Source organism: Malus domestica, chromosome 02 (assembly GCF_042453785.1).
Source record: "Malus domestica chromosome 02, GDT2T_hap1".
Taxonomy (NCBI): Eukaryota; Viridiplantae; Streptophyta; class Magnoliopsida; order Rosales; family Rosaceae; genus Malus; species Malus domestica.
Window position 1 is genome coordinate 27,199,142 of NC_091662.1, and position 72,089 is coordinate 27,271,230.

General features: G+C 38.5%; 4 protein-coding genes across 5 annotated transcripts; 1 reads left to right on the forward strand and 3 right to left on the reverse strand.

Moving 5' to 3' along the window:
• Positions 1-7,571: 7,571 nt before the first annotated feature.
• Positions 7,572-12,232, reverse strand: LOC103406833 (haloacid dehalogenase-like hydrolase domain-containing protein Sgpp). 2 transcript variants are annotated; one of them, XM_008345819.4, is made up of 5 exons: positions 11,764-12,232; positions 8,967-9,081; positions 8,728-8,882; positions 8,079-8,340; positions 7,572-7,963 (listed from the first exon to the last, which is right to left on the reverse strand). In XM_008345819.4, exons 1-5 carry the CDS (start codon positions 11,919-11,921, stop codon positions 7,724-7,726), a joined length of 930 nt encoding a protein of 309 aa, XP_008344041.1. In that variant the 5' UTR covers positions 11,922-12,232; the 3' UTR covers positions 7,572-7,723. The 2 variants fall into 2 exon arrangements, with proteins under 2 accessions (XP_008344041.1, XP_028949348.1); XM_029093515.2 differs by lacking the exon at positions 11,764-12,232 and adding an exon at positions 9,364-9,810.
• Positions 12,233-20,931: 8,699 nt separating this feature from the next.
• On the reverse strand, positions 20,932-28,592 carry LOC103418434 (phragmoplastin DRP1E-like). The gene is made up of 15 exons (XM_070817416.1): positions 28,106-28,592; positions 27,757-27,820; positions 27,530-27,637; positions 26,882-26,983; positions 25,256-25,306; positions 25,106-25,167; positions 24,524-24,614; positions 24,358-24,422; positions 23,562-23,756; positions 23,350-23,469; positions 23,192-23,262; positions 22,387-22,612; positions 22,215-22,265; positions 21,719-22,129; positions 20,932-21,265 (listed from the first exon to the last, which is right to left on the reverse strand). The coding sequence occupies exons 1-15, from the start codon at positions 28,232-28,234 to the stop codon at positions 21,137-21,139; spliced, it is 1,875 nt and encodes a 624-aa protein (XP_070673517.1). The 5' UTR covers positions 28,235-28,592; the 3' UTR covers positions 20,932-21,136.
• Positions 28,593-37,789: 9,197 nt separating this feature from the next.
• Positions 37,790-41,482, forward strand: LOC103406855 (26S proteasome regulatory subunit 8 homolog A). The gene is made up of 9 exons (XM_008345836.4): positions 37,790-38,093; positions 38,859-38,956; positions 39,096-39,320; positions 39,452-39,514; positions 39,622-39,785; positions 40,223-40,379; positions 40,483-40,581; positions 40,917-41,027; positions 41,124-41,482. Exons 1-9 carry the CDS (start codon positions 37,898-37,900, stop codon positions 41,262-41,264), a joined length of 1,254 nt encoding a protein of 417 aa, XP_008344058.1. The 5' UTR covers positions 37,790-37,897; the 3' UTR covers positions 41,265-41,482.
• Positions 41,483-42,341: 859 nt separating this feature from the next.
• LOC103406865 (NAD-dependent malic enzyme, mitochondrial) lies at positions 42,342-62,502 on the reverse strand. Its single transcript, XM_029093524.2, has 19 exons — positions 62,078-62,502; positions 61,490-61,586; positions 60,454-60,572; positions 60,101-60,268; positions 59,130-59,258; positions 58,339-58,399; positions 57,389-57,492; positions 57,203-57,286; positions 47,885-47,991; positions 47,291-47,402; positions 46,629-46,742; positions 46,119-46,184; positions 45,499-45,571; positions 45,308-45,394; positions 44,268-44,322; positions 44,098-44,169; positions 43,254-43,316; positions 43,015-43,129; positions 42,342-42,691 (listed from the first exon to the last, which is right to left on the reverse strand). The coding sequence occupies exons 1-19, from the start codon at positions 62,267-62,269 to the stop codon at positions 42,617-42,619; spliced, it is 1,893 nt and encodes a 630-aa protein (XP_028949357.2). The 5' UTR covers positions 62,270-62,502; the 3' UTR covers positions 42,342-42,616.
• Between the last annotated feature and the right edge of the window lie 9,587 nt (positions 62,503-72,089).

Below are 72,089 nucleotides of genomic sequence, written 5' to 3' on the forward strand. Positions count from 1 at the left end.
CTTCATCATCAAAGGCCCTAGCTTGGCTCCGGTCGATGAGGAAGGTCTTGACTTATCCAGAGTCGACAGAGAAAAATGAGTGTCAAAATATTCACCCAACCAACCATACACATAGTGGTAAGGAAGCACCGCAGCACGATCTTCAGTGCTTGCCGAGTCAGAAACCATGCTCAAGCCGTTGTAAATGCTGGCTAAGACCGGAATAGCGAGGCTAAAAGACTCACCTGCAGCCATCTTGCTAGCAACTTTGAAAACTCCAGGGCGAACTAAGTTGACGTCGCCTGCGGGGAAAACAAATTTACAAAGCCAACAAGCTAAGAAAGCAGCCAGGTAAGACTCCTCCACATGCTCTGGTGCTATGCCGAGATCCTCAAATGCTCTCAACTCATCAGAAGAGCGACGCCTGGTTGCGCCAATAACACCGAACGGATCTGAATCGCCCTTTGGCCTAGTGGTCTTGTTACGACCAACTTTCTTCAAAGGCTTCTTATATCTCATGACCTCCCAGTACCAGAATCGGATCCATGAGGAAATCCTCACGCCTGATTTACCCCGAGCATCCTGGAAAAGCCTGTGATATGCCCAAAACAAATAGCGGCAACTTGCAGGCAATCCTCGGTTATTGCAAAGAGAAAGGTCCTCTGCGCTGGGAACGACCTCGTCGTAAAACTTACCTTAGATCGGCAAACCTCCTATCCGGTGAAGATCCCAAAGTGAAATTGACATCTCCCCTTGCGCCGTGTGAAGTGTGTTGGTGGCCGAACACCTACACTCTAAGAACGCACGAATAACGGAAGGATGGTGATCGTAACTAAACAAAGACGCATACACGGCTTGGTAAAGGTCCACCTTAGTAAGCACGTCCTTAGATCGGCTTAAGACATCTTCGAGCCACTCCCAATAAAACTCATCAAAAACGGCCTCTCCAGCAGTAGACAGGGTACCCCTCCAAACCTTAGCTCCAATGCGGATGTGATCACCAAGTAGCTTAAATGAGGCCGAATGATTGTCACCAGCATGGTGCGACGGATTCAAGATAAGAATCTTCGAGATACGCGCCTTCTTCTTCGTATCTGTTTGGACAGAATCTACCACATCCCAAGATACTTCGGAAGACCACGACTTAATATGCATGGAGTTATCTTTCGCAGGAAGAGTAAGAGCTTTAGGACCAGTCAGTGGCTCGTAAAGCTTCAACGTCGTTCCTCTATCTTGCGAGTCACCTGCATGCGCAAGAATGGTAAGGGTGTTGCCCTTAAAACACTTAAAAAATACCATGACCTCGAAAAAAAAAACAAATCAGCAGCAGCACGGCAAAACGGGTAGCTACGGGACAGTCCTTCCAAGCGGCAGCAAAAGGCACTACACAACGAAACCCCGTTGCAATCTCTTGCGCAAACCCTAGGCAGCAGAAGGCACAAATATGCTCACGCCCTGCGCACTCCAAATACCACGCCTCTGAAAGCTTCGTAATTAAAGATCCCTAGCATTACGACAAAAAAATCCATCAGTGAAAGTGCGCACATTATAAGAAATTTTATATATGTGCAGACTGGGACAAACAAATATGTGTGTATATATATATATATATATATATATATACATATGCATGCAGACGGCGGGACAAGGAATAAATGTGGGACAAGGAATATATATATATGCATGCAGAAGACGCCACAAAGGAATAAAAGTACATATATATATATATATATGTATGCAGATGACAAGACAAAGCAAATAAAAAAAAAAAAAAATATATATATATATATATATATATATATATATATATATGCATGCATGCAGATGCAAGGTCACACTTCCAGGATTAAGGAACTGGAAAAGGTTGTGGAACAAAAGAATCTAGATTTGGAGAACCTTGAAACTTCCCGCGGGAAGGTTATGAAAAGGCTTTCCGTCACTGTCAGTAAGTTTGATGAGCTACATCAGCTAGCTGCAAGCCTCCTTGCTGAGGTGGAAAAGCTTCAATCACAGTTGCAAGGACGGGATGATGAGATATCCTTCTTGAGGCAAGAGGTCACTAGGTGCACGAATGATGTTCTTGCCGCATCACAAACCAGCAACAAGAGAAATGCGGAAGAGATCCATGAGTTACTAACATGGCTTGATATGAATATTGCTCGAGTCCGAGTGCTCTGATTCCTACAGCCTTTGCGCCTGGAACAGCTTCAGTAAGAAACCCACTGCCAAAGAGGCTCTTTGGGAGAACAAGCAAGAAATGACCCCTGCTGCTAGAGGGATGGAAAAGGAAATCAGAGCACTGCAGTTAGAAGAAAAGAAGTTTGTCACTGAGATAAAAAGAACTACATAAAGTGAGGAAGCTGCACCACTCTCCGCCAGGTTGAAACTTTCCACAGCAAAAGTTGTCTTTACCAAGCTCCACCGGCTACACCTCGTACGTCGGCATCATTTCATCGTCGGCCCTCCAGCTGCTTGAAGACCCGCTGTACTCGGTGGCTACCAATGCAAGGATGGCAGGCAGTGCGATGGTGTGCAGCAGACGGTGCAACAAGGACGTAAGGCGGTGCGGCAACCAGCAAGGGTGACAAAGGCAGTGCAGCAAGGATGGTGGCTGTGCAGTTATGGTGTCCAAAGAAGCTACCAAAGCATGGAGCAGCAAGCTTCGGTGCAAATGAAACTACACTTGATAGGTTAAAACTTTCAAGCAGATGGAGAGGAGCGGATACATGTCCAAAAGCCTTGCAGGAAGGCTTACTTATACACACATGCAGCAGCAAAAGAAAAGAAAAGCTTTGGTTAAAGCTGGGAAAAGCCTTAATGCCCATGACTGCCGTGTTGTGCTAAAGCCGGGAAAAGCTTTAACGCCCATGTTTGCCGTAAATGATTATGCACACATGCAGCAGCAAAAAAAAAAAAAAAAAAAAAAAAAAAAAAAAGCTTTGGTTAAAGCTGGGACAAGCTTTAACGCCCATGTTTACCGTAAATGATTATACACACATGCAGCAGCAAAAAAAAAAAAGCTTTGGTTAAAGCTGGGAAAAGCCTTAACGCCCATGTTCACCGTGTTTTGTTAAAGCCGGGAGAAGCTTTAACGCCCATATCGGCCTGACACTACAAGCAGCATATTAAAAAAAAAAAAAAAAAAGGGACATACAGCTTTAGTTGTATGTTTGAGATGGAACAATCCCCACAAGTAACACGCTTTAGCTGTAGAGTTTTGTTAGTGATCGATCATCTTTGTTTACTTCTCAAAGGATATTGATACATTGAAAAGTTTATTCAAAGGGATTTTTCATGTATTAAAAAAAATAATAATAATAAAATAAAAAAGAAAAAAAAAAAAAAAGAGCTTATTTATTAATGTTTCCAATAAATTACAAATATGTACATATACATAAATCAAGATAAACAGACGAGAGGGAGGAGAGCCTTCACAAAGGTTGCTCAGGCGGAGCCTCAGCGGTCGGCGGGGCCACAGAAGGAGGAGGTATCGGAGGTTGATCATTCGGAGCTTCACTCACGGTACAGCCCTAGAAGACGAAGGCAAATGTTGTTGGAACAAGCCCACAAACCTCCGATGATCAAGTAAAATCTGACCATCAGATTCCTGCATCTGGTCAATTTTCCTCTTCATGTTTGTGGCATAGTTGTGTGCGAGCTTGTGCAACTGTTTATTCTCATGCTTGAGCCCTCTAATCTCCTGTTTGAGACTCATCACTTCAGCCGCCAACGATTCAACTTGACGGGTTCGAGCAAATAGGCGTTGGGCCATGTTGGACACAGAACCCGCACACTGCACACTAAGGGCCAGAGACTCCTTAACAGCCAACTCATCAGACCGCTTGGAAAGCAGTCTGCTATCTTTGGGAGTGACAAGGTTCCGGGCCACCACCGCAGCGGTCATATCATTCTTCATCACCGAATCCCCAACGGTAAGATGACCAGTAGGGGATATGAATGATGGGCGCCATATGTTGTCTGGAGAAGGCGGGACTGCCTCTTCACCAAGATTCAAGTCAAAACGACGGTCGGAAGGTCCAGACATTTTTCAAAGGTGTTGAAGAAATAAGAGGTCAGACAGATCAAGACCTTAGAAGTGCAAGAAGGGAGTTTCTGCAAGCGAAAATTCAAGTGTGCTTGAAACGAACTACGTGCCTCTATAAAAATCAGCACTCAACGAGATTTTAGAGATCGAAGAGGCAAGCTCAGAGTTCGAAAATACCGATTCAAAAATCGAAGAGGCAAGCTCAGAAATCGGAGAAGCATCTTGCTTTTCCAGACGTGTTAGCCCCCGTCACACGCAAACTCAGCTTTGCGGAAATCACGGGCAATTTGTTAAAGCGCCAATCCCAGATATCGAAGAGGCGCCAGTCTTTTCAGCCTTGTCAGCACCCGTCACACGCAAACTCAGCTTTGCGGAAATCACGGGCAATTTGTTAAAGCGCCAATCCCAGATATCGAAGAGGCGCCAGTCTTTTCAGCCTCGTCAACACCTATTAAACGCACGCTCAGCTTGATGAAAATTACGGACAATTTGTCGAAAAATTCTGATAAAGAAGAAAGCACGTGAAGCCATACTGATCAATCACGCATTGGTTACCGACACGAGTAAAAGAATAGTACCTCTACAGGTACTAACGAATTTCCTATAACTGTCCACCTTCACCTTCCATAGCAAGGCAGACACACAGAGCCTCTCTTCATCTCAAAAAAATGTTTTCCCAACGAAACCTCTCGAGTCATTCAGTGTTCCTTATTCCTTGGAGTACCTCTGCAAGCTAATGACTCCAAAGCAAAAGTATCACATATCACCAGGGTAGAAAGCAAGAGTATCTCATATCATGCACTCTCCCTGTCCTTTCCTTTGTCCTTGTTCCTACCTACAAAGACAAGGATAAAGAAAACAATATGCCGGAACTTCCACTCAAACTCGGGTAAGGAACCGACTGCTTGGAACCCTTCCCTGATTGCCTACTTAGCACTGCTCTCGAGTACTCGCCTTCCACTGCTGCTGTACTTTCAAAGAAGCTGCCACATCTGCTTGGAGGACAGATAAGGCAAGTGAAAATGATACCTTGCAGCATGTGGAGACAAGGTGCAGAAGGAACAAGCAGAGAAGAATGCGGTCTGCACGATCAACTCAGCAGAAGGAGTCCGAACTGAGGAACTCGAGAAGCTGCCACATCTGCCTAAACAAACAAGCAGAGAAGAATGCAGCATGCACAGTCAACTCAGCAGAAAGAGTCTGAGATGAAGAACTCGAGAAGATGTCGCATCTGCTTGAGGACGGTGAACTCGTTTTGACCCTCAAATTCTTGGGTCGACTTACTAGGCGTTGTGGGCTGCACGTGCCGATTCACCACCCTTGAATCAAATCCTTAAAGACCAAGTCACCAATTGGAAGAGGAGCCCATCAATCTCGGAGATCATACCGTTGACCAAACTACTCAGGTGTGAATTAGAAAAATTGAACAAAGCAACAAGTCGTCACCTTCACCTCGTGCCTGCTTGCCGTGTGTTCGAGTCAGCCTTCAAGAATCAAGCCTCAACGGCCCTTGAAGAAGCTTCCAGCCAAATTCAAAATCAAACCTCGACGGCCCTGGAAGAAATCACAAGTCCGATTCAAGATTAAGTGTCTACCACCCTTGAATCAAAACCTAGTTCAAGAATAAGCTGTGGAAAATCAACAATTGGAGGAATCTAGAAAATCCTTCAACCCAGTTCAAGATCAAAGCTGTGGAAAGTCAACAAAGCGCAACAAAATATGTGTCGATTCACCCACTACCAAAGCCAAAGATCATCTACCACATGAAGCTCCTTGTGGTCCAATTTCAACCTTCAAGATCAAGCCTCGACGGCCCTCGAAGAAATTTCAAACAAAAAATTCAAGAACAAGCCTCAACGGCCCTTGAAGAAATCTCAAGCCCAATTCAAGATCAAGCCTCAAACGGCCCTTGAAGAAATCTCCAGCCCAATCCAAGATCAAGCCTCGAATGGCCCTTGGATCGACATCTACAGTAAGGGACTTCAAAACGCATCTCCTACACGTGACAATCACATGTATACGACGCGCCTTGAAGTGGGGGCATTTGTAGACATCGAAATTTCGGTAAATAAATGTTGACCGATAAATCAAAGTGTCAACGCTCATGTATTACATAAATTTTACACGTAGCGTGTGACTCAACGAAAATTGAAATGAGTTGGAAAAGTCATCAAATAGGACATGTGTCAACACCTGGCAGAAACGACTTATTTCATCTAGGATATTATATTCAAAATTAGGCATTGGAAAATTCTATAAATACAAGCCTATTTCATTCATTTAAGGAAAGCAATTGATATTAGACCTTGAAGCTCTGAAGCTCTGAAACACCGAAGCTCTCAAGCATCCAGGTTCCCGAATAATCAAGAAAGCCTTCTTCGTTCTTCGTTCATCGTTCTTCCAAGATCAAGCCCCAACGGCCCTTTGGATCAACAATCATCCACCAATTCAAGATCAAGCCCCGACGGCCCTTGAAGAAAGGGTTCTTCGTTCTTCGTTCATTGTTCTTCCAAGATCAAGCCCCGACGGCCCTTGGATCAACCATCCACCAATTCAAGATCAAGCCCCGACGGCCCTTGAAGAAAGCACCATCGTTCATCATCCGTTCATCCAAGATCAAGCCCCAACGGCCCTTTGGATCAACAACGTCGACAAATCCACACATCCAACCGTTCTTCAAGATCAAGCCCAAAAGCCCTTAAAGATCCGTTCATCACTGTCAAGATCAAGCCTAAAAGCCCTTGGAGATCCTTTCATCACTGTTCTTCAAAGATCAAGCCCAAAAGCCCCTTTGAAGATCCGCTCAAATCCACCTTCAAGATCAAGTCCACGGCCCTTGAAGAACGTTCATCCTTAGATCAAGCCCAACGGCCCTTTGGATCAACCACACATCCACAAATACACACCTTACGGAGATCGAATCAGAGGATCAAAATAAAGAGAGATTGTAACCCAAAATCATCAAATACATAATATTTGTTTGTGCACGTTGTTCTTGTCTCTTTCGTTTCAGGAATTTTCCGTGTTCACAGATGTACGATGAGATTCTTGAGAAGAGGAAGACTTTGCTAGTTTGGCAACAAAAAGAAACTTCTTGCAAGCTCTCAAAGCCAACCAATCTTTGATTTTGGTTGGCGAGACTGGTAGCAGTAAAACCACTCAAATTCCTAAATTTATTATGGAAAGTATTCCATAAATCTGCAGGACAAACAATTGCTGCTCGTGAAGAAAAAGAGAAGTGTACCTTTGCTCAAGCGAGAATCAAGTTTCCAGGCCACATCCTTTGTTCCTTGTGTCAATTGGCGTTTTTGAAATGAGAGTTGGAGCATCAGTTTCCAACTGGTGTTGCAATCAAACACAACATTTTTCTGAATGACCGAATCCACCCTCGTGATAACAGTTTTGAGTTCAAGTTCAAATAGAACCCTGAACATGTCTAATCCTAACTCATTACGCCGCCCTCAATATTATGCAATTAATATGTCATCAAAGCACCATCAACTGGTAAATAAAAAAGTGAAATGAAAAAAAAAAAAAAAAAAAGAAATACTATCACGTTGCTTTTATTCACGAGTCGTCAAAAGAAGAGTCATTTGACAACTGTGCTTGCTAATAAGCTTTTACTCGTATACAACAACAAGATTGAGATGTCCGAATGCCTGAATAGCGTACCAGAACAGAATCATAATATATATAAGGTTATATATTACTGGGAGTTGGAGTTGCAATTGCAACTGTTATTGCCTCTGGTGTTGCCTCTGCCGTTGCCTCGGGCTTCTTCTCCAACTTTTCCAGTGCTTCCCACAATTTCGTGTCCTCAAAATCTTTAATAACGAAGGAGACTCCAGCGTTAATCAATGACGTCCCAGGATTCCTTGTAGCTATACCAACAACTGGCATTCCAGCTGCTACTCCAGCTGTCGTTCCTGAAACGGAATCCTTAACAACCAAAAACAAAACAAAGATGAGTGTGATGCAAGACATATCAGAATTCCATTCAGAGAATGTTATCGTTAATGCAATGCATATAGTTTTGAGAGCCAAAGTGCCAAACCTCAAAGATAAAAGTATGCTCATGTGACACTTCAAGTGTTTCAAGAGCCTTCAAATAAGGGTCTGGAAATGGTTTTGCTCGATCACATTCATTTCCAATAACGAGAATTTCAAAGAAGTCTGTGAGCCCTAATGATGATATCATTAGCTCCCCACTTGCTCGTGGAGAATTTGTCACTGCGGCCCGTCTCAAGCCTTGCTTTTCAATCCATTTGCACAACTTGTCAAGGCCCTTGACAGGTTCCAATTCTTCAGATGCCAATCTGCATGTGTGTCGTAAGTTAGGCTCAGAAAGGTTCTCCTTAGATAACAGAAAAAATAATGGATAGAAGCAAAACTTGAACACTTAAGATCGAGTGTGTCTTAACGGAAATCTTCTTTTAGTTACCGGAGTCTGACATGTTATGCTAGGACACTGTCAAATCCAGAATGTAGACAGGTAATGCGACACGCTATATATATAACAAGATCAGAATCTTTTACAAATCAATAAAGGTGGTAGTTGATACAACTTTAGCTATAGAAGTCCTGTCATTCGTGACAAAAGTACAAACTTCATCCAATATCCATACATAAATATGCCAAATCATTTTATATAACAGAAAATGAACATTAATTGTGTGATCAAAGACAGTTTGATATAGTTTTACCTTCGGAAAAAGGCTTCCTTATCTTCCAAGAATTTTCTTGCCCTTTTGATTTCCCAATCGGGAAAGATGGTACCGCAAAGATACTCATTGTTCTTTCCACTAATATGTTCACTGTAGAATTCCTCAGTGATAGGAACCCCTCCATTATAGCCTACCTGCGGTACACAAATATTTGTGAGTTTCATATGCTAAGTATGCGTGTATGTGTGTGTGCGAGAGAGAGCGAGCGAGAGGTCTACTTCTTGAAGCATTTCACGGAAAGCATGGTAATGGAGGGGATCTGAATCACACAATGTTCCATCGATATCAAACAGAATTGCTTCAAGAGGAGCGAGAAAAGCCAGGGAGGATTTGCTGCCATTACGAAATGGGAGGATAAGGATGATTAGGGCCAGCAGAAGAGCAACAAAAGTTTTAAACATAAAGAAAATAAAATAAAACAAGATGCTTGTCTGGACAAATTTACAGAAACTATGCAAGTTCTTTGAGGCATTTCATCAACTACCTTGTGCGCAATCATCGTAATTAAGCAAATATTAAAGAAATATTACAGTGTTAAGAAAGATCATCATTTATCACAAACCATATCATTGTTGCTAATACATTTGATATCAAATTCAAAAATATTATTCTTACCATCTTTTTGTACACATCTTTCTAATAAAGAAGGAGCCCACATACATTAGCGGATCTTAATTTTATTAAAGAGATTATATAAATGTTGGTACAAGTAGATGGTAAAAGTCGGACTACTCTTTCAAATTTAATTTGGAAAAGTGCTTATGGATTAATAAAAGCCAAATGACACATAACCCAAGTCATCATCAATTCGTCATGCAAATATTTCGAAGATTTTATGGAATGCACTTGTTTGATTAATATAAGTATGTAGATATTTTTAAATAGAGTTTTGTTTTTGGTAAATGTCCTAATGATTTGTTAAATTACACATTTAAAAACTTTAACTTACAATAAAAATTAAAAAAATTTAGATTTTAAAAATTGGCCGAATTTTTCAAAGTGTTATTACAACAAAACTGCAGAATTATATACGCACTACACACATTTCATATTTTACTAACTACGCCTTTGCAATTGTCAAAGCACTAAATATAATAATTGAGAAATAAAAAACACTAAATATAAACTATATTTCTCTAAATGCGACAAAATTTGTGCTTTTTCAAGAATCTCACATGTATTTTTCAAACGTTTGGTTGTTGTTAAGAACTTTAACAAAATACATGTGACATTCTGGGAAAAGTATTATATGTTAAGAAAAATATCACATGTGAAAAAAACATTAGATTCGTGAAATACAAAAATAATGCACAAAACGATGAGTTATTGTTTAGGGAGCTCAATTTAGGACTAGCTACAAAACTTACACGTGTTTAATAAATTGATATTTGGTGATCAAAATAATTCATGTGAATATATGTATTTATTACATTTAATTATTATTTGACCGTCGAAAATGATAATTATATTATATACATGTAAGTTGTAGTTAAATCCCATTTGAATGTACTATTTCTATTATTTTAACACCTCTCGTTATTTTAATTATAATAATGAATGGATTAAATCGAAACAATATACATGATTAAACATATATTTTAGAAAACTTTAACGAAAAACTCCTGGTACTGTTCACTTTAACGAAAAACCACATTTTTACACTAAAAAGTCAATTATGTTACTATTCACTTTACCCTGTATTTGATCATTATCGTTAAAACTTAAAGTTTTCAAGCCATTTTCATTAATTTTCCTTATATTTTATCATCTCTTCTCTATTAATTAATGAAACTCTCTTTATCAACCAAAAGATGGTGAAAATATTACTTAGTCTTCCTTCACACAAAAAAAAATGATGGGCAATAATGTAATTTTACAGGTCCAAATTTTACTGTTTTTTATTGAAGTCTCACATACCGATGATGTTAAAATACCTTCAATATTAAAAAAAATAAACAAATAAACAAATAAATAACCAAAAACAAAAACCTATCACTCCTCCACTTCTCTCTCCCCCTCTCTTCTCATTTTCTAAAAAAATATATTATAATGAAACCTTCTTTATCAATTAAAAGAGGGTGAAAAGATTACTTAGTCTTCTATCATACAAAAAAATGATGGGTAATAATGTAAATTTACAGGTCCAAATTTTACTATTTTTTATTGAAGCTTCATCTACAGATGATGTTAAAATACCTTCAATATTAAAAAAATAAATAAATAACAAAAAAAAAACTTTTCACTCCCCCCACGTTCTTTCTCTCTCCTTCCCTTCTCATTTTCTAAAAAAATATATTCTTATACATAAAATATGTAGATAAATGCTAGTATCTATTAATATTAGTGTACGTGTGTTTCGATTCGATGCCTGTAAGCAAAATGATATACGTAATATAAAAGCCTATCTTGGTAGGAAAGAAAGACGCATTTATCTTCCTTATGTGAATAAAATAAACTGGTTTGCTTAAGGATAACGCATGCACGGTGGAGGTGCATCCAGCAATCATCATCCCGATGTGGGAAAAGCAAACCGTGTTACATTGCAATACTTAATATAAATTATTTAATATTATGATCTAATTGTATTTTTTTTACTCGTAATCTACAAACTTTATTCGTTATTGGTCTTATTTGAAATTTATATACACAATCATTAAAAATGATACATATTTTGAGTATAACAGGCGTGCATACTAAATGAAAAACCTAAAAATTTATAAAAAGCAAAGTGACTGACGCATTACTACCATGTAATATTTTTCTTTGACTATACAATATTCTAAACTACCATTATCTATATATAAAAAAGAGATTGAAAATAGAAAGCAAAGGGGCGGACCCACTACCCAGGCCAACCGCCTTAACGTTTGTAATTAAACAAAAACAAAACACTCAAACAAATAACTCAATACTCATCTTTAAACTCAAAATTTCTAAAACATGTAGTAGTACTGAAACAGAAGGAAGAAGGAGGTTGAAACGAGAAGCTTCATGTGCAAGAAAAGAAAAGCAAACCTGTCATCAACAGCTGGGAGAGAATTTGATGAAATATTTGACATCCTGCTGCTGCTGGTGTAAAAACTGGATACAAGAAAGGAAGGTATTTCAGAAGCTGAGTTAATTCCTTCTGTGATGAGCTTTTGGCTGATATAGTCTTCTGCAAATTCTATCATCTTTTATAAGTGGTCAGAAAAGAGTTTGATATGCAGCTGGACGTTTCCTATAAGGATATACTTTCTTAGGTCAAAATTTAATACCAAAAATATCAAATTGACGTGAGTGAATGGAAATTTTAATTACGATTGTAGATTTAAGTTGAGTCCAAAAACAAGTGGATTTCAGTGGACGTGTGTGCCATGTTCCATGTCTCTTGCATATTCCCTTTTCATTCTCCAGTAATCTTTCAGACGGTCACATAGCGTTAATAATTTCGCTTATTATAATTTTTTCACTTCAAAATAGTAAGTATATGGCGCTAGCATTCGCTAAGTCTGATGGTTGCTTCCACGTAACCTCCAACATATTTATAAAATATTTTGAAAATCACCTACAAGAATCAATCAGTGCAACCAAAGAATATTCCACTACTGAAAAAACGAAGTGACAGAACACCACGGAATGGAAAAAGATCGATAATTGTGGTCCAGAATTAACTAAACCTACATCATTAACCCCTCCCTTAGATTTTAATTAGACAATACAAGACAAATATTAGAAGAGTAAGAATATTGACAACATAATCTAACTACAGTAAAACTTCTTTAAAGTAATACTTTATAAAATAATAATCTTTTTTAACATCACACAAATTTTTGGTCCCAACTTAGAACCAGTTAACTATAGGAATAAACTCCACATTGTATTAAGTGATAATTTTTCTTGGTCACATTTTAAGGAAACACACCTCCGCATTGTTATAATTGTCAGTGAATACACAAATATGCAATATCAGAAATAAAAGTTTTAAGATGAACTAAAATATTTCTCTAAAGTTTGGGATAATGTTTTAGATTTTAGAGTTGATGGCTCATCTTTGAGCTTGCGGGTATGTAATACTTCATTAGCATAGATATCTTATTGTTGAAGTCAAAATGTTTCTAACTTCTCAAGTATGTTGGGTAAGAAACAAAATACTCGGTGCCAAAAGAATTCTATTTAAGAGATACGAGATTTATTAAGGATAAATATATTTGTATGATATTTTTGTTTCTTTGAGAGAAAAGATAAAGAGTTTTATTGATAGAAGAACCAACAACATTACACCACACAGGGAGCTTAAACAAAGTAACCCAACTGCCCATTACACTCTTCCAACGACAGATCATAAATGATGTCATCAGAAAGTTGTTCAAACCAAGAAAACCTTCGATCCTCAAAAAGAGCATTACGTACGCCAACCTTTGATAGGAAAGGTCGTAGCGAACCACAATTACCATCTTAGATTAAAAACAAAAAGAGCATTACGAGCAAGGTGGTGGGCAACATTGTAATACCCTGAAAACTTAAATATATGAAATATATTCATAATTATGAATATGTGGAGAAAATTGAAAATAAATCGATTTACGGTTATGAAGATAGAATTGAGAAATTATTATAATTCACGTAATTGTATTATTGAGATTTTATGTTATTTTTCAAGAAATTATATTAGTTTATTTGAGATCGGTTTTTAAATTAAACTAATTACGAAGGTTAAAGTTTGGAAATTAATTATTTAAAATCCATAGATCTTTTGAGGTTATAATTATATTTTTTTAATAGAGTTCGATCTCACGAACGCGTAGGCGCAAACCGTTCGTGAAACGGAGTTATAATGAGAAAGTTATGAACGATAGAAGTTGAGGGTAAAATAATTATATTGTCATTAAGTGGGAAGATTCTAGAAAATCTTGAAACAAAAGGGGAGTGCCACGTGTGTGGCACTGATGGAAAGGAAAGGAGAGATAAGGGAGAGTCTCGGACCAATCATGGGGGGAGAAGGAGGGAATCAGGGAGAGAAAGGAGGGAAAAGAGAAACAGGGGATCGGGACCCGACCTTTGGTGACACGACCCGATCGGCACCCTTAGCAATTTCCGATGGGTTTTCACCCATTTTTCCTGTGAATTACACCAAACAATCACTTGGAAACCCCTCCACGACCTCCCCCTTCCTATTACATCCCAAAAATATAGGGATTTGGACTTTAAATCGGGAGAAACCGCACGGTGGGGTGCGGCGAGTGGGTGTTCGAATCCACTAAATCTGAAGCAAACTACATCCATCTCCACCACCATTAGACTCCCCTTGAGGTCTGGAACAAAGCTCAAACAATGGTAGGGACGGCGGAGCACCGGAGGTGACGAATCGAGGACACCCATTTATAGGGTTTTCGGTGGGTTCAAGGAAAATTGGAGCCTTTCTAGGCCAAATTGGACTTAGCCACAGGTATAAAGTTTTCTCTACTATTTGAGATCTTTATTTCTGTAATTTTTGAGAATTTTTAGAAATAATTAATTTTCCAGCTAGTCGGGGCGGCCGACCGCCACCCGCGGCGGCGGGTGCAGTGGCGCACGGCCAGGGAGCCGACAATTGTGTTTTATGCAAATTTCATTATTCTAATTATGTTTTGAGATCAAATTGCTGTGGTTTGAATATTAATACGATTTTGGTATATGTTGGATTAAATGAATATATTCAGATTTGGTTTAAATTTTGGAATATGTGAACTATGAAAGGCTTGATCCCGCTAACGGGTACGTAGGCAGTCTAACAGTGTTAGATGCAGCCTTAAATAACCGAGATGAATCATACTTTAGAATTTGTCTAAGAAGAGAAATTGGTAGATTAATTTACTACATTTATCTTATGCTCTTGATGAATGAGTTGGGTTATGGATTTTGTGGGTAACTCATAATTTGTCAATCAAGAATTATTTTATGTTGAGAAGTTGAGTTATTAGAAGAAAATTAGATTTGATAGAAAATCTAGGCACATGCCTTAGTGATTAAGATATGTTACAGTTAATGAGGAGGAATTAAGAAATTTAAATAGAGAATCGTGATTTAAACTTTGCTAAATAAAGCGGGAGTTTATTTTGGGCCTATCATCAACATTATTCCCCGTAAACAAAATATATATTTTCAGGGGCGGGGTGTTACAAACACCGTTTGCTTGATGGTGAGTATGGTAATTGAAACTCCAATGATCACGAAGAGTAGAACCTTTGCGTCCTCCCCAATGTGTAAAACGGGAACCAAATTGGTGAGTTGCTGTTGGAGAGCTGCCACGATCTGAAGTGAATCACACTTATGAAATCCCATTTTCGTCCAATGGGAGATATCTATATGATTCATATTCTAGCTATTGTTGTGAAGCAAGTAGAATCCTTGTTTGACACATCAAATTGCACCTTAATATCACAATGATCATGTAATAAATAGCGATACAATGAAAGATAGAAGACTATGTTTGTAGAACTCAACTCAATAATGAGTGAGCCGAATTTCATTAATATTTATAGGTGAACACAACTAATCAATACAGGAGTAGGATTTACAATTCAATTATAACTATGCTAGGATTCTGTGAAACTAGAAGCAAACTTCATATCTGATGAGAAGTCTTTCTGCGATATGGACAAGTTTGGACAACAAGAACTCAAAACGAACAGCAAATAAACCCTTGGTGAGAAGATCAGTGAGTTGGAAGAGACATAATCAACCTGAAGTTCCTTACAAGTACCTTCTCACGGGCATAATGATAATCGACCTCGACATGGCACATTCGTTGGTTGTCAAGTGGATTTGAGGTAACAGAAATGGTACTGACATTATCACGCCAGAGGCGCATATGAGCAAGAGGAAGGTGAAGATCACAAAACATGGTTCAAAACTAGGAGAGAGCAGCGGCAATGTAGTCGAGTTGTCGATATTCAACTTCCGTACTAGAACAAGACACTCCTCGTAGCTTCTTCAAACTCCAAGAAATAAGGTTGTCGTCAAGGAAAATACAATATCTACCAGTAGAGCGTCAGTCATCAGGATCACCAGCATAATCAGCATCAACATAGGCAGTGAGTGGAAAAGCACTCGGACAATAAATGACACCAAACGTATAAGTGCCTTTAATACAACAGAGAATACGCTTAACAGCAACCTAATGAAGTGTAGTTGGCTTAAGCATAAACTGATAAACTTGATTAACAGCAAATGTTATATGAGGACGAGTGAAGAAAAGATATTGTAATGGTTCTACGACACTCCGAAACTCGGTGATGTCCGATAATGGTTCACCATCATGCACACTAATACGACGGCCACTAATCGCAGGTCTTGAAATTGGCTTGCAATCCACCATCTTGGTACATTTGAGATGATCAGTGATGTACTTGGTTTGAGTGAGATGGAGACCATGACTAGTACGATGAACTTTCATGCCAAGGAAATAATGGAGGGGCTAAGATCTTCATAGAGAACAATTGACTCAACTGCTGAATTAATCAAGTGATATGAGCCATGCTATTACTAGCAACAAGAATATCATCCACATAAATCAACAAGTAGATGATCATAGAGCCATCAAAGAAAGTAAACAAGGAGGAATCCGTATGTGATGATATAAATCCTACATTTCCAAATGTTGATAAAAACACTGAAACTAAGAACGAGGTGCTTGTTTGAGACCATAGAGAGACCAATGCAATTTGTATATATGAGAGGGACGTTGAGGGTCAATAAAACCTGATGGTTGCCATATATAGAGCTCTTCATTCAATGTTCCATGGAGAAACGCATTTATACATCCAATTGGCGAAGTGGCCAATTAAAGTGAACTGCAATGGAGAGAATTAATCGAATAGTCACATGATTAACAACGGGACTAAACGTCTCACCGTAGTCCAAACCTTCTTGTTGGTGAAACCCATTAGTGACTAATTGTGCCTTATAGGGCTCAATGGTGCCATCGGATCTCTGCTAGATTTTGTAAACCCATTTGTTTGGAAGGATGTTCATATTGGATTGGATATGAACCAAAGTCCACGTACCATTCCTTTGCAAGGCATTGAATTAATCGGCCATTTCTTTGCACCATTCTGAAGATTTGTTAGCCTGACTAAAACACTTAGGCTCAACCAAGTCATGATCAAGATTAGTAGTAAAAGCATACTTTGTAACAATCTTATGAATTCCAACTTTAGCACGAGTAACTATGGAATGGGATGATTTACCTACCTCGAGAGTAGATGGAACCGATGCACTGGAGAATGGGGCTAGTGGCAGGTCACTTGGTGGCAGTGCAGAAAGGTTAAAAGGCTAAGCTGCAAGTTTTGGTCTGCAAGTATAAACCAGCAAAAGGTGATGCGGTGCAGGTTGAGGAGAAATGGCAAGAGAAGCATCAGAATGAGGCTGGGTAATGGGTGCAGGTTGCGATATGATAGGCTGCAAAGGAGATGGTGGCGGTGAAGGAGACGGACCAATGTGAATGACAAGATCCATAGACAAGGAGAGCGACGACAGCAAAGTAACAATAGATTCTTGATATGAAAAACTATTCTCATCAAACACAACTTGTCAAGAAAAAAAAAATGCGTCCCATAGAGGGATCTAAACACATATAACCATGATGATTAAGGGAATAACCCAAGAAAACACAAATGTTTGGAACGAAATTACAATTTATTGTTATTGTACGGACGCAAATAAGGATAACATGCACAACCAAAAACTTTGAAAAAATTATATTGAGGAGATTTTTGAAACAATTTTTCATATGGTGAAAGATTTTGTAAAAGAGTACGAGCAGGCAAATTATGTAATTAGCAGTGTGAAAAGCCTTGGCCCAATATGGTGTGGGCAAACTGGATTGAGCTAAAAGAGTAAGGCCGGTTTCCACTATGTGTCGATGTTTACTTTTGGCCAAACCATTCTATTCAAGGTGATGAAGACATGTGAGACGGTGCAAAATGCCATGTTCATCTAAAAAGTTTTGAAAATACGATTAACAAATTTCCCACCACCATCAGTTTGAAAGGCCTTAATCTTAGAATTGAATATATTGTAAACTAAGTTTTTTTTTTAACTAAGTTTTTAAAAGTAACAAAGGTAGAGAAAACATCAGATTTTCATCGTAAAGGATATAACCAAGCATAACAGGAGAAATCATCCACAAATATCACATAATACTTAAAACTAGAAACAGAAAGAGTTGGTGAAGACCAAACATCAAAATGGATTAATTCCAAAGGAGAAGAAGACATTGATGTAGATAAAGAAAACAGTAACTTATGACTCTTACCTAGGGGATAAAATTGACAAAATTGACTAGAAAACGTGCCTGTAATTGGCAATTTATTCACAGAATTAAATGTTTTGAAATAGAAAACAAAGGATGACCTAGCCTAGAATGCCACAAAGCATCAGTTACACGTTCACCTAACAAAGCAAAAAAAAACCTTGAGTTTAAGGAGAAGAACGACAAGGATAGAGTCCATTGTCACTCCGGCCTTGTAAAAGGGTCATCCCCGTCCGTGAATCCTGCACACGATAAAAATTGGGATGTAAGGTGAATAGTCAATTATTATCATCGGAAAATGGTTTAAAGAAATTATGTTAGTGGAGGCTTGAGAACAATATATTGTATTAGGCAAACGAAAATAAGCATATTGGGTGCGAAGAAAGGAGTCACCAATTTGAGAAATTCGCAAACTTGGACCACTATGTACACCACAAATTTGATCAGTTCCATGATATCATGAAGATTATGTAATTGACCAGCATCATTGGTTATGTCAGAGTTGGCTTCGGAGTCGAATAACCATTGTTGCACAAATGGTGCAGCTGTAAACACATGAGAAGAAGGGACAACTGCATAAGCCTGAAGATCAGACGAAGGAATCCTACCTTCATACGACATGTTGAGACGATTAAAGTAATCAATAGCTGAGTGACCATAGCGTTTGCAAATCTGACATTGAATGCGGCCAGATGAAGAGAAGGTTTGCGGTGAACTGAAGAAGCCATTGGAACCAGGATGAGGTATGAGAATGTCATTGGAAGAGGATTACCCTAAGAAGGGGCTGCATATGAAGAATGTTGTGGAAAATAATTGTTTGAACTATGAGAAAAACCACCACCACTTGAATAGCCACCACTGCGATCACCACGAAACGAACTAACACGGCCACAGGAATAGCGCCACCGCAACCACCACGCACAGCAGCAAAGGCAGAGGTGTCGACATCTGAAGGAAGAGAGAATGCATTGTGACGTTGTTCTGCACTCAGGAGTAAAGCTTCCAAAGCATTGTAGGTAATAGGAGTGTCACGGGCTTAGGCAGAAGTAACTGTAGTCTCGCACTGGGGACCAACTTTTACTCATAATGAGTGAACCAGATTTCATTCATATTTATAGGAGAACACAACTAATCAATATAGGAGTAGGATTTACAATTCAATTATAAATATACTAGGATTCTGTGGAACTAGAAGCAGACTTCATATCTGATGAGAAGTCATTCTGCGATATGGACTTTGTAGTTGTAGTTTCAGTAACAGAATGGAACTTTGGTTTATCATACAATACAATATAGATAGTATTGCTCCCTTCCAGAAGGGTTGCCTTCAACAAAATCAAAAATCAAAAACCAAAGAAATAAGAGCAAAATTAGCTCTTGATATGATAAAATTATGCAATATGCAACAGTTTATCTCTATAGATAATTATAACACTGTTCTAAAAATCCTAGGCTAGCGCCGCCTAGCACTGTCTAGGCCCTGCCTAGGCACTAGGTGGCTGGCCACCGCCTTGATTAATCCCTAGGCATTTGAAAATTCAAAAAATGCGCCTAGCCCACCAATCTCACTTAGACAGAAAATAGTTACATTTCATTTTTTTCAATAATTTGTAAGAGAATTGATTAATACTTAGAGAACATTGTAAACACGGGAATTCCTGCGATGAATGAGACAAGAACACGTGTACAAAATAATATTTGTATTAATGATTTAGGGGTTACAATCTCTTCTACAAATTTAGCCTCTGATTCTATCTTTGTAATGGGTAGATTTGTTGATGTTGTTGATCCAAAGGGCCGTCGGGACTTGATCTTTAGGATGAACGGATGATGAATGATGAACACTTTCTTCAAGGGCCGTCGGGGCTTGATCTTGAATTAGTGGAAGTTTCTTCAAGAGTCGTTGGGGCTTGATCTTGAAGGAGGATTTTAACGAAGAACGAAGAGGGCTTTCTTGATTCTTCGGGATTTGCTTGAGAGCTTTAGAGTTTCGAGGCTTCAAGGCTTTGGTGTGTGTGAATTCTCTTCCAATTTGAGAGTAGAGAAAATGTATGTCAAGTCCTCTTCTATGCTTGATGGAGAAGCCTATTTATAGGCTTTGAGAATGAATCACCACCATCCATTTGTTTGGTGAAGTAAGAGGATGTTGTAGGTGGGATGAGTGTTTGTTGTAGGTGAAGTGAATGGAAGTTATAATTTTAATACAATTGTCAATATTTATTTCACCGAAATTTCAATGTCTACAAACACCTTATATACTTGTTCCCCATGTTTTCATTATGTTCTAATACTTAATAATCTATAAGTCATTCTATTTTGCAATTTATGTATCTCAATGCAATTATGTAATTTGTAGTATAGGCAAACTTATTTATACAATATATAATAAATTTACTTAAATCCGCTAAAACCCCCTAGTTGCCAAGGTGGTAGATCCTAACCCACTGCCCAACTAATACCTAGTGTATTTTAAAACCTTGAGTATAAGTGGTGTACCAAGCAATGATCCTTCTAGCTAAGCTTGGGTGTGCTCGATCCTCGTGCCTTGTCGAGTCCCAAGCAAGGTGTGAACGCTTGGTGGTCATCCAAAACAAGCAAGGTGTGGCCTGCGTTGGTTACGGTTGCCTCGTGGACCCCCTAGGGCTTCACACACTAGGGTCGTACTACGAGAAAAACACCATGAATAATGCTAGGAACACTAACTTTGTGCACCAAATTTGAGTCACAAGTGATGCGGCAAACGACAAACCCTGTTGTGGCTCCAAGTTCACTTGAATTAAGAAGGACAAAACAGGATCGTTACCTTGCAAGGGAGGAATGTGATCACAATCCAATCATTGACATATTGGTCCAAAAACTGATTAAAATTAGGGGATGAAAAAAAAGATTTGCGAGACAAAAACAAGTAATGCGTGATCAATCTGATATACTATACATATATAGTAAAAAATACTAGAATTTCCCAAACCATGAGAATTTGGGTCAACACCTACAAGAATAACAATCGAAAAACAGAAGAAAAAAAGAGAGGACAACATCTCTGTTGTCCAACAATTCAACAAATTCGATCGTGTTAGCAGCAGTAACTATAACGTCTCGGAATAATAATCCATCTCAGCGGACCCATGCTACAGAATCAATCTCATCCCTAGCTGATTTGTACAATTCAAGCCTTTTAGCACACTCTTGCCTCCTCTCCATCAAGGCCGGATCTTCGTCAAGCAGCTGGGAAAGCTGCTTAGCCTGAAGCACAAACCAAAGCAACAGTAATTAAAAAACAGAAGCGGTAGTAGTTATTCGTGTCCCAAACAAAAATCATTCTTAGTTTTGGTGGTTATTTTGTATTTCACATTATCATGAACCACTGAACTAGAGATGTTCGGACTTCAGAGCATAAGCTTTCACCACCAAAATTAACACCGCATTTGGAAACTGAAAGGGCATAATCACATAAAATAGTAACCAAAACAAAGCAACAGCTCCAAGCAATGCACTGATGACAATCAAAGACCCATTACGACACTTCAAACTTTAAAACTTTTCTATTTTCAGAAAGTTTTAAATATGTTTTAATCATGATTTTGAGGAGTATTATCCTATTTAACAACTCTGATAAGTCAATGAGCATCAAAAAGTGTTCCTGTGCATTTTAGAGAGAGAGAGAGAGAGAGAGAGAGAGAGAGAGAGAGAGAGTACCTCTCTCTTCCCTATTTGTATGTAGAAGTGATTCAGCAACGACATTTTAGCCTCTCTGACTTGACAATGAACAACAGCCTTGGGGATTGTGTTCCTCAGTGTCTCAGACACCATTCTCACATAAGAGGATACGTTCGATCCTATCCTCTGAAAGTGGCCCTCTGAGTAGCGGTCCACAGCAGAGGCAGGTGTTGTACCAGGCTTTCCTGCTGGTGTTGTACCAGGCTTTCCTGGGTTTCCTGTGTTCTCTATTTCCTGGGGAAGTCTCCGAAAGAAATCCACAGTCAAATATGCAGATTCCATGTCCACTAATCGAAGAGTTGTCTTCTTACTTTCATCACGGAACCTATCCAAGGCTTCATTACATGCAGCAGCTATTTCAGCTTGCAGACTAGGAAAGCGCTTCAATTCCTGAGTTACAAACATCAATATCAATCCCGTTTCTCACTAAAAGAACACTAGTTAAAATTTATAACTAACAATAAACTCCATTCACCTGAGTTTCTGCTAATGACTTCCTCACAAGTTCTTTTAAGACAAAGTGAACCTACAGTGGATTTTCAGCCAGTAAGTGATAAAAGACTGATCAAAAGTTCTGTACGACTAGACGAACTTTAAGAACACTCACAACCTGAATAGTAGAGAGTAAAGAAAAAAGGATAACTTACAGCATCCACGGAAGCTTCAGCTGGCCCTCTAAAATACCTCAGTGACCCTTCAATTAGGCGGCGGTAACCTTGCTCCGGAGCAATCAAGTGTGGCTGATAACCATCAGCCTCTGAAACCACTTTCCTTACATTCTGCATAGAAAGATGTCGATCAAATGGAAGCTTCTTCAATGCAGCAGGCAGTTGGTTATCAAAGACACCATAAATCCGATCACCTCCGGCCCGTCTAATATGACAAAATGAAGAACAAAGATATCAACAAACCATAGTAATTATTTTGGTCAAAAGAAATCAACAAATCTGATGATACTACATACAACTTTAACATCATAAATCCCTATGAAGCAGAGTATTACACAGATGAAACTATTGGCAACCAAGTACCAGCACATGTAACCACCAGGGTTATCCAGATCCAGAAGAGAAAGGATGGGTTAAAACCTACTAAAACCAATCCAAAGCCAAAACCTAAGTTACCTAATTACTAACTACTTACAAATTTCAAACCATGATAGTCCAAGGTTCTTTCGTATTAAATACTGGAACCAGCCAAACAATTTAATGCTAACTAAGCATAATACATTATATTTAGATCACCTGCATGGGCTGTCCAGCATACTGTATTGAATACAGAATACCCACATGGAGTTTACAATCATACTCATCAATCATATCTCAAGCAAGGTCAGCTTATGCCAATTTTGCTAAGGATTTGAGAACTAAAGGGAAAACAATACATAAATAATCCCCACTACCTTAAAAAGGTAAACATTGGAGGGACAAAGCTTAAACAAGTAGATCTTACCCTCCATCTAGATGCTCCTTGAAAATCCTGTCAAATGCACGGCAGAGTTCCAGTATAGTGTACAATTGGGCCTAAAATACAAACTCTTGGTCACAAACTCATGATTGCTCAAATATCATTTCATTTATGGTCAAGTGTCACAGATAAAGACGGCTTACCCCAGCATCAACGGCAACAGGCCTACCGAGATGGTCCATCTCAGATTCAAGTTCATCAATGCTTTTGTTAATCATAGACAAGATGGTTGGTATTCGAGCCCTAATCACAGCCTCCAAATGCTACAAACAATATCAACCCATCAAAATGATACCCAATTATATTCAATTGCAACAATAATATTCATACTCAAATACATTCAACTGAGTCAAACCTTTGAGAGAAGTTTTGCAAGATACTCAGAACCCATTCTATTAGCTAAGTGCCCATAGTCAGGACTGGTTTCAAAGTATTCGCGCTCCTTACGCCTCGCAAGAACCATGTCTGTATTTTTATTAATATCTGCTTGTGAACGGTTCACAACTCCAACCCAAGGATGTTGCAGGCGATAAGATCTTCCTTCAATAACCTATGTGGACAGACATAAGAAATGTAAACTATATTTGAACATATTTCTTTGTTTCAGGCACAGAGCATGTAAAGAAAACCACAGTAGAGCTTGAAGGATCACTTCCATTAAATACGAACACATAACTATAGCATGACTGAAAACTTCTACAGTTTAAATGTAAATGCAACTTGCTAAAAGCCTGGTCTCAACTATTGGAAAGTATTAATGTAATTTACTTGAGCAATTTCTCTAAGGCATGTTACTACATTCAAAATCATGTTTTAAATGGTTATATGTGAACTAGTACGTGGTGACTATGATTAAGTATGTGCTTAAGTGTGAAGATGACTAAAATCTATGGGAATGATGATTTTTAATATGTGATGTACCATTGGAAATCCCTGAGGCGATTGTTGGAAGGTTTAGGTCATGTTTTGTTCCGTTGTTTTGCTCGAGGACTAGCAAAAGCTAAGTGTGGGGGAATTTGATAGGAGCCTGGTCTCAACTATTGGAAAGTATTAATGTAATTTACTTGTTAGAAAGTCATTCACATAACAGTTAGCTGTGTAGGAAGGAAGAAAGAAAGAAAGAAAGGAAGGAAGAAAGGAAGAGATCATACATCCAATGCGTTAGTTCCTTTGTCCATCAAATCAAGCTTTGTCAACACCCCAAATGTCCGTTCACCTGCGTAAAGAAAATGATATAAGAGAAGACAAAATAGAGCAATAAGACAACTGCGCAAGTCAAAAGGCAGAAATGGTTACGCTAGAATAAATAGAGCATACCTGTTGGATCCACTTCCCTAGAAAGTTTGATAGCATCTGATGTGGCTATATCTTGGTTGGCAGGAGATATTGCTAGTATAATGCTATTAGGCTACAATAAGCACAAACACATCAATTAGAATTTAGAACACTATTGACGTTCATAGGAAAAAAGAAATGGTTATTGACTTTTAATGGATGTAGAGAAATCACATAAAAACTTCAGGAGTAGGACCTATGTTGCGGGAATGCAAGAGGTCAGTCAACGACCAACCTCTGACATTCCTGCAAAACCGGATCTCACTCCTGAGGGCACAAGAAGTAAAAATAACACCACATGTTTAAATAAAGCAGTGACAGAATGATTTTATAAAACTGAAACACTAAAAGTACAGCTTTTGACAAGGCTATTTGGAATTGAAAAATGCCAGGAATCTTCAACTACTTGCTCTACCAAATCTAATTCCACTCACAGACTGAAGTTATACAGTGAACAAAAATATCAACCACACCATACTACATCAATATTTCCGTGCATAATGACAAGTCAGTGACTTCAAAGCTCCCGTGAAAATTATATGTGATTTCGTAATGATTCATTACCTTCTCAACATAAGATCGAACCATGTTTTCAATATCTTCAACAATACTTTGAGGCTGGCCCTCTGAAAAGAACAACCGTCATTGTTAGCATCTGATAAATAAATTTGCATCATGCAAATCACATCAATTATCATTGGAAATATAACATACCGACAGCAACTTTCGTCAAACCGGGTAAGTCAATTAGGGTTAAGTTGACAACTGCCAAACGAAGGAGATCAAGAATTAGTGTATGGAAACGAACACAAAAATTGATAATGTAAATAAAACTCCAACATTCATCTCTGTGGAAAAGTGAAATATAAAAGCAAGAGAAGGAAAAATAGATTAAAAGCAATAATACCTAAAAGTATCAAAAGGGGTCTCAAAACTATGCCGCTTAATTTGCAAATATCAAGTATCGAGCTTACAACTATATTTTCCTCTGACATAGAAACATATTTCTCTTGGGCCGCATTTGTTATGGAGGTGTACTTACACGGAAACTGCATTGGTTTCCATTCCATCAAAATATAAAAGAAAGACGTCTATGGAATTGCCTGCAGTCAATTCTGCCCCACAACCTGAATTGCAATACTGACAGGGACGCCCGAATTTCTCTTCCGTTCACTTACGTAATGAAAAATTACTTCATATGCCCCTCGGCCATTCGTGTACACCAATTAAAGTGAAAATAATATTTAAAAACTATGGAACAAAAGCTTGCTGGTGCTGCTCCTCCATTGAATCCCTCACTAAATCTTTATCTCTCCAGTGCATAATTAAAAGCTGCGTACGTTGGTACTTCATCAGTTAATCGTCATTGAATTTCATCAACCCACTAGTACATTTGACCCATCTCATCTCCAATCTAGAAATTTTGCTTGATTTCACAAAATTTTCCTTGTCTCCTTTGGTTTGGCTATGATATCTCTACCCTGTCCATCCTTCCCTGGCGATTATTATTGGCTATGGCTTGTTCTGGAGCTAGCTTTATATTCTACTAGTATTTATTTATTTTTAGGTCGGTTTACCAATATATAGATCTGAGATGAGAAAGCCACTCTCCTTTCTCATCTGCTTATCAATGATTTTTTTTTCTTCCCTTTATCAACGTTCATCAATGGTTCTTTTAGATATTACGTCTTTTTTTGTATGTTATATATTTTTGTGAACTCGCTCATGAGCGGTAGGTCTCGGGTTCGAGACTTGGGAGCAGCCTCTCCATAAATGGGGGTAAGGCTAGCCGACATTCACCTCTCCCAGACCATGCGTAAAGCGGGAGCCTTGTGCACTGGGTACGACCTTTATATATTTTTGTGACCAGAGGGAGAAAAAAGTGTGTTCGTATGATATTTTCAATGCTTAGAATAAAAAGAGCATTAAAGGAAATGTGTTGAATCTTATTTCATTCCTAGCCTTCAATCCTACAATTGTTCCAAACACTCACTGGAAATACCAATTCAATTCCTTTAAGAGATGGAATGGAAAAGAAATACAATTCCTTCCCATCGTAGATTCATGTAATACAAATGTGGCCAAAAGAGTCGGGATAGCAGAAGTGGATATGTGAAATAAACATCCGAGCAAATTACAGTTATAACTACAACTAAGCAGAATAACAAAGATGATAAATTGTAACACATTAACCCGCAAAAGGCACCCACACAAAAGAGTAACATTAAATTGTGCAAGCTTTAAAATTTACGGCTCGTTATTGGACAACAAATTTCCAATGGGCGAATCCAAACTTTAGATAATAAATAAACAAACAAAAGATCGGTATTTGCAACATACCATTCGGGGAGTAGATGCTGAGATGGATAGGAACAGGAGATATCTGCTTTGACTTTCCTGTTACTCTATCAGTTTCGTCCTGAATTTCCTTTCGAACCAAGGCTGCAAAGAGACAACAGCATAAAAGTTTTGGGTGTCAGTTCCTTTCAGCAAACAATAGACAATTTCATAAGCAAAATCTAATATCTCTAAGTAAAAGTAGCAACTGTTAAGTCAAGATGCTAAGGTGTTTATTAAGAGCAAGTGCACAAGTTAATATTAATCCTAAAAACAAGACAAATCCGAAAACAAGTTTATTAGAAGCCCAGCTGAAATATACAACAACAACAACAAAGCCTTATCGCATGGCAATCACATTGCCAGGTTGCTTCTACCTAAACTCAAATAAATGTATCACTGGAGGTGTTCAAGAAATTTCAGTAAGTGGTCCAACTCCATACAGTATACTTACTGACTCGGCGTCAAATTTCCAGCTCTACTACAAGTAAGGTGATCAACTGAAAAACTATGCAGTTGTACATAATCTATTGTTTACGAGCTAAAAATTATCAGCTTTTCATTGTTATTAAGTGACATATCTAGTATACCTACCTACCTTCAAATCTAAACAAATGTGAAGCAAACATAAAAGGGAGATAATTCACATACCAAAATCAGTGAACCTTCTCTTGGAAAGGTGAAGGAACTCAGCGTACTCCTGGGTTCCTTCATCTGTCTTGTGGAGCTGCAACACCAAAGGTCGCCTCGTCACAATCCCTGAAATCGTAACAAAATCAACAACGCCATGGTAACCAAAAACAACACCGGCATGATAATCGAATGCCAAGTAAGCTAAAATTAAACATTTCCAAATACACTCAAAGTTTATAACTAACCAGATCCTCTGGGAAGAAAGTCACGTCCAACAATGCTCTCCAAAACCGAAGACTTCCCGGAACTCTGTTCTCACAAATACCCAAATGTTCAAAAAACAAAAGGGGAAAAAGAATCAGCTCCAAAAAATATACACACATGTTCAAAATAAAAATCCAATTAAAAGTCCAGCTTTACTTTTGCTTCTTAACCAAAAATTTGCTCTTTATCTAGTGCAAGTAACTTTCCATTAATCTCTACCTAAAAAGTTGCACACTTTTCTCAAAATTTCTCCCTAAAAACCCCTTTAAACGACAGAGTTAGACGAAAACGAGAAATAATCAGTTAAAGGCGATTATGGGAGAGGCAGACCTGGCCGCCGACGACGGCGACAGAGGGCAGAGCTTCCCACAAGGAAAAAGCACTATCGCCGCCTCCGTAGTCACCGAGCACAGTACACGCCCTCTGGATGCGATTCACCAGCCCTATCAAGCTCTCCATCGTCGTCAATCTCAGCTCTCTCTCTTGATTTGAAACCCTGAATTCGCTTACTCCTTAAGAAATGGGAAAATCAGCGGAGCAGCAGAACTTGACTTCTCTTCCTCTTTGAATGCTTCTCGAAAGGTGAAATATGACACAGTTTTTCTCCCTCGTTTCTGTTTTATTTTCTCTCTCTGTTTTTAGGACAACCGCCAAAGTCGACGAGGTTGAATTATATGTATTTTCGGGGTTGAATCCAATGAGCACCGTTTGGAAAACTGGCGGGCCCCGCTGAGGAGATGGGCCTTCGCTAAAAAGCAACGCGTTTCAAATTTTGAAATTTGAATAGTCTTTCATTCTGGAAGAATAGGACATTCATGTTCAAGATATGGTAGAGAGACTTAGGGCACGTTTGTTTGACAGGATTAGCAAGGCTTGGACTGGACTAGACTATAGTCCTGTGTTTGGTGTGCAACCGGATTAGCTTTAATGGGCTTAGGTGGGACTCACTCGGATTACACGCCTCCTTACGAGTTCTTAACGAAGAACCCCAATTTTGGGCGGACTCGTAAGCACAGAGAGAAAACCGCGAGGATCCCCAACGTCCTGCTCGTCCTCATCTCTGCGAGGATCCCCAACGTCCCTCGTCCTGCTCGTCGCTCGTCGTCGATCTTGCCCTGCTTCCTCGTCGTCGTCCTCCTCACCCTCATCGACGAAAGCTTCTCGTTGGTGCCTAAGTTGAGGTAATGCCGCCTTCTTCCAGCTTTTTTGTTTCTGGGTTTTTGAGAAATTCGGGTTTTTGGGCTGTGATCCTTGTCTATTTTGGGAATTTTTTATTTTTGGATTTTTTTTATGGGTCAATTCGAATTTTTTGATAGTTTATGAAGTCAATTAAGCTGATTGTTAAATGTTTTGGACTCGAAGAGGCATGCATGGTAGCCGATTGCACTGGTTTTTGGTAAAATGTTTTTTTTTCTTTAATTTGCTGCAACATTCACTACTTTGCTGGCGGCCGTCGTAAGCACCCCAGGCGCCGCCGCTGGTTTTCTGTTAAATGGGTTTTTTTCTTTATTTGAGTTATTTTTGTTTTTGTGGGGAAGAAGATTGGTAGATGATGTGGTCCAATCTGGGAACCAATGCATTTTCTTAAACGGCTGAGATTGAAAGACTGATTTGACCTGGTAGAGCATCCAAGTAAAAATTTGGGTGTGTAATCTGTGTGTGTGCATCTGTGTGTGTGTAAGTGTAATATGTGTGTGTATGTAATCTGTGTGTGTGTGTGTGTAATCTATGTGTATGTAATCTCTCTCTCTCTGTAATCTCTGTGTGTGTGTGTGTGTGCGTGTGTGTGTGTGTGTATGTAATCTCTCTCTCTCTGTGTAATTTCTGTGTGTGTGTGTGTAATCTTTGTGTGTGTAAGTGTAATATGTGTGTGTGTGTATGTAATATGTGTGTGTAAGTGTAATGTGTGTGTGTGTGTGTATTGTGTGTGTGGGTGTGTGTGTTTGTGTATTGTGTCCGTGTGTGTGTGTGTGTGTATGTGTGTGTGTGTGTGTGTATTGTGTGTGTGTGTGTGTGTGTTTGTGTAGTGTGTGTGTGTATTGTGTGTGTGTGTGTTTGTGTAGTGTGTGTGTGTATTGTGTGTGTGTGTGTGTGTGTTTGTGTATTGTGGCCGTGTGTGTGTGTGTGTGTGTGTGTATTGTGTGTGTGTGTGTGTTTGTGTAGTGTGTGTGTGTATTGTGTGTGTGTGTGTGTGTTTGTGTAGTGTGTGTGTGTATTGTGTGTAAGTTTGAACCAACTTAAGTTGTACAATTTGATTATGTATGCAGTGTATGTATGTATGCAGGGTGTGTGTGAGTGTATGTCAATGTGTGAGAGTGTGTATGTCCGTGTGAGTGCAGTGTGTGCATCTGACCAGTGTGTGTGTGTGTGTGTATGTATGTCGTGTGTGTGTGTGTGTGTGTATGTATGTTTGTATGCAGGGTGTGTGTGAGTGTATGTCCGTGTGTGAGAGTGTGTATGTCCGTGTGAGTATGTGTGTGAGTGTGTATGCAGTGTGTGTGTGTGTATGCAGTGTGTGTGTGTGTGTGTGTATGTATGTATGCCGTGTGTGTGTGTGTGTATGTATGCAATGTGTGTGTGTGTGTGTATGTATGTAGTGTGTGTGTGTGTGTGTGTGTGTGTGTGTATGTATGCAGTGTGTGTGTGTGTGTATGTATGTATGCAGTGTGTGTGTGTGCATGTATGTATGCAGTGTGTGTGTGTGCAGGGCAATCAAACCGGAACTCAAGAAAGTGTTCGTCCAAAGGCTTTTAAGCGACAACGCAAGCGGATGAGGATTTTGGCTAATGTTAACATGGATGTATTTTATTAATCATACAATCTTATGTTATGGCTTATAACTTAGCTTTGCACTAGTATTTTGGCTTATGTTAACTAGCCATTTTGTAAATTATGGAGATCTATTTTGGCTAATGTTAACTAATGTTAACTAGGATTTTCTAAATTATGGAGATCTTCTTATGTACTTGTATTTGTTGAAGTTGCATGTATTGGGCACTATTATTTTTCTTTTGTTGGGTGATAGAGTTTAAACCAAGCTACATTTGCAAATTAAACCCAATTCTATTAGCAGGTAATAGAAACAAAACAATTGTCAATTTTTTTTAAGATTCATAATATACATGGCAAAAATATGCTCCAATTAACCCATATCATGAGATTTGTAGCATTACTCTATTACACAATGGCAAAAATTTGTAGTCCTAGTCTAAGCAAACACAAATCTGGTGAACAGTACTGTTTTTCTTATCCTGCTTCTTAGTCCGACATTACACCAAACGCTTCACTAAATTAGTCCAGCTTAGTCCAGTCTAAGCCAGTCCAGCTTAGTCCCGGCAGCTAGTCCAGTCCGAGACAGTCCGGCGCAACAAACGCACCCTTAATTTATAGACAAAATTTTATGAATTTTTGTGTATCTTTTGGGTATGTTCTATCTCGGACTAAATTAGCTTTAGAGACTAAGCTGGACTGGCTTGGACTAGACTAAGCATGACTAACTTAGTGAAACGTTTGGTGCAGTGCCGGACTAAACTATGGACTAAATTGTTTTTAAAATTTAGATATTTTTCTTTTGTTCATTTTAATTCTTTCTCCCCTATCTCTATCGTTCCTTTCTCTTCCCACCAAACAAAACTTCTCAATCTTTCTCTAGCTCTCAGATGAAGAAAATCATAGCTGACGAAGAAAATCAAGGGGCCGAATAGTCCAAAGAAAGTAAGAATCACACGAGGGAATCGAGATCCAGAGGCTCGATTCTTGTGGGTGCTGATATTGGACAGCGACAGGACTGGGTATTCGACAGAGGCACGATTTATTCCCACACTAGCTAATCCTTCGTTGCTTAACTCTCTCTCCTATTTGCCTTTACGATTTTGGTCAAATCCCAAAAAGAAACACCAATCAAGTTCATGAAAATAGAAAATTAATAATAAAAAATTTAAAAAAAATAGTGAAAAACTGAAAATTCTGAGATTGGAAGGAGTGAAGATGGATCGAGTCTGTGTGGGACAAGACGATGAGGAGGTAGGCTCCACTCATCTCTCTACTCTCTTCCGTTCGAATTTTTATTGACTTTTTTTGCTCTGATTACACTTGTTCTTGCAAATTAGCTGCTTTAATTCACTTGTTCTTTCATGGGTGGGGATTGGAGTTGCAGACGGCAAGGGGTGGGTGGAGGAAGACGAGTCGTCATCAGAGATGGTGCAGTCGTGCAAGACGAGCACGAAGACGCGGCGTGAGAGGGAAGATGGTCTTAGCTAGTCCCAAGGTATTTGGGGGGCCTCGCTAGGACCAAGCAAGGTTTTAGTCAGAGCGAGTGAACTTTAGTCCCACTAAAGCTAGTCCCATGCTGATAACAAACACAAGATTGGACTAACTTTTAGTCTAGTCTAGTCCAATGAGACTTAGTGAGGGCAAACAAACGGGCCCTTTATGTTATAGATATTCTTATATTGTAATTGTGTAAATTCTGTATAGATTTGGTTTATAGTTATTCTTTCCCTATAATATAGTATTTACTTGGAGGACAAGTTAATCATCTCCTCATTTTCTATTATAAATAAAGACATTGTGTAGGGTGAATAACAACACACAAGAAATCCCTATAATTTCTCCATTCCCTTTCTTGCCACACCCATCTATTCCCTTTCAATTAAATAGGCTAGTTATCAGCACACTCCTCCACTGTGTTATGGAATTTGACAGGGATTTTTCTACTACAAACCAATTCACCAATATCATCACGTAACCAGGTTCTTCCAAAACAACAGTTTTTCATTTTTTTAGCCTTGATTGCATGAACCTTCACCATAATGCATGTCCAACTTTACGTTTACAAATTTTAGATTCTACATAAATTGTTTATGCATTATATTCATAATTATACAATTATGTGAATTGATATGTGAATAAAGCAAAAAAACAAAAACAAAAATTAAGATTTTTAAACTTGGCAAAGCTCGAGCCACTAACAGCCGGCGTAGCTGAGCCACTTTGAGTCGCAAGCCCAGGAGCCAACAACTCCCATCGAGAACAAATACAACGGTATTTGGCGCTAACCCTAAACCCAGAAACCCTCAGCCTATAACCAAGCACAACCCGTTGTTTTCTGGCTAATCACGACATCGAGGATCCCCTCTGTTGCCAAAATTGGTTCACAATCGAACCTTAGGCTTGCACCAACTGTCCCAGACCCAGGAGACAACCGCCTGAAGTAGCGACGCTAGTTTTCCTGAACCATCGACCAAACCCAGAGACGCTGGGGTGTCCTATTTTTGGTCCAACCTTAGCCCAATTTAGGCTTGGACCCTTCGGTATGCACACCCAGCCCATCTAGACTTGGCTCACTCTTGGACCTTGTGACAACAGCCCGCAAGAGCTTTGTTGTCCCTACACAGCAGAGCACAAGATCACATTTAGTGGGCCTTTTATTGATTACCCTATGTGGGCCTGCTTCTAGAAAAACCCAGAAGGCTTGCAGTCTGTTGTCCAGCTTTGGCCCGTGCACCAACCCAGCCCAGATTTGGGTCTGGGCCTTTTTGGTCCCACCTTTTCTTGTTTTTTCAGCCCACATAGGTTTTGGTTCAATTTTTTTGGACCATCAAAATTTCAACTTTGATTTTTTGTTTTTATGCATTATTTGGTTTTATTACTTTTTGCCCATCACTCTGAAGCTCAATAACGAAAAATTATATGGCAGCTCTATGCAAATGCGGTGAAGTTTGCCAATCGATGTTAGGCTTTCTTAGAGAAACCTTAAGGAGATAAAGAAGGGACAGATGGCTGGATGTTTAATAGTGCAAATGAAAGGAAATATGAGTATAAAATAGTAGCATAATGGGTTGAATGCCTACCCAATGGGGTTTTACGAATCTTAGGGGGAGATGCCTGATTTCCTAGAGCCTAAAATACCATATAAAATCCTTCTAAGCCCGTCAAAATCCTTAACTTTTTAAAATACTTTAAAATCAATTCCTAATTTAATACACATGAAGTTTTATGGACTACTTTAAAATCCACATTAAATACACCAGATTCCTATGAAGTTTATGAAATAATTTTTTTTATTAAATACCCATGAACTTCCATAAATTCATTTAAAATTTTGATTGAATACCCTTAAATTTGTAAACTTTTTTAAAATCTTTTAAACTTGCAATTGAATACAACCACTTAATATAATTTGCAATTCAAAATACCCAAAACATATTCCACCAATAACATCATAAATCTCTATAAATTGATACATGACCAAGAGAATATTGATACTAAAAGTCATTGATAACGAAGTGCTTAGCCCAAATGGTACACCATGGCATCTTACTGGCATTTATGGATGTCCGGTTACGGCGGAGAGATACAAGACCTAGGCATTGATGTCGAGCTTAAGTGGAAACAGTTCTCTTCCTTGGCTATGTGTGGGGGAATTTAACGAAGTGTTGTAGCTCATATGAGCATCTAGGAGGGAACCTTCGAGCGGAAAGGTAGACAAATTTGTTTCGAGAGGCAGTGAACTCTTGCAACCTGGTGGACCTTGGGGTTTGTAGGATATGAGTATATATAGGGTCAAAATAGTGAGGATGGTGTGAAATGTCGTTTGGATAGAGGTTTTGCTACTCGGGATTGGCGGGACCTTTTTTGCTCGCACATGAGTGGTGCACTTGAATCCCTTTAATAGGACCATCTTCCTTTGTTATTAGAAATTTGAGCTTCACTTAAAACGGTTCGTAAAAATACCATGCATTTCCGTTTTGAGGAGATGTGGTTGAAAAATGAGGGGTATGAAGAGGTGGTGAAGGAAGGATGGAGTTGGGCCGTTCGAGGTGTTAAGTTTTTCCAAGTTTTCTCTAAAATCAAGGCGACTATAGTTATGTTGCTTGACTGGCAGTGTAATTCTTTGGGCAATACATAAAAGGAGAAAAGGATTGCTAGAGACAAACTGTGAGTTCTTTTTAAACAGCCCTACGCGGAGGATGTTTTAGTATAAAGGAAATTTTTAATAGAAAGGTCAAATACGCTGTTTTCAAGTGAAGAAATCTACTGGAGGCAGCGATCACGTACGACATGGTTGCAGGAAGAGGATTGCAATACGAAGTGGTTCCATAAGAAAGCTTCCAATAGGCGGAGGAAGAATTTTATAAAGGGCCTAAGGGACGAGGTAGAGATGTGGCACGAGTCTCTGCAAGGTACAGAAACTATGGTGCTTAGTTATTTCTCTAATATATTTGCATCACAGGGTATACTGCCAAATGCACTTCAAACCGTGTTAAATGCAATTGTCCCTTGTGTGACGAGTGCAATGAATGAGGATCTACTTGCACCAGTTATTGTGGAGGAAGTAAGGCTTGTTGTCTTTCAAATACACCCCTTAAAGTCCCCGAGGCCGGATTGATTGTCCCCATTATTCTACCAAAAATTCTGGCAGATTGTTGGTGGGGATGTTGTTGAAGTTGTGTGTTTGTTCTTCGAGTCAAAGGATGAGTGTTTTACACATGTTGTTTTGATTCCAAAAGTGAAAGAACTCCAGGATATGACTCAGTTATGTCCGATCAGTTTGTGTAATGTTTTATACAAAATATGTGCCAAGGTGATAGCGAATCATTTGAAGCCTTTGATTGCCTATCTGATTTTGCCTTTTCAGAGTGCTTTTGTTCCTGGTAGGTTAATTTTTGACAACTCACTACTAGCAACCAATGTGTGGCACTTCTTACATAATAAGAGGAGTGGCAGGGATGGTTACTTAGCTCCAAAGTTGGATCTCAATAAGACGTATGATTGAGTGAAGTGGGGTTTTTTTGGAGGCCGTTCTGCTACGGTTGGGGTTTGCAAATGCATGGGTCCGACTCATTATGACATGTGTGTCAACAGTCACGTATTCTTTTTTGGTGAATGGCGAGGTGAAATGTTATCTTATGCCTCCATGGGGGTTGAGACAAGGCAACCCCTTCTTGCCATATCTTTTTCTTCTTTGTGTGGAAGGCTTATCATCGTTAATTAGGAGGAAAGAAAGGGAGGAAGTACTGCATGAGATTCATTTCATTATTACGCACCATATCTACATCATTTGTTGTTCGCAGATGACAGTTTCTTTTTTTATTGCGAGCATCGGTCAAGGATTGCAGGGTGATCTAACATGTTTTAGACATATACTCTTAAGCGTCGGGACAAGAGATCAATTTTCTTAAGAGTTATGTTGCTTTTAATGCCAATGTGGCGTTGGCTTTACAAGACCAACTTGCCTTGTTTATGGGGGTGCAACGAGTCAAGCGACATGATCGACACTTGGGTTTCCCTACTTTTATGGGGAGGGACAAGAAACAAATGTTCACGTTTATCATAGAAAAAGTTACCAAAGGCTTAATGAGTGGAAAGGTAAGCTTCTTAGCAGTGGGGGCAAATAGTTGCTAGTGAAGGTTGCTAACTAAGCCTTACTAGCGTATGCCAATCATGTTCTTACTTCCGAAATCATTTTGCGAGGAACTTCAACAATTAATGGCACGTTTTTTGTGGAGTAGTGACATCGAAGCTCGTAAGATACATTGGATGTCTTAGGATAAAATGTGTAAGCCAAAGGAAGATGAGGGACTGGATTTTCGTGATCTTTACGCGTTTAATCTCGCATTTTTGACGAAACAGGGTTGGCGCATTGTGCAGCAACCAACGTCACCTGTTGCTCATGTTTTGAAAGCAAAATACTTCCCTGATAGTTCTTTTTAGAATGCTGCTGCCCATTCTTCGACATTGTACTCCTAGAAAAGTATCTTGAAGGCATATTTCATGCTTAAGGGTGGTACGCGTTGGACTATTGGTCGATGGTGAGTCCATTCAAGTGTGCAAGGATTGTTGGATTCCTAAGCCTAATTCTTTCAAGATTCTTACTATGCCCCCTCCATCTACTGAGTTGATTATGCAAGAGACTAGAAGCTTACAGATTGAGATGTTGCAACAACTTTTTACTGTAAAGGAAGTTCGATTAATATGCTCATTTCCGCTAAGTTTTCGTAGGCAGCCTAATCGGTTGATGTGGTACTTTAACAAAAAGGAAGTGTTTTCAGTGAAAAAGTGCCTATAAGGTGGCACGAACCTGCTGTGCACCAGGCCTCTTCGTTGTCGAGTGAGGGGGGTGCGTATCGAGGTTTGTGGCAAGCTATTTGGAAGGTTTGTGTTCTGCAAAAGTTAAGGTAGGTGGATGGAGAATGTGTATTGACATCCTCCATACTAGAGCTAATTTGATTAAAAAAATGAGTGTGAATGGAGACCTCATGTCTGTGATGTGATGATGCTCTCGAGACGAAAAGCGATGTTATGAAGGAGTGCAATTTTGCTCGAGTGGTATGGGCTGCTACTCCTTTGGGCGTTAGAGGTGGATTTACGTACCACGAATCAATGAAGGAGTGGCTAATCTACGTTTTGGAGTTTAAACAGGTGGAGTTTGATGCTATGCTGATGTTCTTGTGGGTGTTGTGGACGAATCGCAACACTTTGGTGTGAAAAGGATCATTCAATGCTGGTACAACGTACTCTTGCGTGGAGGCATGAGTTTCGTCTAGCTAATACTCAACCCCTTCATTTTAAATTGCCTAAGTAGCAACGATGGTTGGCTCTTAGCGATGGTTGGTTTAAACTAAATGTTGGCGCCGCTGCAAAGGGTGAAAGTGGGTGTAGGAAGTGCCATGGGGGTGATATGATCTTTGGCCCTTCGTGTAATGGAATGGCACATAGTCTCTCTAAGATGAGTTTAAGTAGCGACTCTATAGTAGTTTTGTATGAGGAACCCCCAGATAGTATTGGGGTGTACTCAACCAAGATATGTTATCTACTTGAGATGATGAAATAAAGCTATCGTATTCCATTAAAATAAAAGTCATTGATAACAAACACCCCCCTAAACCCTAGCCCATTTTACCAAAATTTGAAAGAAGAGTCTCAAATTAACAGCATGGGCCCCCAAATAATTTGCAACCCAACTGAAAGCCCAACTAAAATAAAGCCCAATCCATAGGAATTCAGAATTCTTGTACAACACAAATACAACCTTTTATTCTCGGTTTCTCCCTACTTCTCAGATTCAGTACGCCACGCACCGACACCAACCACTGCACCAATCCCACGTAAAGAATCGCAATGGCTGCCGCCGGAGTCGAGATCAAGCACCCGGACGCCGCGCCGGAGGAGACGTGCTCCGCCAAGGCCTCCAAGCAAGGCGAGGGACTGAGGCAGTACTACCTCCAACACATCCACGAGCTTCAGCTCCAGGTCCGCCAGAAGACTCACAACCTCAATCGCCTCGAAGCTCAGCGCAACGAGCTCAATTCCCGAGGTTCGATTTTCCCCTAATTCCAAAACCCTAATTTCTGATTCTTCAAAATTTTTAGTTTTGTTTGGTCTGTTGTGGATGTTAGGTCGTGCCTTGCGGTTTGTGTTTGGGGAAATTGAGGTCAAGATTTGATTTTTTTTTGGTTTGGTTTACTGATAACTAGGAATTTAAATGTTGAAGAGGACGATGATTGATACTTTCGGTAGGAAATTCGAGATAATACTAGGAAAGTTTTGGTCTTTTATAAACTAGGTTGTTGAATTCTTCTGTCTGGAAATATCTTATATTGAAAACTGGAACGTGGTACGCGGTTTCATGAATATAGGAAATGTGCTTGCTCACTCTCTCGAGTGTTTCGTCGAGGGGTGAAAACGCGTATGCTCGAATTAATTTTCTTTGTTGTCTTAGTGTAATTATAACTGAGATGTATACCGGTAAACTGGAGTAGAAAGATACTTGACTATAATAACAGAGGGGATAATGTGAAATCATCTGATTTCGGCATTGGAAAGTGGGTTGTAGGCAAGGTCTATTTCAAATTTTTCTAACAACAGTGTCTGTCTGTTATGTACTTGAGCAAGTACGCAGTTTGTATTATCTAATACCGATCACAATGCCAATTAATCGGTGTTTTTGCTTACTTGGATTTCTTGTTGCCTTTTTTTTCTTCCTAATTTATTTTTCTTCATCCTTTAAACATATGGTCGCAAGTCAAGTTGGAGTTTTCGGTTGATCAATTAGACTTATTTAAATTTGCAACTTGAACAGTGAGAATGCTCAGGGAAGAACTGCAGCTGCTTCAGGAGCCCGGATCGTATGTTGGTGAAGTTGTTAAAGTAATGGGAAAGAACAAGGTTTTGGTTAAGGTAAGTAGGAAATCTTTAAGATCAAGTTGAAAATTATGCGACTTGACTTAATTACAAGACTATTCAATGTATTCATTAATTATGCTAACTAAATTGTTTGATACCTTTTTTACGTACTTTGTTTCTTTTTGTTTTCCAGGTTCATCCAGAAGGGAAATATGTCGTTGATATTGATAAAAACATTGATATCACAAAGATCACACCATCAACAAGAGTTGCTCTCCGTAATGACAGCTACGTGCTACACTTGGTCTTGCCAAGCAAAGTTGATCCTTTGGTCAACCTTATGAAAGTTGAAAAAGTTCCCGATTCTACTTATGATATGATTGGTGGTCTGGATCAGCAAATCAAAGAAATAAAGGAGGTTTGCTTTTGCACATTCCTACCTTTTTTTTTTCCCTGCGTTTGCATGTTTTGCTTGTTTTATTTGATAATACATATACACTTTCTTCTACATGTGTTGTAAATGATGTTTAAAAATCTTTCCATCTCCAGGTCATTGAGCTTCCAATTAAGCATCCTGAACTGTTCGAGAGTCTTGGTATAGCTCAGCCAAAGGTAATACTATTTTGCCAAGTTATCACATTTCATTATTTGCTTACTAGATAGGCGCTAACTGTTACAACTTACATTTCTTCCTTGAAACTAACACTTCAATACAACAGGGTGTGCTGCTTTATGGACCACCTGGCACTGGGAAAACACTTTTGGCTAGGGCTGTGGCCCATCACACCGACTGTACATTCATCAGGGTTTCTGGTTCGGAGTTGGTCCAGAAGTACATTGGGGAAGGATCTAGAATGGTCAGAGAACTTTTTGTCATGGCCAGGTTGGTTGTGATCTTTCTCATCAAGATTGGTCATAGATTTCTGTTTCTATTACTTTTGTTGCCTTGATTTAAAATTTTGTTGCTTTATGCCATGGACGGCTATCCTAAGCTAGAGCAGGCTAAATATTCATAATTGTAATGTTGGCTGTTGGCATCAGTATTAGTAGTATGGAGTCATCTGGGGCATATATGTTTCTCCGGTCTATGGCACTTTGAAGAACGAAAGGAACAGTATCTTATTGGGTTCTCCCTGAACTTTCAAGTATATCGCTGCAATGAACCAGGTTTTGGATGAATCTGTAATCATTCAATGATCTTGTCAAGCCTGCCGGTCCAAATGGATTGAAAATGATTATGGGATGCTCTCACTTACAGTTGCTAATCTGATTTGCACTCATTTGTTTGCTTAACTTATGTTAATTTGGTTTTTATTTCAGGGAACATGCGCCATCTATCATTTTTATGGATGAAATCGACAGTATCGGATCTGCTCGTATGGAATCTGGTAGTGGCAATGGGGACAGTGAAGTGCAGCGGACCATGCTTGAGCTTCTCAACCAGCTTGATGGGTTTGAGGCATCAAACAAGATCAAGGTACTGATCAGAATGTGGATTCACCGGTTAGAAACACAGTATAATGTTTCTTTACGTTAATTTTCATCTGACCACTATCTTCTTTCAATTGCATCCTTTACAGGTCTTAATGGCTACAAATCGTATTGATATTCTGGATCAAGCTCTCCTTAGGCCTGGACGAATTGACAGGAAGATTGAGTTTCCAAATCCTAGTGAAGAGGTACACGCTGGTCACTATAATAGAATCGATGGTTTGCAGTAGGTTGTTTTACGTTGTCATAGGTCAGCATTTATTCTATTGATTGTCTGTATCCTATGGAGGTTGGTCAGCAGTAAATGCTTTAGTAGAGTGCAGTTGCTTTCTGATCGGAATAGATATGAATAAGTCAGATAAGAAAAGAAAAAGCCACAGAAGTTGGAGGTTTTGCATAAAAAAAGTTTGCAATACTTGCATGTTTGCCTTCTAGTCCTATTGCACTTTTGATTGTTGTCATTGCCTAGGTTATCGGACATGACTTGAATAAATTACTTACTAATGCATTTCACAAATTGCAGTCTCGTTGGGACATCTTGAAAATTCATTCAAGAAGAATGAATTTGATGCGTGGAATTGACCTGAAGAAGATTGCAGAGAAGATGAATGGTGCATCTGGTGCAGAACTGAAGGTACTCATCTTTTTTTTCCCCTCGGGGTTTATCATTAAGTGAGGTTTTGTGTGCTGTATCAAATCTTTATTCTCGATTTATTTTTCCTTTGTGCAGGCCGTTTGCACAGAGGCTGGAATGTTTGCATTGAGGGAGAGAAGGGTTCACGTAACGCAAGAAGATTTTGAGATGGCAGTGGCCAAGGTAATGAAGAAGGAGAACGAGAAGAACATGTCGTTGCGCAAGTTGTGGAAGTAAATTACGTTGTCATGGTGTTGTTTGAGCAATGTAGGCACAAAAGACGATGTTTATGATGATAGATGCAGACATGGGCATCTTGCCTGGCTTCTACTTGCGTATATTTTACTGCCTGGTGGAGGGTTTAAACCATGAGGTTTTTACTAGCGAACTATCAAGTGTGCCTCTTATGTTAAAATATATTTACACTCTTCAATACCAAATTATTTTTATGCTTCCTTCTAGTGCTAATGCATCAAATTAGACTGGCAATATGTATGTGTTGAACAAATGAAGGGTCGGTTAAAGTAACAAATGACATTATTATGAAAAATGGACGCCACATTATTGTTAATGGAGGAGTGACTCCTAAGAAAAATTATGTTGAAAGTCCTAATTTTGTAACAGAAAATCTTTGCCCAGGTTCGCGATATTCTATTTTAATCTAATCTAATCCAAAGTTATAAACTATGGAACTTAGGAACGGAGTACAAGTTCACTAAGAGACTTGTTTTGTGCGTAAACATGGACATTAGTTAGTGTATCTAACTGGGTATAACAGTGGATATCAAACGTTGTTTGTCTACGAGCTGCAGATATATGGGTGTATTGCGGGACAAGGTCGAGAGAGATGGATACAATGTTCCCATATGATGGCACCTATCACAGGTTTGAAACCACCAATGCAGGTACAAGTACCCATATGGCATGCTGCTAGCTACGGTGGCATCTTGGAGGAGGAGGAGAATGTGCGTGCGGTGGTTTTATCATCCATGACCGCGATGGAGGTCTTTAAGTACGTTTTGCTTCATACGGCATGCGGAAAATCCTGACAAAGTATCCCTTTCCCTTTGGCCTGCCAATGTTCTTATGAACCAAACAGATGGGACGTACACATCATACATGGGCATTTATCATGTGTTACGTGCCAATCCTGTCAAAAGTATCCCTTTGGCCTTCTGTTGTTCATGACAGAGGTGTGGATCTTGCCAAACTCACAATGCAAAGTCAACTAACGTTAACAAATCTTTCAACAAACACGCGCAAGTATGAAGAAACACAATTAACTTTTTAGTTATGCCCATCCAAGTGTGGATCTTATTAAACGCACAATGTACGTAATACATTCAAAGTATGGAAGCACTCAATCTACAATTTCGATCCATGTAGTTTGAATCGTTTATGATACAAATTAGAAAACAAAAATCTGCAACTTTACTTGTAAGTTAGAGGTATATATCTCACAAGAACCCGCTAAGATTTTGTAAAAACTTATAGGATACATGCTCACAATTGAAGAGGAATGTGACAAAACACGTACGTTTTGACCAAAAGAATCGATACATACAACACTTCTCGTCTGTGGGTGATGGTCATTCGTCCCTGTAAACTAGTGTCGGGTATTCTGGACTCCACATGTTGTTCTGCACATATTCTTTAATTTCTTCCTACAATCCATAATCATACAAGTGACCGTTAGAAGTTCAATAACTAAAAATTAAAATAATTATGTGAATGAAACTTCAATTACTAGGTTTGATCTCAACTATCGATAATGTTTAGAGAATCAAGAAATTCATCCTATCTTATCCATGAAGGCTGGAAACTGATTAATACCGGCATAGATATAAAACAACAGCCTTCATCAATATTCATACGACATCATAAATTTAGATTCATGAGCAAAGTTGGTTTGTACTTCGAATAGAATTATAAGACTCTCAAGTATCTTATCATCTGAAATAGCAAAAGAAGTGTAAAACAGATATACCTGACTAAGTTTCTGGAGCTCTCGAGCATCCATTTCACGGTACCCTTCTGCTAGATCCTCCTCTATGGCTTCCTTTATCACAGCTGCAGCCACCTCTTTTGTGATATCTCGTATGCTGCAAATATGAATCCAGTGTATAGATATGCATAAGATCTTGGGTATAAATCTTTTAACATTAAATAAAGATAAAAACAGGGGAAATGACACAAAAAGAAGCAATAAGTCCACTGATTCTATACCTAGATATAGAAGGGTAGATAATCCCCTTAAGAACGTCCTCGTCTGACATATATGCTGCTAGGCTGTTGTTTTCAATCAAATGTTAGAACTCACAACCTAAAGCATAATCTGGAAAATACTCTCGAAAGTTGAAATTTTCGTATGCATACACACACACATGTATATCATTTCAAGAAAAAATCTGTATGTATAATCATATAACAGGAATAGAAATCTGTACCATAACCAAAGTCTACAACAAATAAGAAGAATTTTCCACACTAAAGTTTCAAAAAAATATCCTTGAAGGACAAAATAATAAGTCACAAATAAGGGGAGCATAATAATTCTAACAAACTTCTCTGGAATACTTTCTCAATATCTCTCCACTTGCGTTGTGTACAGTCACTACCTTATACTTGGCATTACGTGCTCGACGAGAGAGTTATCCTTAACAATCTTTCCCCCATGTCCAATTACAGTTGACTTCGATATCTTCTTCTCTGGAATACTTTCTCAATATCTCTCCACTTGCGTTGCCTACGGTTACAACCTTATTCTTGGCATTACGTGCTTAACAAGAGAGTTATCCTTAACTATCTTTCCCACATGTCCAATCACAGTTGACTTCAATATAAGGGAGAGTTTATACTTGGGAGAAAAGGAACGAACCCTCTTCAATTGATTAATTAACACTATTTACCGCATTTTTTATGCGTCAAGCAACATGAATCTTATTGATTATAACAGATGATGCAAGGTTAATTTTAAAAATGCATAGATTATGAAATTCTTTTCGAGCCAAGCTAGACTGTCGAAATGTACATCCAGTAAAAGCTGGTTCATAAAGTAGATGAGAAATACCACTCAGCCGCGGCCTGTAGCATGCCATCGGAGACGACTCTGGAGCCAGATAATAGAGTACCAAGTCCAATACTGCATGAACAAAGTAGAATTTATATCATGAAACGCAAGGACTGAAAATTTTAAGTTGGATTTGGATTACTCCAGAAGAGGGAAAGTGGACAACTAACCCTGGAAAGAGGTACATGTTGTTTCCCTGGTTGCAGTGCCCAATAGTGCCATTTCCTATAAAATATAGAACTTCAGGTAAGAGCTTCCGGTAGTGTAGATGTATCAAAATAAGAATACAGAGAAATGATTCAGATTTCTGGTGGTGATTCTTTTTACATATAAGAATGCAGAGAAATGATTCGTGGATCTGGAATATTACTAGCTATCATTAAATCTACATGAATCTGACAAATCTTTTCTAGGGCTGAAAAATAGGTTTTCAGTTCTCATTTGGTAGGCATATGCTCCAAGAGCCACAAACAGGATCAGAATCAAGTAACTGTTGGCCTTGGTGTGTATGTTGCATGAAGTCAGAGTTATGTTATTTTATTTCAGTAATTCTCTGACCCATCACCTATCTAAGATGATGCATTGTATACTCAGATTCAGGTCTAAGTTTTGCAATAAAAAGTCAAATATTTCATTCTCAGCATCAAGGGGGTGTGAGACCCATCTCATTTGAGCATAAAAGGTTTCCAGTCTCAGACCGGTTTAATCATGAACTTGTCTCTCTGCCTCAGTCCTTGGCCACACAATATCTTGAAGACTTTGCCTTCCACTACCAATAAATCTTCCTTAAGCCTGAATTTTCCCAAGAAGTCCTTATAAATGCTTGTAAAATACTGTTTTCATTTCCTTAATTAGCTGTATTTGAATACTCAAAATATCGTGTAATCATCCCAAAATGTACATGAGCAAACCAAAGGAAAGAAGGTTCGCTTTAAATAAAGAAAGGAAACAAGCAGAAAAGGAGCGAAACATAATGGCCCCATATTTGACCGATTAAAGGAATGAGGTACAAGGATAATTCTGCCCTTAACAACCATTTGTGCCCCAAATTCGTCATAGATTATAAAAAAAAAAACATCAGTAATGTAGTACTTAATATACTTATCAGTTAACGGTTACCAGTTACACTTGATAAGAAGTCCAGAATTATGCTTATTCAAACAGTAAGAAAAAACGCATGAAGAAAAAAAAGAAGTTTCTTGATACATACCAAGATCCACATCTTTGAATGGACTTCCACTGGCAAAAACAATATTGTCACCCACGATAGAGAACGCTTCTTCGGGAGTGCACTCGGCTGTTCCAAAACAAAACAATGTAGCTCAACACTACAAGCTAATCTGAATTTCCATACCCTTTTCTCCCCCAATCCCAGACCCGAAAAGAAAAAAAAAGGCATACCATTTGTTGTTGGATTTGACATTGCAAAAATGGCTGGTCTAGTTGAAGTTGAACCTCTAAGGGCCTCTAATACCTAAAATTTACACCTGCTTGGCATCAACTTTGAAAGAACAGAACTGCCAGGCGTAGCACAATAAAAATTATAGAGAGGAATACAAGACAAGCTAACAAACATGGTACAAATGATCCTTCATCACATGACAAACTTGGCCGATAAAGATGCAGTGAATCAGTTAACAGAAAAGAACTGAGACAGTTCATAAATACTTTTGTACTTCACGTTCAGACCACCCCCACGAATTTTGCATTTGCATCTTACAAAATAGGTTGAAAATAACAGAATTTGTACATGACCATGAGGCAAAACAAATGTTTCATTTTGCAATCTATAATGAGAAATTTTGCTACATTAAACCTTCTTAATTTAGAAAAATTAAGCATTTCGTTCTTGATAAAAGCGCTACTGGACACCCATGTGCTAAATTTTTATCATTATCATTTCTGAAGTGTAAAACTACTACTCAAGATACAAAATGATCCCAGAAGCATGAAAAAAGAAAATGCTTATACTCCAAGATTTTAACGAAAAACTTTTCACGTGCATAATGCATTCTAAATACCTCTTTTGAGAACAATCCCCCGACTGCAGAAAGTCCAAGAAGCACATCAGGCTTAACTTGTTTAACCTGATAAGCAAAGAAAACGTGGTTATGAGTATTGAAAAACTGACAGTGCCTACAGAATAAGGTATTAGACAATATAACAAATAATATAACTATCTTCCCATAACATGTGTATAGTATAGAACTTAGAACATTCAATAAAACCGTATTATTATAGGGATGATAATGCTAATTATTCTTTTATGTATCGCTAGGTTCAGCTTAAATCGCTAACACAGTGCATAAATAACTCTTAGGTAAACCAGTATTGTTGTACAATTAATTGTAAAAAATAGATAAATTTAATTACAAATTCAGTAATGCAATTCTTGCAAGATGTGTACACAATATTTCTTTTAAAGCGATAGGTCATATCCAGATTCCTGTACTATATTTTAATTCTCTAAACATGGAAAAATCTTAAGAAGATCCAATTTATATTGTCTGAAGTGTGAAAAATAGACTAACCACTTCCACAAGACTTGCGCCTTCCCTTAACCCCTGACGATGAATTTCTTTGACTTTCCTCGCAAATGGACGGGCATCTGGATCAATATCTTCACGTTCCTCTGTGATCAGACCCTGCATACATGACAACCAACATAATTTTTTCAACTTAATTATCTTGTCTTGCTAATGGTGAAGCAACTAGAACAGGCAATGTTTTAATTGCATCCACTTTCAAAATCATCGATCTGGATATCGAGTACACATATAGGGAAGAACTCTATAGCCACCATAAGGTTATCTGATGAAACAAAGAAGCCACAAACAGGAGTCATCGTACCTTACATTGTAGTATCACGTACTATACTAATGCCATATAAAATAGCCAATTTGGTTTGCTCAGCAGATATTTCAACAGTTCTGCTAATAGAAAGAAACTGCTTCAACGGCGTGATGGGGAAGAATATGTGGAAATGAAAAATCAGGGCATTTCCATCGAGGCTCGCTATTGAGTGGAGTTCTATAATGAACTCTATTGAAACCAAAAACTAAGTGATTAAGGATATTCCCTAGTGATAAAAGCAAAAACTTGGTTTTTTTTTTTATTTTTTATTTTTTTTCTTAAGCCGAAAGAGTTTTTTATGGTTCTAGCCTTCTAAGGCATTGTGTGACTGCTCACTCACCTTGGCATCAACCACCCAGAATTGCCTGCCTGCACTCTGAAATGCATCTTCATTGTTTCCTAACATCCTTGCCATTGTTTTCCGTGCTGCATTAAGAACCCCTATTCCTGCACTGTAAAAATGCAAAGAATAAGCAAAGAAGCCTTGATAATTCATTGTCACTGTAAATTCTTTAGCCTTATTTTGCGGTATAAAGATGCATAAATTCAAGGCCAAATAGAAGCCTCCCAAAACAACCGTTGGCAGTGTTGCATGTTTATTTGACAATGTAAATCAGAGACTGTACTCCACTCCGCAAGAGAATATCTCTCCAAGTAAAGTCCAACAGAACAGAAAGTAGAGCAATAAGAAAACAGGCCCTCTCTCTAAGTCCCATGTTGAAATAGAATAAACTGACAGGCAAACAATATTGTTTATAGTTGTTGGAGGTACAACCATACTCAAAGGACCACTAACATCTTACCAGATAAAATAAATTAATGCTCTATCCGGTTTTCATTACCACTCTATCAAAACATCCATACTCCTTGTATTCAAGTCTTTCACTGCTCAGAAGTATATGCTTTAAAGAATTGAGTATCCTTAAGTACTAACCTTCCAGCACCAGCAACAACAATTTTTTGTTTAGGGAAGTCAATCATTGGCCTTCCTTGTGCTCTTACAGCTCCTAAAAGTCCAGCTATTGCAACTCCGGCTGTTCCCTGTAAGAAGATTGACATGAAATTAGGTAAAATAAACCAGAATGAAAAGATAAGTTATATGTGCAATCCATATATCCCAGTTTCAAAAGCCTGGTCCAGATATAGAATTAAGACAAATTTAAAACAGGTCAATATATATAATTGCCCACGTCATACAAATGCTTAAGCAGTTAGTGAATCTTGCAACACTGAACATCAAACCAACACCCTCCTTCACATGCATCCTTTTCTTGCTTTGCAAATGGAAAGGCAGGCAAATATCTAGATTCAAGTTCTACAATCAGGAAGGTTGAAGAACTGTTACTCAAGTTCCTGCTATCTAGTGTCCAATGAATTTCCCATCAATCATTATAGCAAAAATTGTAAATACGAGTCCCCTTCTATTGAGGGATCAAATAACCTTATTTGAGGGGCACCTTGTGGGCCCCACTTTGAGTTTCATTTCAAACATAAGAACCGTCTATATTTAAAAAATTTAATTTCATCATTAAAAAATTATCCTTAGAAAAGTGGAGGCAAATAAGAAACTATAAAGACATCCTATTGTAGTGAAGAAAGTAGACGAACACGGTATTCCAAGAAAGACTAAAGTAATAACCTAAGGTTTAATCATTGAAATGACTCAGATTTGAGTGCTTTTTTTGCAAGGATCTTTGAGGGACTACTTCCAAATTAAACGGGTTTAATCATTGAAATACAATGAAGAGTGGGCCCTAAAAGGGTGTTCCCCAGAAAACCTTATTTGAGGGATCCCTCAATTGGTGTTGGAGTAAAGGTAATAAGGACAACAATTATATATACATTCTTATAAGCCCACACATATACATTTATGCATCTACATACACACACACACACACACACACACATATACATACATATACATATACATATACTGCAGCAACATATACAAATCAGTAGTAAATGGGTATAAAACAACATATACAGGCGATATGTTTTCAGTTCCCGTTTATTACACTAAGACAAAATTGACAGCCTGGTATACAAGTATATCCGAAACTGTAATTTTGCCCAACTAGCCATGATAAATTTCTGGGTAGTTGACATACTGCGAATGATACATCTTCACTGTACCTATATTCTGAAAGTAACTAAATGGCTAATAAACGTTCAATATTACCCAAGCATCTGAATAAAGATGTACAGTGAAGATGTATAATTTTTGTTGTAAACCAAGGATATCATGTAAAGACACCGTTCTTTTGACTTTCACCTACAACTAGCAATTTCTTGCACGACTCGTTAAACTAACACAAAACGACACGAAAATAACAATTTCAGGTCAATGAGTTAACTAATTGGGTTGTTATCATGTCACCCGTCAAGAACTTGTTAAGATAACGGGTCGAAACGGGTTACCAGCGGGTAAATCATTTCAACCCGTTAAGAAAAATGTTTTTATGGTAATTTTTTAACTACTAAAGAAAACCTACTACAATAGCCATAGGATTCAATCTAACATAAGTGAGATTAAATCCTTACTGCTGGATTCTTATACTCTCACCCTCTCTCTCTCGCAGACTCCCAGTACCAACTCTACTCGGTTTGTCTTCTCTCGGTCTTGATGCTCACTCACTCACTCTCTCTCTCTCTCCCATTGCCATCTCTCTGTCTCATCTCGCCGTCCAAGCCCTTACCACGACCACGGGCTTGTCTCATCTCACCTTCCAAGCCACCACTACCATGCACCACCGCAACTAGTGATGAATCACAGCCAACTACTTTTCCCATAACCCAACTGCAAGGTTGCGAATCAAGATTCCCAGCTAACATTCATATTTGACCACGAATCCTTCCAAATTAAGGTAATTTCTTTAATTTTATGCAACAATGTGGTATGTAGATATTGCATGTTTAGTAATTTAGTATGACATTTTTCATATCTAGAGCAAGGGAAAAGAAGACAAGGGACCTAAACCAAGTGAGGTGCATCAAGGATGAGGATGGAAAGGTTCTTGCTACAGAGAACGCGGTTAAAGACAGATGGAGAGGTTATTTTCATAATCTCTTCAATGAAGGACATGAAATGAGTGCTTCTTTAGGGGAGTTGAGTAACTCAGAAGAGTGTAGAAACTACTCTTTTTATCGTCGAATCCGGAAGAAAGAAGTGGTTGTAGCTTTGAAGAAGATGAAGCATAAAAAAGCAATAGGCCCAGACGATATACCAATCGAAGTGTGGAAACTTTTGGGAGAGACAGGTATAACATGGCTCACTGACCTTTTCAATAGGATTTTGAAAACGAAGAAGATGCCAAATGAGTGGCGAACGAGCACTTTGGTGCCTATCTACAAGAATAAGGGCGACGTACAAAATTGCATGAACTATAGGGGTATTAAGCTAATGAGTCATACAATGAAGCTCTGGGAGAGAGTCATTGAGCATAGATTGAGGCAAGAGACACGGGTTTCGGACAACCAATTCGGGTTCATGCCAGGGCGCTCAACCATGGAGGCAATCTATCTCTTACGAAGATTGATGGAAAGATATAGAGATGGGAAAAAGGATTTACACATGGTCTTTATAGATTTGGAAAAAGCGTATGATAGGGTCCCAAGAGACATTCTTTGGAGGATTTTAGAGAAGAAAGGAGTACGAGTAGCATATATCCAAGCTATAAAGGATATGTATGAAGGAGCAAAGACTGCCGTAAGAACTCATGAAGGACAAACCGAAAGCTTTCCCATAACTGTAGGATTACATCAAGGCTCATCCTTAAGTCCTTACCTTTTTGCGTTGGTAATGGATGAGTTAACAGGACATATTCAAGATGATATTCCTTGGTGTATGCTGTTCGCAGACGATATAGTGTTGATAGATGAAACTCAGGAAGGGGTAAATGCAAAGCTTAACCTTTGGAGAGAAGTGTTGGAATCTAAAGGTCTTCGCCTAAGCCGATCAAAGACAGAATATATGGAGTGCAAGTTCAGTGCAAATGGAGGCCAAAACGAGTTAGGGGTGAGGATCGGAGATCAAGAAATACCAAAGAGCGACCGTTTTCGTTACCTAGGATCTATCTTGCAAAAGAACGGAGAATTAGATGGAGATCTCAACCATAGAATACAAGCTGGATGGATGAAGTGGAAGAGTGCATCCGGCGTGTTATGTGACCGCCGTATGCCACTGAAGCTCAAGGGAAAATTTTATAGGACGGCAATAAGGCCGGCGATGCTGTATGGCACAGAATGTTGGGCGGTGAAACATCAACACGTACACAAAATGGGTGTAGCGGAGATGAGGATGCTTCGTTGGATGTGTGGGCACACGAGAAAGGATAAGATTAGGAATGAGGATATCCGGGGTAAAGTAGGAGTAGCCGAAATTGAAGGAAAGATGAGAGAAAATCGGTTACGGTGGTTTGGACATGTGCAAAGAAGGCCTACTGACGCTCCGATTAGAAGATGCGACTATGGGACAGAGGTTCAGGGCCGAAGGGGTAGAGGAAGACCTAGGAAAACTTTGGAAGAGACTCTAAGAAAAGACTTAGAGTACTTGGATCTAACGAAGGACATGACACAGGATCGAGCACAATGGCGTTCTAAGATTCATATAGCCGATCCCACTCAGTGACTTGGATTTTCCAAGTCTCCAACCGAGAAGTTTTCCTCACTCGGAAAATTAAGGGAACACTACCCCAACCTACATGCTCCACTCATAAAGCTTCAACATACAAGCTTCAACAAAAGAAAATTCAAAGAACTTAGCGAAGAAGGCTTTGGTGTATTTAACACAATACGTTGAAATGAAGGAAAGCTTATTTATTGATATCCCCGATAAGCTACAAATATGTACATATACATGAGTCAAAATAAACACACAAGAGGGAGCCTTCACAAAGGTTGCTTAGGAGAAGTCTCAGCAGTCGGTAGAGCCCCAGAAAGAGAAGGCACCGGAGGGGGATCATTTGGAGCCTCAGTACTGGACAGAACCCTAGAAGGAGGAGGCATCAGAGGTTGATCATTTGGAGCTTCATTACGCGGTACAGCCCCAGAAGACGAAGGCAATAAATGCCTTTGGAACAAACCCACAAATCTCTGATGATCAAGTAAAACCTGACCATCAGTTTCCTTCATCTGGTCAAGCTTCCTCTTCATGTTTGTAGCATAGTCATGTGCGAGCCGGTGCAACTGTTTATTCTCATGCTTGAGCCCTCTAATCTCCTGTTTGAGACTCATCACTTCAGCCGCCAATGATTCAACTTGGCGGGTTCGAGCAAATAGGCGTTGGGCCATATTAGACACAGAACCTGCACACTGAACACTGAGAGCCAGCGAATCCTTAACAGCTAACTCATCAGACCGTTTGGAAAGTAGTCTGTTATCTTTGGGAGTGAGAAGGTTCCTGGCCACCACCGCAGCGGTCATATCATTCTTCATCACGGAATCCCCAACGGTAAGAGGACCAGTAGGGGAGACGAAGGATGGGCGCCATATGTTGTCTGGAGAAGGCGGGGCTGCCTCTTCAACAAGGTTCAAGTCAAAACGACGGTCGGAGGGGCCAGACATTTTCAAAGGTGTTGAAGAGAGAAGAGGTCGGACAAATCAAGATCTTAGAAGTGCAAGAATGAAGCTTCTACTGGTGGAGATTCAAGTGTGCTTTGGAACTTAATGCCAGCCCCTATAAAAATCTGCACTCGACGGAGCTTCAGAAATCGAAGAGGCGCCTGCTCAGAAATCGAAGAGGCGTTTGCTTTCTCAAAAGCTGGGCTGCTTAGAGATCACGAGGGTTGATCTCAGAAATGGAAGAGGCGTTTGCTTTCTCAAAAGTTGGGCTGCTCAAAGACCTCGAAGGCTGATCTCAGAAATCGAAGAGGCGCTTGCTTTCTCAAAAGCTGGGCTCCCCAGAGACCACGAGGGCCGATCTCAGAAATCGAAGAGGCACCTACTTTTCCAGCCTTGTCAGCACCTGTCACACGCACACTCAGCTTTGCGGAAATTATGGGCATTATGTCGAAGACTTCTGGGGAAGTAGAAAACACATGAATCTTACTGTTCAATCACCCACTTCCCACACGCAACAATAGCTCATGGGTACCACAGATAACTTTGCCAAAGTTCTCTGCCAAAGTTGAGCACGTGAAGCTTGCAACTCCCACTACATCGCTCTGACCAAGAAGGGTAAAAGAATAGCAAAGAAACAGCACTAACAAAGTTTAGACCCATAAATTTTGAAGGTCTAGCTACCATATTATTACCCACAAGGGTAAAGGAATAGTACCACTGCTGGATAATTGGAAAGTCCCTGTGTGTCAACCTCTGTGCTTCGTGGCAAGGTAGACTAGCAAACATGCCCAACCTTTACTCACATTCGAGAAAACACTCCCAATAAGATTGCTTGCTCCAAAATCGAAGAGGCACCGTCCTCCGAATCTCGAGAGCCAGACTCCCAACATGACTAAAAGGTCGTACCCAGTGCACAAGACTCCCAACATGACTACTTTCTTAAAAATCGAAGAGAGGGTAAAGGAACAGTACCATTGCTGGATAATTGGAAAGTCCCTGTGTGTCAACCTCTGTGCTTCGTGGCAAGGTAGACTAGCAAACATGCCCAACCTTTACTCACATTCGAGAAAATACTCCCAACAAGATTGCTTGCTCCAAAATCGAAGAGGCACCGCCCTCCGAATCTCGAGAGCCAGACTCCCAACATGATTACTTTCTCACAAATCGAAGAGACACTGCTCCCCGAATCTTCGAGAGCCAGACCCCCAGCATGATTGCTTTCTCAAAAATCGATGAGGCATCGTTCTCCGAATCAATCGAAGAGGCGCTCGCTTTCTCAAAAGCTGGGCTGCTTAGAGACCACGAGGGCCGATCTCAGAAATCGAAGAGGCACCTACTTTTCTAGCCTTGTCAGCACCTGTCACACGCACACTCAGCTTTGCAGAAATTATGGGCATTCTGTCGAAGACTTCTGGTGAAGTAGAAAGCACATGAATCTTACTGTTCAATCACCCACTTCCCACACGCAACAATAGCTCATGGGTACCACAGATAACTTTGCCAAAGTTCTCTGCCAAAGTTGAGCACGTGAAGCTTGCAACTCCCACTACATCGCTCTGACCAAGAAAGGTAAAAGAATAGCAAAGAAACAGCACTAACAAAGTTTAGACCCATAAATTTTGAAGGTCTAGCTACCATATTATTACCCACAAGGGTAAAGGAACAGTACCACTGCTGGATAATTGGAAAGTCCCTGTTTGTCAACCTATGTGCTTCGTGGCAAGGTAGACTAGCAAACATGCCCAACCTTTACTCACATTCGAGAAAACACTCCCAACAAGATTGCTTGCTCCAAAATCGAAGAGACACCGTCCTCCGAATCTCGAGAGCCAGACTCCCAACATGACTACTTTCTCAAAATCGAAGAGAGGGTAAAGGAACAGTACCATTGCTGGATAATTGGAAAGTCCCTGTGTGTCAACCTTTGTGCTTCGTGGCAAGGTAGACTAGCAAACATGCCCAACCTTTACTCATATTCGAGACAACACTCCGAACAGATTGCTTGCTCGAAAATCGAAGAGGCACCGCCCTCCGAATCTCGAGAGCCAAACTCCCAACATGATTACTTTCTCAAAAATCGAAGAGACACTGCTATCCGAATCTCGAGAGCCAGACCCCCAGCATGATTGCTTTCTCAAAAATCGAAGAGGCATCGTTCTCCGAATCTCGAGAGCCAGATACCACAGACCACTTTTTCAAAGTGCTCTGACAGAGTTAAAACATGTGAAACTGACAGCTCCCACTACCGTGCTATGACCAAGCAGGGTAAAGGAATAGCATTACTACTTCTTAGGGAGACTCCTATATATGTCGACCTCCATCCCCAACAGACAGGCATACCTGCAAAAATGCTCAACCCTTCATCATATCTGAGAGGGCACTCCCAACGAAGCCTTTCGAAATATTCAGCTTTCCTTCCCCCCGATAATACCTCTGCAAACAAGCTATACTAGAGCAAGAATATCTCATATCATCAGGGTTAAAAGCAAGAGTATCCCATATCATGCTTTTTCCCTGTCTTTTCCTTTGGCCTTGTTTTTACCTGCAAGACAAGGAGAAAGAGAGCAATCAGTCAGCACTTGGAATCAAGCTTCCAGCCAGGAACTGACTGCCTGGAACCCCTTACCTGATTACTTACCTGGCATTGCTCTCGAGTACTCATCTTCAACATCTTATATTTCCAGGGAAGATTCCGCATCTGCTTGAGGAACAGATAGGGCAAGTGCGAAGGATACAAGGAAGCATGTGGAGACAAGCGTAACAGCACACGTGCCGATACATCCATTACTCTGTCAAAAGCAAAAGTATCCCATATCAGCAGGGTGGAACGTACTCTAGATTTGATGGACTTGTTTTGACCCTCAAATTCTTCAGTCGGCCTTATACTCTGGAGGAAACCAGAAAACCCTCCAGCTCAGTTCAAGAATAAGCCTGTGGAAAGTTACTTCTTCAAAAGCAAAAGTATCTCATATCATCTCTTCTCATTTTTCTTCTCTTTATCCTTCATGCTGCTGCAAGATGGGGAGAAGGTGAACAATCAGTCGGAGCTCTGATTGCTTACCTTGTCTGTCACCTCTTTCAGCAGACCCCCTAGCTCGGCGACTTGGGGGACTCCTACTACATGGTTTGTATCGCGCTTGACCAAGCCTGAAACTACAAGTAAGCTTCAAGTGAAATTGATACATTACCTTGTGCATCTCCACCAGTTAAAGATACCACCCCTGGATGGAGGAAGAGTACTTCCAGAGAAGATGCCACATCTACCTATGAGACAGATAAGGCAAGTCAAGACGACACCACACTCCGATACTTAGAAGTTTCGTGATTACGAGATCATTCTCCCACAATATTTCCTAATGTCATTTGTACTAAATATTTCACTTGTACTCACTAAAGGAGAGCTTGAACCTATGTACTTGTGTAAACCCTTCACAATTAATGAGAACTCTTCTATTCCGTGGACGTAGCCAATCTGGGTGAACCACGTACATCTTGTGTTTGCTTTCCTATCTCTATCCATTTATATACTTATCCACGCTAATGACCGGAGCAATCTAGCGAAGATCACAAAAAGCGACCGTTTTCGCTACCTAGGATCTATCTTGCAAGAGAACGGAGAATTAGATGGAGATCTCAACCATAGAATACGAGCTGGATGGATGAAGTGTAAGAATGCATCCGGCGTGTTGTGTGACCGTTGTAGGCCACTGAAGCTCAAGGGAAAATTTTATAGGACGGCAATAAGGCCAGCGATGTTGTATGGCACAGAATGTTGGGCGGTGAAGCATCAACACGTACACAAAATGGGTGTAGCGGAGATGAGGATGCTTCGTGGGATGTGTGGGCACACGAGAAAGGATAAGATTGGAAATGAGGATATCCGAGGTAAAGTAGGAGTAGCCGAAATTGTAGGAAAGATGAGAGAAAATCGGCTCCGGTGATTTGGACATGTGCAAAGAAGGCCGAATGACGCTCCGGTTCGAAGATGTGACTACGGGACAGAGGTTCAGGGCCGAAGGGGTAGAGGAAGACCTAGGAAAACTTTGGAAGAGACTCTAAGAAAAGACTTAGAGTACTTGGATCTAACGGAGGACATGACACAAAACCGAGCGCAATGGCGTTCTAGGATTCATATAGCCGACCCCACTTAGTGGGAAAAGGCTTTGTTGTTGTTGTTGTATTTATTGAAGTAAAATATATTTTCTTTAACAGGTTGGCTCATATTACCTGTTCATTTTAATGGGTTTGACACAATTGTGTCATGAAAACGACGCGAAAGCGGCAAACACGACACGGTCGCCAACCCCAGAGCTAGCGAAAAATGTAAGGATGAAAAGTGTGCCTCAAAGTAGATTTCTAATTTTTTTTTTCCTATGGAAAAGTTAGTATTGTTCTTTTTCTTTTGCAGGCTAAGAAGATAGGATTGGACTTTTGAACTAGAAAGAGACCTTTAATTAAAGCTATAAAACTGGGCCTACGAACTATACTTTAATTTGAAAGTGTAAATAGAGACCTTTAATTAAAGCTATAAAACTGGGCCTACGAACTATACTTTAATTGGAAGTGTAAATAGAGGCCTTTACTCAAAAGGTGAGCAAGGAGTTTAAATTTACCCTGATTGATATAAAACGATGACACAGCCATCAACTAAAAATGATCAGATGCTACCTCATGAAATGAAGAAGTCAAATACCTGAACATCATCATTAAACATTCTATAGGTACTTCTGTAACGCTGTAACAACTTAAAGGCCCACTTGCTTTGGAAGTCTTCAAACTGTACAGAAAAGTTGTGTAAGTGTTTTTTTTGAGAAAAGTCGTGCATATTAGCATTCCAGCTTCGTGTAACTATGTAAACAGGAATGACACTTCAAATTACCTGCACAATCACATTTGGCCAACGACTAAACACAGCTTCCATGAATTCATCAACAACAGCAAGATACTCATCACCATCAAGACGATGTCTTTCCAATCCCAAATCTAAGAATAAAGAATGGATGGTTGTTGATTGCTATGGATATAAAATCAACTGTCAAAGAATACTTGTACATAAAGAAAGAACTAGCAATACAAATGCTACTGATGCCACAGTGAATATTAATGATCTGAAAAGTGAAAGCTAGACATAAAAAAGAAAAATTGAACCATAAAATATTAGAAGTACTTGTTATAGTTGTTGAATATAATGTTTTATCATTTGGCTACGACCTGTCCCAATTACTGTAAAAATATCGACTGGATTTTTTAGTAGACAAAATGAAACTAGTGTCACTTACCTTTGTACTTTTGTTTTTCCTTTTCTACTTCTACATCTAGGACACGGTAATGGTAAAAAAAAATATATTCAACCAGAAAAACAGAATAGGAGTTTTGGGCATCTAATTCAACGTTATACAAAAAAAATTTTGCATGCTGCCTTTATGTTTATATGTTCTCTTTTTCTCGCAACGAAACTGCCTCTTGTTTTACAGTGTTAAGAATCACCAAACTTCTTGTACTCCACCGCTTTTACAAATCCTGTATTTAGAACACATTTGCCATGTGCTCACTCATTAATATATATGAACATCTTAAATTGCATGTCTTAAAGGACAATGGAACACCAAAAGTATAATCACAAAATCGTGTACCAGAACCATATTTTGATTGACTTCAAAACAGAATAATTGTTTTCTGAAATGATTGTTACCCAATTCTTCAGAGCGCCAATTCAATTCACATAAATATTATTTATTGTACCAGCACCATATTTACAATGTAAAGAATCATAACAGCGGCTTCTTATACCATACTAGATTGACCAAGATTGGATGATGAAATACTTACACAACGGGTCTTTGAGCAGCTTTTCATTGTTAGTTCCCACATCAATCATCACAGGAAGTACCTACAGGATAAGGGATGAAGAACAATAAGAAGGAAATATTTCAAAACAACTTTCCGCAAGTGACCATGAGGAGAGTATGTACGAAATGATGCATAGTACAAATCAAGATGAAGGTTCACCAGGTCGACACCTATGGAAAACACCCAACAAGATCTAGTGGTTCACAATCTTGGAAGACGAAAGTATCACTCCCAGTATTACATCAAAATAACTTTCCACATGTGACCGCAAGGAGAGTATGTGCAAAATGATGCACAGTACAAATCAAGATGAAGGTTCACCAGGTCAACATCAATGGAAAACACCCAACAAGATCTAGCAGTTCACAATCTTGGAAGATGAAAGTATCACTAATTCCCCAGTATTACATTAAGAACCCTCTAGCAGTTGGTGTATTTTATATATACAATACAAGAAACAAGTTTATAGCTAAAAGGAAATAGAAATAGATGGAAAATTGTCATCCTGGGCCCATTAAGCCAGGAGGGATACCATAAAAAAGAATGATACATAAACTCAAATATCATTTATCAAAAGAATTTAACATATAAGGATCAATGTAATTTAAATGGGGTCACTGACATAAATTTGACAATCATCACTTCCAATCATACTAGGAGTAAACACTTTTGCTGCATTTTATGGATGTATATGTTGCGACAAACATATCACAGTTATCTAATTTGGTGATGAACCGTAACCAAAAGAAAACAAATGAGCAAGACATTACTCTTTGAGGGTTTATTCCAGCAGCAGCAACATATAAATCCAGCTTCCCAATCGCAATTCCAATTCCCTGGACTCCAAGGTCTCCAAGACCCAATATTCTGCTCCCATCGGTAACAACGATCATATCAACCTACAAATGATTTCCACGATTGATCACATGAATTATGTTGAACCATTTCTTATTTCGGTAAAGAATTAGGCTGTGTTATTTCTGAAATACCAAGACTGATGGTCACATTCAAAAATCATACCCCAAGGAAAATGTTAAAATGAGAAGAAGGGTAATAAATTTAGCCTCTGTTTCTGGTTTACTATCTTTAACAATTGACCTTCTATTAATACTTAAAACCTTTTCTCCTCCTAGTTTTAGACGCATATGAACCTCAATAAATATAATCTATTTGGTTAAACTGGTTAACTATGAACCCACATCTCTCACTCTGAAGTCCCATATCTATACTTCTACCATTTTGCGCATTTACTAGTCCTGGCTTGTATCACTCATTTAAAAATTAAAAAAACATAACTTCCAAACAAGTAGCTAGCAAACGTTACAAACCTGCTGGTGTCTTACATCATATGGCCATGTAAAATGCAAGGAAGATAGAAAAACAAGCATCAAGAACTAGCATATTGACAGACAATAATGAAACACAGACATCCGAAAGTTGGAACTAAGTAAAATAAGACTCGGTAAATTAACATTATGAAATACCAATAGCCAGGACTAAATTTTGGGCGACTTAATAACTCTTCAAGTCATTACCAATGATTCAATGCGACTAATTAGCAATCAAGATTTATGTATATAATTTTTCTGTAGGACGAAGCAGAGAATATTATATTAAAAGAAAAAAGAAAATGAAGACCAAGCATTTGAAAGCCTGAGAAAACAAAGACCAATCTACAAAGTGATGATAGCTCATATAAAATATGGCATACAATGAGGGCGCCCTTAATAAGTATAAAGACCTGATCAGCAGGCCAATTATAAACCATGGACATCATTTCTCCACGATCTTCTGCACTGAAGTACATTCCCCTCGGCCTTCTAAACAGACCACTGTAATTCTGGCATACAAGACCCACAGTAGGAGTGTAGACTATAGGTGCATACTCCTCAATGTTGGCAATCAAAACCTGTTCACAGTTACAATTTTAAATAAAACATGATCCATAAAAAAAATGTAACATTTCAACTTACGCATTAAAATTTTGAAACATGTTATTTTTTAAATATCGCCTAATGAAGATAAATGGTACACGTCAATTTTAAAGTATTATTCACATCAACATTAAGTAGATGAATGCTGAAGTTAACTCACTTTATAATACATTGTCTCATTTCTGTCATGCAACCGGTTAAGTATCCGCCACTTTGCCAGAGCATTTGGATCAGACGGTCCATCTCTTGCTTGATGTTCAAGTCTTTTCAGGTCAACCACTGTCAATTAACAAATTCCAATAGGTATTAATAAAAACATTTCAGTTAGTTTATCTGGAAATAAAATGGGTTTGAACATCTAAAACTAAGAGAGAAAGCACGATGCTTAAACACTATGAAAATCCACGAATATGCAAAACTCTTGCTGCTCTAGTAAACTATTAAGAAATCTAACACACTTGGGGACTAACTTCAAAAACTTAAACGTAGAAGAAGCAAGGGAGGAGAAAGAGACCTGATTCGGAGACCGTAACAAACTAATACGATCTTCCCCTTAGTCCCCAACCTAAGCCACTAAAAAGAGGCCTGAGGACACAATTGTCCAATCTATATCACATACAAAGATGCAGGAAATTTTGAAAACAATTCCTTGCCCCTAACATATTCCCCTATTTATTTATATGCTGGCTATCTACTCCCAGCATATTTGAGAAACCAGTTAGTTAAAAATGGCCCTTTAAAAAGAGTATCAGTCAGTCAGGACTCAGGACATACCTTTGACTTTAACAACAAAAACAATTAAACTCTCAACATATCAAGGTTTATACACCAATGAAATTAAGAAATGAAACTATAAAATAACGTATTAGTAGAGATAGTCGAAAGGGAACTAAAATGTTATGTAACTTGCTACACATTTTCTTCTTTAACTATACACTATAACTCTATTACATTCAGTAATTTTCATCATTCGTTGAGGTTTAGATATGCAGTTCCTCCATTTTCTAAAAATTATTTGAATTAGTCATTTATCCAAAGTAACTGAAGGCCCTCATTGACAGTTTTTACATAAGTTATATGTGTGTCTATATAACTATTTACGTTTAAGATTTATTTCTTAACCTTAAATGGGAACAGTATTAACTTTGTCTCTACAAAAGGAAAAAGAACCAAAAGGGAAGTAAGAACAGACTTACTAAAGCGTTCAATTTGCTGCTCGGTAGACATAACGTTTGGAGGGAGAAGTCCCCGAAGATCAAGACGATCTCGTTCTGTAAAGGAAAATGACGTCCCCTAATTTGACAATCATTTAAGGGCAAAAAAGCAAAAGCAAAGATCAATTATTTGCAACTTTAAAATCAAATTAACCAAACATCGAAAACACGAAGATGATAAACACCATCAGTATTCATATGCAATATATAGTATCACACAATGCCATGGTTCAGCACCACCAAACACTCATTCAAATTCCAATAACGTTCGTATCTCAAATTTAGATTAAACAGAAAGAGTGTACCGCTATATCAAAAAGACTCATTCAAATAATTAGGCACATTGCTTATACTACACTTGAATTTCGGATTATGCAGTAATGAACATGATTTTAGTTCAATTGTTTGCTTAACCAACAACAATTTCGATAATTAATCTCTTACATTTTAAGTTTTAACCCAACACACATAATAACAATCCAATTTACCAAATCCCAACCACTAATTGATCAGATCATATAAACTGTAATTAATTAAAAAAAAAACGAAGGATTTGGATTTGGGTGTTACTTTATTGAACCAGGGGTCGTGTAGAATGTCGAGGCTGCGCTTGTGGACAATGATTGGGCGGTGGCCCTCGGTTGTGGTGAAGGATCTGGAGTGCGGGAGCAGCGGATTGCTGCCCATTCTCCTCACTCTGTACTGCTTGAGGTGTCTGACGACGGACGACGACAGCCTGATCGGCGAGTTGAAGTTCGACATTTCTCCGACCCCACCGGAGTAGTCGCAGCTCTTGACTGTAGAGAGAGAAACTAGAGAGAGAGAGGAGTGAAGTGGGAAGAGGAAGAATCTGTGATTGGATGATTGGCGGTGGAGACTTGACTTTATTATTCTGTTTTGTCAAATTGGCTGCCTTTCCACCCGAATTGGAAAGAGGGATCGCGATTTCTTTGTTAACAGTCAAAGCAATTGGCTAAATACGCTGGGGTGGGACCGACACAAACATTATCCGCGCCGGGTCCTTTTGTTTTCGCGTTGCCTGTTTTAGCAATCGGACATTAGTAGTGTTTTTCTTTATTGAGAGATTTTAGATTCGATTATCTCTAAAGGCGAACTTAAATCATATTATTATTAGCTTATTGTGAGTTTCAGCCAACCTCACCTTTTAGTGTAGAAATAATGTTTGTTAAAAAAAAAAAAAAAAAGGCTATGCTTGAATTTTTTTTTTTTTTTTTTTTTTTGAATTTTGAATTTTTTTATATTTTTATCCAGATAGAGAAAATGTATATGGAAGAATGAGAAATGAAGAAGGGTGAAGGGCGAACGAAGAAAGGAAGGTAAATGAAGGAGAAAGTAGGAAATAAAAGTATAAGATAAAATCTACTAAAAATTAATTTTTGTTTTCAGTTTTAGTTTTCTTTTTCATGTACATTTGTTTCACTTCCTTCCCATCACCTCTCGTACATCTTTGCTCGTCCCATTTTTCTCTCTTGTATTTCTATGTGACGACGGAGGAGGAGTTGATATGCTGGTGGTCATCTTTAAGTTCTTAATCATGTCTACTTTATAACAATGAGTAAGGTTGTGAAATCTCATTCTTGGATTTTACTGTTATAATCAACGTACTTATCTTGTTAAGATTTTATATTATTTTTTGGGAATTATATTAATTTATTTGAATTTAGATTTTAATTAAATTAGTTACGAAATTTGAAGTTTGGGAATTAATTATCTAAAATCCATAGACCTTTCGAGGTCATTTATTTTGAACAAACATAACGGTGATAGGCCCAAACTAAACTCTTGTTTATTTAATTACCATTAAACACGATTCTTTATTAAAATTCCTTCATCCCTTACAAAATCTATAACCATAATTTACTTACCACATCAAACGATATTATTTCCAATTTATCACCATTTTCTTCTCTTAGATCCAATTTTCCAACTAAAGATTAATCAGGTTTAATTTCGTTGACCGTTAGAGTCGTGATATATAAATTTCTCTCCTTTGGTTGATGGAATGTGAATAATGCTCTGGAAGTGTGAGTCACTAATTTATTCAATCTTTGGTTACACTTGAAAGGAATTTAAAAGAGAAACAATTGAAAGAAATATTTAAAAGGCTTTTAAATTTACTATGGGTAATTTAGTTTAATTGTGGAAATGAATGAAATCATAAAATGAATTTTGATTTCATTCAATGTTAACGGTATGGTAGATTTGGTTTTAACTTTCTTTCCATTACCTAGTGAGTGTGATATTTATTTAGCCGATGATGATTATGGCTTGCATTTCTGATATCTCTTTGACTGATGATGGTTGTGGCTGAAATGTATGATATTTATTTTGGTAATGATGAATATGACAAAAAATTTCTAATGTTGGGTATCGCCAGTGATTGTGACAAGAAATTTTGAGAAAGAATTGTGGTAACGATTGTGTATAACCAAAGATGGAAAATGGTTTACCGATGATTTGGATTATTATGCTAGTATTTATCTAACCAACGGTAGATATGGTTTGATAACCTAGTATTTATTTTAAGCCATGAAGATTGTGGCTTGATGTGGATATTTATTTTGCCAATGTGTGAGGTTAGAAGTTCTGGTATATTTTTCAAACAAATGTGGTTGGAAATTTGAGGAAAAGTCTGTGAATCATGATGATTCTTTGTTGATCTATTTATTTTGGAGCTTGAATAAAATCATATGACTTGGTTCACTATAAATGGAAGGGTGGAATAGTCCTAATTTCTTTTCATAACATGGTGGTTGAAATCTCGAGGACGAGATTTATTGTAACAGAGGGTGAATGTAATACCCTGAAAATTTAAATATATGAATTTGATATTCATAATTATGAATATGTGGAGAAAATCGAAAATAAATCGATTTATTGTTATGAATTTCGAACGGGGAAAATGTGAAATCCCGCTTCCAGATTTTATTATTATTAATATAATTTTTCGTTAAGTGTAAATTAACGAAAATGCCCCTAGTGGATTAATGTAATTATACGAGGAAGTAATTTTATCCTCATATATTTTATCATATTTCTTTGCATATTTGAATAGAGCTCGATCTCACGAACGCGTAGGCACAAACCGTTCGTGAAACGAAATTATAACGAAGAAGTTATTAACGTTCAAAGTTGGTGGCATTTTAGTAAATTTAACCTTCACTCTAAAAGGCTCCAGATTTTTTGGAGCAATCTGATGGAGCCACGTGGACAGCTGGGATCAGGAGTAAAGAGAGAGAAAGGAGAGAGATGGACGGAAGGGAAGAGGGGAGAAGGGAGGGAAATGAGAGAAGAATAAGTAGGGGAAAATCGGGTCTCTTGACCCATGTGAACCGGCTAGCGGAAACCATGAAACCCGATGGTTTCCCGGTTAATTATCGACGAATTAAGTCGAGAAAACACTTGGGAAACATCTCACAACCCTCCCTCTTCCATTTCCACACAAAAATTTGATGAAATTTGGTTGTAATGTGGAACGAAAACCACCATGGGTGCCGCAAGAGAACCATGCCTGAGATCCACCATTTGTGCAACTATCTCCATTAATTACCCACCAAAACACTCCTCTAAAGGTCAGGAACAAAGCCCAAACAATTTTAGGGGTAGTGGTGTTGCGTATTGGACGAATTGATAGACATCCATTTCTAGGGTTTCGACGGGTTCGAGGCAAATTGGGGCTTTTCCTGGCCAAATTGGACTTGGCCATAGATATAAAACTTGCTCTGCCATGGGTGGCGGTTGCGTGGCCACTGGGCCGACATTGTGCAGATTATGATATTTTAAATCCGTAATTGGTACCCAAGTGACGTAATTCGATTGTGAAAGCTAATGTTGAATATTTCCGTTACTAGAATGTTTTAGGAAATGGATAAAAGAATAAATTGTGAACTACGAAATGCTTGATCCCGCTCAAGGGTACGTAGGTAGTCTAACAGAGTTAGATGCAGCCTTAATTTAAAAGAGAATTAATCTTTAGTTGGAAAATTGGATCTAAGAGAAGAAAATGGTGATTAATTGGAAATAATATCATTTGATGTGGTAAGTAAATTATGGTTATAGATTTTGTGAGGGATGAAGGAATTTAAATAAAGAATCGTGTTTAATGGTAATTAAATAAACAAGAGTTTAGTTTGGGCCTATCATCGATATGTTTGTTCGAAATAAATATTTCGGGGTGGGGCGTTACACGATTAGAGCTCGATCTCACGAACGTGTGGGTGCAAACCGTTCATGAAACGAAGTTATAACGAATAAGTTATGAACGAGCAAAGTTATGGGCGAAATGGTCATTTGATCATAATCTGGAATGCTCCACAAAATCTGGAAGGCCACGTGGATGGCTGTGATGGAGAAAGGAAAGAGATGGATGGCTGGGATTGAAAGAAAAGAAGAGAAATGAGGGTGGGGTGCGGCTAATCAGGAAAAAAAAAGGGAGGATGTGAACCAATGGGAGGATAGAGTTGGGAGAAAAATGAGAGGGGGTGAGAAACACCCAACGGGATTTCCCCCTTCTGTGACCTGTGTACACGTGACCCGACCCGCCATCTGTGACCATTCCGACGACTATTCTGTCCAATTTTTTGGCTTTCTTCAACCTCTCATCACCACCAAACTTCATCACCACATCATAACATCCAATTCTAGCTAAAATCGATGAAAATTGATTGTGATTTCATGAGGGTTTACATCGTGGGTGCCGCGAGAAACCATGTCGAGAACAAAGCCCAAATAACTATAGGGGTGGCGGAGCACCGGAGGTGACGGAAGCCACCAATTTCTAGGGTTTCCGGCGGGTTCGAGGGAAATTGGAGCTTTTCCTGGCCAAATTGGACTTAGCCACAGGTATAAAACTTGCTCTACTCTTTGAAATCTACAATTCTGTGAATTTTGGTAATTTTTAGAATTAGTTGAATTTTCCGATGAATCGAGACGACGGCGCGTGGCCAGTAGGTCGACGATGCCTTTATAAGCTAAATTGGATGCCCTGATTTCGGATTTGATACCCGCTTGATGGAATTTGATTGTTTGAACCTATTTCCATTATAATACGTCACTTAATTATATATGAATCGACAATCCGACCGTTGGATCGTCACCAAACTTTAATGCGTTATAGAACATAATATTTGATGACATTAGGAACTGATGGATCGAGAATCTGACTTACGGATCTTCCCGAATTTGATTTGTAAGTTCATAAAAATAAAACGTCAACCGCCACTTGAATTCGTGATTGGTGAAGATTCAATCGTTAGATCGTAATGAAATTTTAGTATGTTGTTCTAGAAGCATAATGTGGACTTTGGGATGTTACGGATTAGAAATCTGTTAGGTGGATCCTCCGGTTTAGATTTCTAGAGTTGTGGACCCTACTTTCGACCTTGATCGATGATTGGCTTTTTAGTCAACTAGACCAAGTTCTTCTAGCGTGATGGTTATCTTAGAGTGGGGTTGAGATTTCATGAAGCGTAGTGGGCTCATTGCGACGACATGTGTCTTGATTTACGTACAAGTGACTATAATATAGATGATTTATATTGAATTGTTATTTTATTTTATTACCACCGATCTACATACGTGAATTGTAATTTGGTTGTGGATTGAAAACATTTACGAGAAGTGATTTGATGTGTATATTTGAAATGTGCTATGATTGTATGATTGGCATGAGGTGATGAAATGTGATTTGACATGCATATTGGAAATATGGTTTGATTTATATGTTTGGCCTTATGTGATGAAATGTGAGGGCTAGTAGTGGACCATGAACCCATTGTCATGGGGTTTCTTGCGTCGAGATTTGTTTCATATATCGTATCATTATTTCATTTCTTGTTTCGTTGAGCCGTTCTAATTGTGTACCTTATGCTTTGTTCCATTTCGTGTTTTGTTGAGTTTTTGTATTTTGAGTATTTGTTTCATATCTTGTTCTTCGAGCGTTGCTATATTTATTGGCCTTCCACTTGGTTCCATTGAGTGATCCGGAACTGAGTATCTGCTAAGGTTCCATTGAGTAGTCTGGTTCCCTGCTCCGTCTGAATTCTGTTGAGAGGTCCGGAATCCTTTGTGATCCGCGATTCTGTTGAGTGATCCGAAATCGTATCCAGCTTGGATTTCATTCAGTGGTTTGATATGCATTGCACTCCGTGATTTCGTTGAGTGGTCTAGAATCGTATCCACTCGGATTCCATTGAAAGGTTCGAAATACATTTTACTCTGCAATTCCGTTAAGTGATCCGGAATCGTATCCTGATTTGGATTTTGTTGAGTGGCCCGAAATCTCATTTGGTATTTTGGTTTTGTTGAGTGGTCTAGAACTTGATGTTGTTGGATTTCGTTGAGTGGTTCGAAATCCTATTTTTCAGAGATGTAGGCTTTGGCCGAACTGTGTCGCTCTAGCCCTGCATTTTGGTGTATTGTATGTGTCATTGATAATGTGGTTATGGAATGACGTTGGTTGTGATTGTTGGCATTATGATTAGACTTGTTGATCAATATGGTTCGAGAATATGATTGTGCTTCGTTGTTTGTTCTTTGAAAATTGCATGATATGCATTGTGGTATATTGTTGAGACATAGTGATTTATGTGATGAATGTTCGAGTGTAGTGAAACGATGAACTACAAATGGCTTGATCCCTGTTTATGGTACGTAGGCAGTCTAACAAGGAGGTTAGATGCAACCATAAAGTACACGAAAAATTACTATGTGTCGATGCTCGAGTTGTACTTTGCCATATCCTGGAGGTAACGTATATTAGACATACAGATACTTGATGACGTCACATGTCGATCCGGGACGTATGTCGGGATCGGGGCGTGACAAAGGTTTCTTTCTTTTATGGACATTTTGCAAGAAATCCCATAAGTGAGGCACATGGGGGAAGAGAGGGAAAGAAAGTTAGGCTTGGTGGAAATATGTAGAAGTGGGTTTGATACAATTCGGTTCGGTTTTTTGCCAAAACTGAAACCGAATCGAATTACTATTCAATTTGGTTTTTCGTTGGTTTTCTTTTGGTTCGGTTTTTTATTAGTTCGGTTCCAGTTTGGTTCTTTCTTTTTTTGTTTTTTTGTTTTTAAAGAAAACTTCGAAGCGACAATTCCAACACAATCAATAAAACAAGCATTCCATCTAAAACCAAAGACATTAAAATCACAGCTCAAACATTCAAAGTTAACTAGAATCAAATCTTCCAAAGTCCAAAACTTAAAATAAACATCAAAGTTTGAAGTCTTCCAAAAGTCCAACTTGGACAAAAAAAAAAAAAAAAAAAAAACAAAGTTCAAGTGTTCTAAAAGTCCAACTTAAAATAAACATCATATTTCAATTCTTCTACGCTTAAATAAACATTGCAACTAAAATCATAAATTCAAATAAACATGCAAAGTTTCATGTCTTCCACACCTCTTCAAGTCCTCAAGTTCAACACTCAAGTTTGAATGAGAGTTTGCTTCTTAACGCTTAGTCGGCCTAAGGACAACATAGCACATTTTCTTAAATTTCAACTTGCCATTACTACATACAAATAAAAAAAGAATGAACATGTAATTAAAATTAACTTAAAATAATCTAACAAAATCAAATGCAATAAATAAAATTACCTTTCTCGGCTCTTTCACAAAACGCAATCTCATCAATGGTTGGCTCATGAAGTAATGCAACATGGATAAACCAAGCCAATTTTGGGTACAAATCAAAGTCTCCACCATTTTTTGGACTCAAATAACTACAGTATGAATTAATTATCAGTCCACTTGTGCTAAAATTCTCTTGTAACACGTGCCAAAATAGGATACTTAGAAACCCAATTCACCCTCCACCAATTCAATATATATCAAAGGATCGGAAAGATATCTATCCACATTATTGTGCACAATCCGGACTCCCTTTTGCTTTTCTCATTTCAATCTTTTCTTTCAACTTTCTTTCGATTTCTGTCATGCTTAATGAAATACCTCCACTCGTCATTTAAGAACTACCACCATTACTTGTATTTTGTTGTGTACCGAAAGACATCTTTTCATGAATCTTCTAAAAATCAATCAACAAATCCTTCACCACAAATCCTTCATCGCATTTGTGGCACTTTGAACTTTTTCTTTGTCATCATCTATTAGTATCTCAACATAATCAACAACTTTATCCAATTTATAGCAAGGATCAAGCATAAGTGCAACAAAAAGATATTGATTCATATTGTCAATTGAACCCCAATATTTGTCATATTTTTCTTGCATCAACATGGAGATCATAGACAAAAATGGATTATCTTTGTTTTCATGCAAGAGACTTTTGATCTTAAACAAATCACCAAAAATAGTATGTATTGTTGAAGTATTAAAACAACATATTTTTAAAGTGACTTCATAAAAAAGTCTCAAAAAGGTTGCAAGTATCTCTACCTCACTTCAATAGTCAATCGAAGGTGGCTCCTCCCTCATATTACCATGATTGTCTTCAACAAAGTATGACAGATAATGACAATCATTTACTTTCAATCTATCAAAAGCCTTATTAAACTTCAAAGTCGATTCCAACATTAAAATGTGGAATTCCACCTAGTAGGGACATCCATAATCACAAGCCCTTTGTTGTCTATTATCACTTCTCAACACACCTTTTAAAGTTCTCCAACCTTTAAAGGGAATATCTTACATGCCTAACCGCATTATGAGTGCTTTGTATTGTCATATTCAACAACTTTATATCATCACTTTATATCATCATTGACAACCAAATTAAGGATATAAGTAACACACATCATATACAAATATTTTCCATCATGCAAAAGTACATTTGGAAGCCCCACCCACTTATTTGGTGCACCAAGTCCCTTTAACTATCAAATTAAAGAAAGAAAAGAAAAAAAAAAGAGAAAAGAAAGTGAACCCCTCCATAATTCAAAATAGGGATCCTAACTAAACCCACAAAAATTGAAGAATCTATGTCAATTATGTTCAAAGAATTTCCAAAACACAACTAATTTTCAGCAGAATAATTCAAGAAAAAACGAACAATCAAACAAATCTCACACCAGAAATCCAATTGAATTCTTCATCTAAATCAAACGGAGCTATATAACATGCTGATTTGAAGCACGCTTGTCAGTCCCAACACTTTCTTGGTTTAAAATTTTGTTCAAATACGAAATGAATTCGTGCATGCAAACCTAAAATGCCGATGGAAATACAATGGGTTGAGGTTTTTGAGCAAGAACGACATAGATGGTTTAATTCTCTAAGAGAGAACGGGAGATCACGATGAGTATTATGAGAAAGAAAACAAAAGAGAAGCAAAAGTAGAAGAAGAGCCAAGTAAAGTGACACTCATCCCATGATGACCAACACGTGTACATGAATCTAGAAGAAAATGGAAGCCCCTGGCTTTTCTACCCTTCTCAAACAGAAGAAAAAAGCTATTGAAGGATGACTAATGCGTAGTAAAATCATCATCTTACTGTACAAAAAAAAAAAGGAGGAAAGCACTTGCTGAAGACCAACGTGATAGGCATTTTGGGGAGTTCACTGTTAAGCAACAATAGCGCCTCTCACATGATGAACGGTGCTCTTCAACTAGCTTTTAAAAGAGAATAATTTTGACTATTTGTTCTTGAATTCTTTATTTTGGTAGTATTAACAAGTTTTTTTTATCGAAATAAGCAACTAAATATTCAGAAACAACTTTGACTACAACGTAATTATTGCTATTAAGAAAGTGACATAAGAATTTGAATATTGCTTCACCTAGCTACTTTTGACTGCAGGAGATATAATTGGTTCTCTTATGGAATTTCTCAATATTACTACTAATATTGTGTAACTAGCATATTAAAATTGTGTTGCAGGGATACATGCTACTTATATACCAACAATATACATGTTTGTAAATTAATTTTGATGGAGAGAAAGATGATAAGAAAATATTGTTTGAAGAATTGTATATCCAAATATGCAGCCAATATAGGCTATTTATAGATACTATGGTACCCTTTGAAGATGGATCAAAGTGTGCTTATAAAAAGTCATGTTCTTTCTTGCATCATTACCACCGAATGGATGCATCTTTTAATCAAAGTCACACCCTGCTGCATCTTTCATTTTTTTTTAAAAGATGCAATCCCATTGTTAGTGACATGGAACTATATGAAGTCATAACTTTCTGATTTCATAGCAAGGGACATATCCCTTAGTTGTGCTTCTTCATCCAAGATACATGGAACTGCAGCCATGCTCCTTTGACCAAAAGACACGGTATTGCAGCAGAAACATGGAACTGCAGCCATGCTCTTTTTGCCAAAAGACACGGTTATGTTTCTTCACACAAGGCACTGCAGCATTTCTCCCATTATGCACGCAACACCATATGCATATACATATATATATATATATACATATTAATGAAATACACAACAATCCTTCCCTATTTCAATAATATATATATGCTCATATACTTGGAAACATGTAACAATTCTCCTCTATCTCAAAATATATAAAACTAAAAATATTATAATGAATCAATTTTTTTTCTATCATTAACTTTAATCATACACATATGTTCATGC

Coding starts and splice junctions, on each gene's coding strand:
- LOC103406865 (XM_029093524.2), bottom strand. CDS start 62,269: ATGTCGAACTTCAACTCGCCGATCAGGCTGTCGTCGTCCGTCGTCAGA. Junction 47,992..57,202: donor TGTTTAATGATGATGTTCAG/GTATTTGACTTC, acceptor ATCTTCTTACAG/GGAACAGCCGGAGTTGCAAT. Junction 47,403..47,884: donor GTTGTTGCTGGTGCTGGAAG/GTTAGTACTTAA, acceptor GCATTTTTACAG/TGCAGGAATAGGGGTTCTTA.
- LOC103418434 (XM_070817416.1), bottom strand. CDS start 28,234: ATGGAGAGCTTGATAGGGCTGGTGAATCGCATCCAGAGGGCGTGTACT. Junction 24,615..25,105: donor TTCGATCTTATGTTGAGAAG/GTAATGAATCAT, acceptor TGCTTATTGTAG/CCTAATAGCATTATACTAGC. Junction 23,263..23,349: donor CTGTTGCCGTTGATGCTGGG/GTAAGCCGTCTT, acceptor TTTGTATTTTAG/GCCCAATTGTACACTATACT.
- LOC103406833 (XM_008345819.4), bottom strand. CDS start 11,921: ATGATAGAATTTGCAGAAGACTATATCAGCCAAAAGCTCATCACAGAA. Junction 9,082..11,763: donor CTCCCAGCTGTTGATGACAG/GTTTGCTTTTCT, acceptor TCGTAATGGCAG/CAAATCCTCCCTGGCTTTTC. Junction 8,883..8,966: donor TCCGTGAAATGCTTCAAGAA/GTAGACCTCTCG, acceptor TGTGTACCGCAG/GTAGGCTATAATGGAGGGGT.
- LOC103406855 (XM_008345836.4), top strand. CDS start 37,898: ATGGCTGCCGCCGGAGTCGAGATCAAGCACCCGGACGCCGCGCCGGAG. Junction 38,094..38,858: donor CAACGAGCTCAATTCCCGAG/GTTCGATTTTCC, acceptor CAACTTGAACAG/TGAGAATGCTCAGGGAAGAA. Junction 40,380..40,482: donor AGGCATCAAACAAGATCAAG/GTACTGATCAGA, acceptor CATCCTTTACAG/GTCTTAATGGCTACAAATCG.